The 72,089-nt window shown below is 42.5% G+C and overlaps 3 protein-coding genes, 1 non-coding gene and 2 pseudogenes across 4 annotated transcripts; 2 read left to right on the plus strand and 4 right to left on the minus strand.

Annotated features, from left to right (window-relative positions):
* The first annotated feature begins 13,894 nt into the window (after positions 1–13,894).
* Positions 13,895–14,827, plus strand: LOC109701987 (olfactory receptor 6Z7-like). The gene has a single exon (XM_020187430.1). It carries the CDS (start codon positions 13,895–13,897, stop codon positions 14,825–14,827), a length of 933 nt encoding a protein of 310 aa, XP_020043019.1.
* Positions 14,828–20,095: 5,268 nt separating this feature from the next.
* LOC109701977 (olfactory receptor 6Z7-like) lies at positions 20,096–21,073 on the minus strand. Its single transcript, XM_020187420.1, has one exon. The coding sequence runs from the start codon at positions 21,071–21,073 to the stop codon at positions 20,096–20,098; it is 978 nt and encodes a 325-aa protein (XP_020043009.1).
* Positions 21,074–23,502: 2,429 nt separating this feature from the next.
* Trnaa-agc (transfer RNA alanine (anticodon AGC)) lies at positions 23,503–23,575 on the plus strand. The gene has a single exon. It is a non-coding gene; the product is annotated as a tRNA-Ala (tRNA).
* A 9,871-nt stretch (positions 23,576–33,446) lies between these two features.
* Positions 33,447–34,395, minus strand: LOC109701988 (olfactory receptor 6Z7-like). Its single transcript, XM_074058501.1, is given in 2 exon segments — positions 33,447–34,284; positions 34,286–34,395. Coding segments are annotated over 2 exon segments (933 nt in total). The 5' UTR covers positions 34,381–34,395.
* An 8,206-nt stretch (positions 34,396–42,601) lies between these two features.
* On the minus strand, positions 42,602–43,539 carry LOC109701986 (olfactory receptor 6Z7-like; annotated as a pseudogene).
* A 17,383-nt stretch (positions 43,540–60,922) lies between these two features.
* LOC109701978 (olfactory receptor 6Z7-like) lies at positions 60,923–61,634 on the minus strand (annotated as a pseudogene).
* Positions 61,635–72,089: the final 10,455 nt, after the last annotated feature.

Consider the following 72,089-nt stretch of genomic DNA (forward strand, 5'->3'; position numbering starts at 1 on the left):
ATGCGTCATTATGTGGCCATCTATAGGTATAATCTTTATTCTTATTTTTTGGTGGTACGGAGGTTTGGCCTCTGGGCAAGGCTCTACCGCTTGAGCCACACTCCAGCCTTATGAGTGTAATCTTTGTAACACAATGTAGTTTCTTTTTTTTTTTAGTATTATTTTCTTCAAACCCTTGTGGTGAGGGCTGATGCGATGTAGTTTCGAAAGATCTTTAAAGTCTTGCCAGTAGATGGTAGTTATTTTTCCTTTTTCATTTACATCAATAGATACATTGTATCGACATTGTATTCATGTGCTGTGAATGTAAATGGCATGTTTAATTTGGCATTGTACTTCCCAAAACAGTGCTTCGCCATAAGAAAAGTATATCCTGGTTGAGAGAATGTATTTTCTGCACATAAATCTCTACACATCTTCATCATTCATTAGTTGGGAAGAGCAACTTGGTATGAGTTTGGAGTTTTGGGATTTGCCTTAAGTTTCTCAGTGAAAGAAAGGACACTACAGAGAAAGGAAATCATAGGTCAAAAACCACCATAAGCAAGACGTTGGTGACTCAAATCTGTAATCCTAGCAACTTGGAAGGCAAGATGGGGAGGATTTAGGCCCAAGGCTGGCCTGGGCAAATAGTCTTCAAAATACCCAGAGCAAAATGGACTGGAGGTGTGACTCAGAGGTAGAGCACATGCTTTGCAAGAGAGAAGCCAAGTTCAAACCTCAATCTCACCAGAAAGAAAGAAAAGGAAGGAAGGAAGGAATGAAGAAACAAGGGAAGGAAGAAAGAAAAGAGGGGCTGGTGTAGCAGCTCAGGTACTAGAGCTTCTGACTAGCAAGGATGAGACACTGAGTTCAAACCCCAGTACCACCAACAAAAAAAAAAAAAGAAAGAAAAAAAAAAAAGAAAAGTCTATGGTAAAAAAGCCTCTGGAACAGTCTCTGATGCAGACTCCCATCTTCCTTTTATGCTCTGTTTATGTCCTGTGTGCATGACTTCAGGAATCTGAGCCTCTGCTCTCCTCCCATGTCTGGACCATATTTATTTACTGTTTCGTGGGTAAATCCCCCTGTTTCTTGCCCCACTAGCCGTCCCTTTTATGTACAAAGAAGCGCTTCCTATTGTATTGGAACAATACATTAATAACACAAATCTCTCTGGGATGGAAGTATTGCTTATCTGAGGTTAAAAATTCAACTGGGCATCACACTTTTATTTGCCACCCCACATGGAGATGGTGTCAGCTTCTCATGGCTATTCCTCAGAACAAGTTACCACAAACTTAGTGGGATTAAAACAACACTCATTTATTGCTTACAGTTCTGGAGGTCTGACAAGGGTCTCATTGGACTGAAATCTAGGTGTTGGCAGAGCTGTTTCTTTCCTTCCTTCCTTGCTTCCTTCCTTCCTTTCTCCTTCTCTGCCTCCCTCCCTCCTTCTCTGCCTCCCTCCCTCCTATCTTCCTTCCTTCCTTTCTTTCACCATGTCCCCAGCCCTGTTTTGCTTTTGGTTATATTTCAAGTAAAGTCTTGCCTTTTTGCCTGGCTGGTCTCATACTGCTATCCTCTTACCGATGCCTCCTGCATATCTGGGATCACAGGAACATACCACCATGCCTGGCTCATTGCTTAAGATTGGATTTTGATAATTTATTTTTTTTTGCCCAAGCTGTTTTTGAACTATGATCTGCCCTATCCTGCTTCCCAAGTAGCTGGGATTACAGGCACAAGCCACCACACCTGACCTAGGGTTGTGCTGCTTTCTGGAGGCTCCAGGGAGAAATCATCACCTCTTCTGCCTTCTACTGGCCACTCACGTTCCTTGGCTCACATTCCTTCCTTCATCTCCAAGCCAGCAATGGTGTGAGGCAAATTCTGTTCACGTGATGTGATTGACTTCTTCCATCTCCCTCTCCTGCCATGGAGGACCCATATGATGATGCCAGGCCTACATGGATAATTTCAAGACCCCCAACTTCATCACATCTGCAAAGTTCTTTTTGCCATGCAAGGTGCCATGTGGGTATCAAGATATGGGAATATTTTTGGTAGTATTATTTTCCTTTTGCACTTTTCACCTCCAGGTTCCACCTTGAATAAGATCAATTCTGGAGAGACCTGAGCTGAGCGGTGTAGTGAGACTGTGTTCTGTGCCTGGGCACCTGTATCCATCCATACCTTAAGCTGGATCTGTTTCTGGAATGCTTCTTCCGTTGTGTGAGCCAATAAAATTCTGGGTTTTTTGTGATTAAATTCAAGTTGTAGAGTGTGACTCGGTGTGCCCTGTGAATAGTGTTCTCTGAGCTCTGGTTTCTAGCTGTGTGAATCTGCTGGCTTGGGTTTATTATTCACAGATGGACAACAAGACATCAGAAACCTAGGACTCGTGATAAGCTGGTCCCCCACCCCTCTCTAGCTTGGGAAATCTTCCCAGGGTGGCTGGGGTCTCATCTGCATGTGTCCACTTGTCACCTACAGTCAGTCTCTGAAGTTGGTGCCAATTCACAAATAATGAGAACAGGGTTGTGTAAGGAAGGGAAGGGAAGTAAGGTTTATTGATAAGGAGAGTAGCAGACTAACAACTCAAAAGCTGCTGTTCTCCACCCTTGTGGCAGAATTGATTTTTTTTGTTGGTACTGGGGCTTGAACTCAGGGTCTCATATTTGCCAGGCAGGCCCTCTACTACTTGAGCCACTCCACCAGTCCTTTTTTTGTGATGAGTATTTTCAATATAGGGTTTTGAGAACTATTTGCCCAGGCTGCCTTTGAACCTCAATCCTCCAGATCTCTGTCTCCTGAGTAGCTAGGATTACAGGCATGAGCCACTGGCACTAGGCAGAATTGCAGTTTTTAAGGGAAAGTCTAGGAACTGGGCTCGATGTGTGCATGCTAGAAGGAGATGGTGGTCTTGGGGTTGCTTATCTGCTGACTTACTGGCCCTAGTTTTCAAAGCTGTATGTCTTTCTGAAGTTAGTTTCCTCATTGCTATGGTCAGAGAAAGAGGGAGTGTGATTCCCAGCCTAGGCCAAAGAAGATTAATTTGGAATTCCCTCCACAACAGAGAAAGGGAGAGGGAAAAAGACAAAGAAAAAAGTGTGTCAGTTCCAAACTTGAGTAATTAAGCCAAGCAGGCTGTCTAGTTAAGCAACTTAGTTACTAGGTTAAAATTACAATTTGTGAGCATGTTTAAATGTCCCTGTTACACACTTGCACTAAATATGAAGAAGTAGCCTGTGTGGGGGACATGTGACACGCTGGGCTCCAGTGTGGAAGGACAGCCTGTGTCTAGAGGGAACCAGTTGGCTCCAGGCGACTTCCCTGATCTCAGGGCGTTGTGTTCCCAGAACATTCTGTGGTTATCATAAAGAACTACAAGAGAGAAGCGGGGTGACAGGATTGTTCCAAGGTGAGTCAGGTAAATCCCATGATTAGTGTGGGAACTGCTAGAAAACCTGACCTCTTTCCCAGTTCACATAAACTTGGGATCAAAGACAATCCTTTGTGGTCGTTGACACCCTTTTATGTCACCACATTTAGTCTGAGAAGGGGACCATCTCAAAATAAGTAAAATCAGAAGAGAAGACATTTGAGCCTGTGAGCAGGGCCAAGCCTCTGGATTCATCCATACCTGCAGCCAGTACTCTCCATGGATTTTCCAAACCACAGGAACCAGAGAATTCCTCTGCTGCTTATGTAGGATAGTGTCCTTATTAAAAAAAGATTAGGTTGTAGACACACACCGCAGCCCCTGTTCCTGTGGGTTTTGCATTCATGGATTCAACTAATTTTGGATAAAACTATTTTAAAAACTGTGTCTGTACAAAACATGTGCAGACTTTTTTTTTGCTTTTATTCACTAAACGATACATTAAAACTATTTACATAGCATTTTATTATATTAGTTATTACAAGCAATCCAAAGATGATGTGAAGTGCACACACCATATGCCAATACTGTGAGGGGAACAGGGAACGAATGACAGAGGTGACTCCATTTTGGATGAGGGAGACACTGTAGAAGCAGACATCTGAAACAAGAGGCCTCTTACCAAGATCACACAATTCAGCCGCAAGATGTGGGTGGGGGTCCCAAGGCCAGGACAAGATGACCAGACCTTCCTGGAATGTTCTGTTCTATAAGGAGGGGGATGGGCAGGTGGCCAGGTTCAGTGGGATGTTGACTAGGTGCCAACCAATCACAAATGTAGTTTCAAGATAGAATAGTTGGACCTAAGCCAGGCAGAGCCCTATATCATTCCAGCTAGACTATGGCTTAACTTCCCTAAATCCCTCCTGTCCTAGGGAGCTTTTTCTGTCTTTCCAATAAAACTTGCACTTGCTTTACTCTTAACTCCTGGTCTGGCATCTTCAATCATTGACATTGCCAGGACACAAACATGGGACCAGTGATCCAGTATCAATAGTACACCATTTTATATGAAAATAAAAAATGCTTGTTTATATGCAAGCCTGCATTTGAACATCTGCAGGCTTTAGTGTTCTGGAGGAGGGGTCTCCTAGGACCAATTCCTATGGAGGCCAAGGGTCAAGGGCACTGCACAGAGGACAGGTGATGTGACAGCACAGAGAATTTGGTCATCTGCAACCGAAGGAGAGAAGCCCCAGAAATAACCAAATTTGCCAATACCTTGACCTTGAACTTTCAGCTCCCAGAACTGCAAGGCAATAACTTTCTGTTGGTTAAGCCACCCTGTCTGTGGCTGTTATGGAAGCTCTTGGAAAGGCCCACACCTGGGCATCTTCCATTTCTCCTGGAGAGCTCTGATCCCCAGGTAAACCGCTCCACCTTCCCTTAATAAAATGGACAGTGAACTTTCACAGTTCCCCACGACAACTGCAGTTTTAATCGTGTCTGTGCGAGGACTTGAAACGAGTCTTATCCTCCTCACTGTTATGCCATCAACACCCAGAGCTATGTCTGATATGTAGCAGTCACTCAATAAGTGTTTGCCTAAAGGATGGATAAAGAAAAAGTGGTTGTCTACACAGGCTGCTTGAACTCTTTCTGAGGCTTCTTCCAGAGGGCCAAGAGGATGGCGCAGTGGCCCAGGACAGCTGGGTGGCATTTTCTCAGTGTCTAATTCCACTTCTCTTGGATAATTGTTCCTCAAGGTGTTTCCCCCCCCCCCCGTGAGAAATCTCACTCCCACCCTAACTGGGTCAGTTGCTTTGACCCTGCCCTGGAGTCATTTGTAGAACTTTATGTGTGACTTTTTTTTGGGTAGTACTGGGATTTGAACTCAGGGCCTTGCATTTAGTAGGCAGGAACTCTGCAACTGGAGCCACATACCAAGCTGTTTTTGCTTTAGTTATTTTTCAGGTAGGGTCTTGCATTTTTGCTTGGACCTCGATCCTTCTACCTATGCCTCCTGCATAGCTGGGATCACAGGCACGTGCTACCATAGCCAGCTTTTTTTTGGGTTGAGATGGGTCTCACTAACTTTTCCCACCTGGACTGGCTTTGAACCATGAAATTCCAGATCGTGGAGCATCTTTACCTCCTGCGTAGCTGAAATTATAGGCATAAGCTGGTGTGCCCAACCTGTGAGCAACTTTTGTTTCTTTTCTTGGCCAGGATTCAAGTTTATCCAGACAAAGTAAATCTTAAGATTTGTGCTGGTCCTACTGGGATGAGATGGCTCTCTTTAAGTTGTACTCAATCCTGGTCAGTTTATTTTATTTATTTATGTTTTGGTGGTACTAGAAATTGAACTCTTGGTCTCTAGCTTGCTAGGCAGGCACTCTGCCACTTGAACCATCCCACCAGCCCTTGATCCCGACAGGATGTAGAAGTGTGTCCCTTCCTTAGCTCCCCCTTCCCTCCCTCCACCTCTCCTCTTTCCTCCTTCCCTCCCTCCCTCCTGTCTTTTTCCTCACTCCTTCCTTCCTCCCACTTACTTCCTCCCTGCCTTGATGCTTCCCTCCCTCTCACCCTTCATTCCTTCCTTCTTTCTTTCCATCCATAGCTGAGCATCTTTGGACAGAAACGGCCACCACGATTCCTGTCACCAGAGCCCACCAGGTTCTGGAAGACATTCTCTTGTCCGTGAGCGGCAGCAAGATGTAGGTCAAGTCCTGCAGACTTCTGACCTAAAAGCATCCCAATAGCTCCAGCAGCATTGAACAAAGGGCACTGGATCACACAAGAATTGAAAGCAGGGCCTCAGAGATGCCTTCACACACCATTTCAGAGCACCATTACTCACACCGGTCCAAAAGTGGAGGCAACCTGCATCCATCAACAGGTGACAGATGAAGTGTGGGGCTGGGCACACTATCTTGGAGGTGGTGCAGGAGGATCTTGATCCAGGCCAAAAATCCTAAGATCATAACAGGCTGGGGGTGTGACTCAAGTGTCAGAGTACCTGCTCTGAGTCAAAACCCCAGTAATGCAAAAAGAACAAACAAACCCTAAAACTCTGTATCCACTAGTCATTGCCCATTTCCCCCACCTCCCAGCTTCTTGCAACCACCATTCTACTTTATGTGTCTACAAATTTTACTCTTTGTTTTTGTGGTACTGGGCCTTGAACTCAGGGCCTTCACCTTGAGGCACTCCACCAGCCCTATTTTGTGATGGATTTTTCAAGATAACGTCTCAAAAACTATTTGCCTGGGCTAGTTTTGAACCACAGTCCTCCCTAGTAACTAGGATTACAGGTGTGAGCCACTGGTGTATGGCCAAATTTGACTCATACAGGTTACTCAAATAAGTGAAATCATACAGTGTTTGTCTTTTGTGTCTGCTTATCTACTTAGCATGATACCTAGTGCTCATCCATTTATTAGCAGAAGTTGCTTCTTTTTATGATTAAATAATATTCCATTACAAGTATTTACCAAACTTTCTTGTTTTGGTGGTTTGACCAAGTACTGGGATTACAGGCATGCACCACCACACCTGGAAATGCATGCTTCAAATTAGGAGCATCTTGGCCTTTTCCTTCAATAATGATTCAGGAAAACAACCAACTTCTCCACCTGTTCTTCTGTTCCTCAGGGAGTCAGGGAGGTCTCGGAGGTCACTAGATGGGGTTTAAGCTGGCCTCTCTGCAGTGCCCACGGGGTTCAGATACACAGTGGGTGGAGCAGTGAGGAGGATCAGGGTCAGACTCTGAGCTCAGTACCAAGAACAGCTCCACTCGGGCTTGTGGAAACTCAAGATGGTGCCCTGGACTTCTGAGTGCTGGACCCTCTGGCTTCATTCCTGAAGACTCTGTCCCCAAGTGGGCACTGAGGCCATCTCGCTGGTGAGCAGAGACCCCAGGAAGGAAGAAGGCAACCAGTGTCCATTCTCGCAGATCTGTCTCACTTGAGCTATTCAGGTAGGAAGATGGGTGAGGAGGGTTTAGGGAAGGAAGGATGAAGATGAGAAGGAAATAGAATCTAACACTCACCTGCTCTGAGTCAGGTGCTTTGTGGATTTCTTTCCTTGCTTCTTTCGCATTGATTCTCCCCAAACCCTGTGAGGTATTTATGCACCCAGTTCTCGCTTCACAAATGGAGGAACTGGACACCAGTGAGATGATGTTGAAAATGCTGTTTTCATATAATTGAGCAATGGAGAATTTGAATTTGAGACCAAGCCTGTGTAATTGTGAAGTTGGGGTTCTTTCTAGCACACCAGGGTTTCTCTCGGGATGAGTGAAAAAAAAAATGCAGATTGGTTGCTGACAGTCTGTCTTGCCTTCCCAGCTAGCTGAGGGACTCTGGTTGAAGTGTGGTCACTTCCTGTGTCTTTGCTGGGTGGTTCCTTCTTTGGGGCTTGCAGACAAGTCTATCATTTTTTAACTGTCAGAAGTCTACTAACCCTTCAAGACACAGTTAAGATGTTAGGTTTGCATGAGGTTTTCCCCATCCTTCCTTCTGAAAAGGATGATTCCTTCCTCAAGCCCTGACTCTGCCTGGTCTGTGGTGTCCCGACTGACTCTTAGCGTAGATAAGGTTAAAATACATCCCTGGAATCTAGTTTGGAGGACAGCAGAACTTCATGGTACACACAAACATGTGCAACTTCTAAGCTCATGCTTGCAATCCTAGTTACTCAGGAGGCAGAGATCAGGAGATCTCAGTTCAAGGCTAGCCCAGGTAAAAATTTGCAAGTCCCCATCTCAACCATAAAAGCTGGGTGTGGTGGTGTGTGCCTGCAATTCCAGATATGCAGGAAGCATACACAGGAGGATTGTGGTCCAGGCCAGTCCAAGCATAAACTTGAGGTCTTATTAAAATACCTAAAGCAAAAAGAGCTGACAGAGTGGCTCAAGTGATAGGACACCTGCCTAGCAGTGCAAAGCCCTGAGTTCAACTCCCTCAGTACTGCTAAAACTGTGCTTCCACTGGACTCAGGGTCAGGCAGACCGAGGCTTGATTGTGACTTTCTGCTTACTAGCTGTGTGACCCTGGTCAAGTCTCCTCCCCTCTCTGACATTTATTTCCTGTTCTGTAAAATGTAGACAACCATAGTTCACTCACAGAGTGGTTTACAACCTAGATTGTTAATAAGGCAATATGCAAGATGTGTACATAAATGTGATAGCTGTGCTTATGGCATATTAATGAAATATAATAGGTAATAGTCACTGTTTACCATGTGCCAAAAAGTTGCATGTGATGGTCCTGTGAGATAAGTAGTTCGATCTCTAATGTGCACAGATGGAAACTGAGGCTGTATGAGGGCATATTTGTTGTTTAAAGTCTCCCTGACATTGAGTGAGAATCTAGTACTTAGAACAAACTTTATCTTACCATTTTTTTGCAGTACTGGGATTTGAACTCAGGATCTTGCACTTGCTAGGCAGATGCTGTACCACTTGAGCCACTCCCACAGCACTTACCACTTTAGCTATTTTTCAGATAGTCTCCTGTGTTTTCACCTGGGCTGTCCTCTGACCACAATCTTTCTACCCATGCTTCCCATATAGCTGGAATGACAAGTGTGCACCACCATGCCTGGTTCATTTGTTGATATGGAGACTTTCTAACTTTTTGTCTGGGCTAGCCTCAAGCCACCGTCCTCCTGATCTCCACCTCCTGAATAGTTGGTATTACAGGTGTGAGTGATCATGCCTGGCCTCTCTGAGCCAACTAGGGCTCAGAGAGGTTAAGCAATTTACTCATGGACCTCCTATCCATGCCCAGGATGGATATGTTTTACTTCAAAGATGACCTCTGCGGAGGGCAGAAGTTGGGCTAGGATAGAATAAACATCATCCATGTTTCCTCTGGGACCCAGGCAGCTGCTGAACTGGACCAAGGGAGACTTCATGGAGATGTCCCTCAACAAACTAAGGCAGCTCCCTGGGTACTGACAGTCTCAGGTCCAATGCAAACTGCTCATCTCAGTACCTGGGACAGCTCTCCCACTATTCTCAACAACTCTTAGGTCAGGCTCAATACAAGGCTCTGTGTGGCCCCAATACACCACTGATTCACTTGTAATATTAAGCTACACTGGTTCAACCTTTTGTCCCTTTCTTTTCTTTATTGGTGTATATTAATGGTGCAAAGAGGTTTCATTGTGACATTTCCACACATGCATATAATGTCCTTTGATTATATTCACCCTCTATTACTCTTTCTCATCCCCTCTTTAAAATTTAAATGGGTGTTATTATGCTATTTTCTTTCCTTTCTTGTTTTGGTGGGACTGGGGTTTGAACTCAAGGCTTCACACTTGCCAAGCAGGAGCTCTACTACTTGAGCCAAGACACTAGTCCATTTTGCTCTGCTTATTTGGGAGATGGGGGTCTCATGAACTCTTCCTGGGCTGGTCTTGAACCATGATCCTCCTGATCTCAGCCTCCCAAGTATCTAGGATTACAAGTGTGAGGATCGGGGCCTGGCTTGTATGCTATTTTCACACATGCATATCATTTATGATTCAGTCTTTCTCAAGCTCCAAACAAATGTTAGTTTCCAAATTTGTGCCTGGCCTGTTGTGAACTTCACATTTTTCTTTAAGATAACTTACTTTTCTTATTAAAATCCTTTCAAAGGGAAACTGTATTCTCTTATAGAGAAGAAAGGAACAGTATCACTTCTCACGAACAGAAAGTGATCATAAAAACAAAATCTGATAAAATGAAACAGTGGCAACATGTTTTGTCTATGGCTCAGATGGCTAAAAAGAGTTAGGATGCTCCCTGTTTAGTAAAAGTGAGGCTTGGAAAACTGGGAGAATTACAAACAGAAGGAGGAATGGGGAGGAGGTGGGGTATGGAAAATTCTTGTGAGGGGAGGGAGGGAGAAAGAGAAGAGGGCAGTCTATGGGTTCTTTAGGACCAAGGGCAGTTCAGGCTCCCAGTGCTACAGTGGTGTGGCTGGAGGGTCACACTCAGGACTGGGGTCAGTGTCCACTCACAGGAGAGGCTGGGGGAGATGTCAGTGAGAAGTTAAAGGCACTCTAGCAACAATTTGAGATCTTTTCCTTGATGTAATAAGTAGGGTTGACATGAGGCAAATCAACATTGTCCACTGTCTTGTCTATGTGCCACCCAATGACACTCTACGCTAACAGCAGTGTCCTTCATAAACACTTACTGGGTTCCTCTAAGGAAGTAAGAATCAATGGCTCCAAGATTAACAATTGTGAGTACCTACTTTGTGGCTTGGACCTCCATTTCTAGAACCTTCTGTTTTGCTTGTGAGTAACTCCAAAAAGCTCTACCATGATGGCCATGGGTCATGGTCATCTCCATTGTTCATATGTAGACAGAGTTGGAAATGTACACTGGTCTGGCTTGTAGTGTTATGGGTGGGGGATCTGGAAACAGAAAGCCCATGGGAATTAGAGCTAGAGCTCATGTCAGATATGGAGGAAAGAAAAACTCACAAATCCATGGTGGAACCAGGCCACCAAGGCTCTTATTTTTCAATGAAATAATGTCCTTTATAATTAAAGAACTAAGTTTCCACTTAGCATAGTTTTAACTTACCCAATTTATCCTCTTTCAAAAGATCTCAAACATTTCATCCTATTCTTTTTCTTTTTCGTGGTACTGGGACTTGAACACAGGGTCTACACTTTGAGCCACTCCACCAGCCTCCCTTATTTTTTGTGAAGGGTTTTTTGAGATAGGGTTTCTCAAACTATTTGCCCTGGGCTGGCTTCGAACATCAATCCTCCTGATCTCTGCCTCCTGAGTAGCTGGGATTACAGGCATGAACACCAGCACCCAGCATATTATTTCTTTTAAAGATTATAAAGTAGATTGGGGGAGGGGCAAAACCATACTATCCAAGAATAATAACAATTTGGTAAACAGGCATTTTTAGTTTCATCAAAAGAATGACTGGTAAATTTAGTCTTTTGTGAATATTAAATACTTTATCTTTAAAAGTTAAAATAGGGGCTGGGGATGTAGCTCAGTGATTAGCCCTGAGTTTGATCCTGAGTGCTCTGGCCAGGGTGGGGATGCTATAATAGATCTTTTTGCGGCTTCCTGAAGGGGATTGATGCATTAGAGACTGCATTCAAAGTCCAAGTAAAGCTAATGAATGCATAGCATCACACCTGTCCTAGATCAGGCCATTGTCCCCATGGAGGCTCTTAACAGGAAAAGATGGTGCTTATTTTCTAAATCTGTGCACATAGGTGCTTGACAGTCACCAAGACTCTTCCAGCACCAACAGTCTAATACCCTATGAATAAAGCCTCGGGTGATTCTGAGGAATTCCCAGATTTAGATTCACATGCTCTCCACAACATCCCCATGAGTCCCTCAGGAAAATGGAAGGAGCCATCTCCACTCCCTGGAAGCACAAAGCCCAGCAGCAGAGTGTAAGCTGCAGTTAGTGCTTCAGCACATCCACACTGCATGGCCTTGAACAGATAGCCTCTTGAACCTCAGTTACTTGTATTTGACAAGGTCATAGCAAAATATTAATAAGACTCAAACCAAGAAAAGAAGTGGACAGAGGGTAAGAACAGTTTGGGTAAAAGAAACTGTAAGTGGTTTGTGTGTGTGTGTGTGTGTGTGTGTGTGTGTGTGTGTGTGCGTGTGTGTGTGTGCGTGTGTGTGCGGCACCACTGGATTTTGAACTTGGGGCTTTGTGCCTGCTAGGCAGGTGCTCTACCACTCGAGACACACTCCCATACCTTTTTGCTTTGGTTTGTTTTTCATTTAGGGTCTCATGCTTTTTCCTGGAGCTGGCCTTGGACCACATTCCTCCTACCTCTGCATTCCACATAGCTAAGTTGACAGGTATGTACCAACACAGCCAACTTGTTTTTAAGATGGAGTTTTTCTAACTTTTTTGTCTGGGTCAGTCTTGAATTGTGATCCTTCTATCTCTGCCTACCAAATAGGCAAATGGATTTTAAACATATGAAAAGATGTTCTCTCTCTTGTATCAAAACAAATACACATTAAAAACCACTAATAGATACTGTTACTAGCAATCCATTTCACAAAGATCAAAAAGTAGGTATACAGCTTCCTGGTAGAGGTGTGGCATTGCAGGTGCCATCAGACATTACTGGTGTATCTGTGGGAGTCAGGCAACTTCCTGGGAGTGGAAATTCAGAACTATCTTTCAAAAGTTTAAAAGAAGGTACACTTTGATGTGGTTGTTGAACTTCTGGAAGTGGGTCCCACCGATGTGCGATGTCCTGTATGCGTCTTCATGCACACAGGACACTTCTACATGGTATTGTAAATAGAATCAAGTGGCTAATTTCATCATTAAAAGTCATGGAATCAGTATATGGATCAAACTCATAGTCAGGGAGACAAGAATTATTCTCAACTCCATTATGTCCAAGAGAACCCCAGAAGTCCACTGTAAAACTAAGGTTTAAACTCAGGACCTTGTGCTTGCTCTGCAGGCACATTATCACTTGAGCTGCACCGCTGGCTCTTTTTTTGCTTTAGTAGTTTTTCAGACAGGGTCTTGCGTTTTTGCCCAGGGCCAGCATTGGACCATGATCTTCCTCTCTATGCCTCCAGTGTAGTTGGGATTACAGACACAAGCAACCATGCCCGGCCTCTTGCTGTATGTAGTTTGTTTTTGAAAGCCACCAAAAAAGGGACTGATTGCAGTAAAAACTAAGAGTTCATGTACACAGAAGTTTCTTTTTTCATTTTCTCATGCAATCTCAACAACATCCCATTTTACAGAGGAAAGATTACATAATCCAACTACAGGCTGGGGATTGTAAAAGGCAGAAGAGGCAGAATTTCTGGCCTCAATCCCAGTGCTCTTCCAACCACATTACATTGGGTCCCTTCCAATTCACCACTTTGACAACAAAGTTCACCTTGGAAGAGTCCCTATATTCCATTTTTTTTATCTCCTAAGGGAGGGTAAAGCCTGGGGAACCAGCTTTGATCCACCAGATCCTCAGAATCCTGAGGAAGACCGGCATGGTCCTTGCCCTCAGGAGACTTACCACATGGTTAGAGAGACAATGGAAAACTGGACAAAGCAGTAGGTAATTTAAAGTTGTTACACTTGCTTTGAAAGGAAGGAAGGGGTACAGAAATAGAGAATATCGACACAGGATTTAATGCAAATTTTTTTCAAGAAAGTCTTATCTTAGGATCAGACATTGAAACAAAGGCTAAGAGAATTCATAGAAATGAGAAGAGCAGGGAAGGGGAGAAGCATATTCCAGACAGAAGGAACTTCAGGAGGGACTTCTTTAAGGTTTTAAGACTTGAGGACATTTGAGGATGAGGATGAGGATTTGAAAAGAGTGATCCTAAATGATCTGTTCTACACAGAGGATTATAAAGGGCCAGGTTGGAAGCTGAAAGACCCAATACAAACTCACTTCATTTACTCAAGTGAAGCAATGCATGGCTTTGGTCCGGGTTGGGTTAAGATGTAGAGAAAAAGATTTGCAAAATGTTTCATAGATGTATTTTGTTTTTAGATGGAGATGTCCCTGGAGGTGGCCAACATGACCAAGGTCCAGCAGTTTGTCCTCCTGGGCTTGTCCACTGGGCTGGAGGTAAGGAATGCACTGTTCATCATCTTCCTCACGCTCTACCTGCTGACCCTCTTGGAGAACACGCTCATTGTCTACCTCGTTTGCACTCACAGTGAGCTCCGAAAGCCCATGTACTTCTTCCTGGGTCACCTCAGCTGCCTGGAGATGTCCTATGTGTCTGTGACCATGCCCACCCTGCTCGTGGGGCTGTGGATTGGACCCTACCATATTTCCTTCACAGGTTGCATGACCCAGCTCTTCTTCTTCATCTCCCTCATCTGCACAGAGTGCACCCTCCTGGCCTCCATGGCCTATGACCGCTACATGGCCATCTGCTGCCCACTGCATTACCCACTACTCATGCGGCCCCAGGTCTGTCTGGGCTTGGGCATGACTTCCTGGCTGGGTGGACTGGTGGTCTCGGTGATCAAAACAGCGTGCATTGCCACCCTGTCCTATTGTGGTCCCAATGTCCTCAACCACTTCTTCTGTGATGTCTCCCCTCTACTCAACCTGTCCTGCACCCACGTGGCCCTCACAGAGCTGGTGGACTTCATCTCTGCCATCGTTATCCTCTGGGGTTCCCTTCTTGTGGCCATAGCCTCCTATGTGGCCATCGGCAGGACTGTGTTCCACATGTCTTCAGCTGCTGCCCGCCACAAAGCCTTCTCCACCTGCGCCTCCCACCTGGTGGTGGTGGGGATCTTCTACTCGGCCACCATCTTAATTTATGCCCGGCCCAGCCACATAGAAGCCATGGACCTCAACAAGGTGCTGTCGGTCATCTACACGGTGGTCACGCCCATGTGCAACCCCATCATTTACTGTCTGCGGAACAAGGAGGTCCAAGCGGCTATCCAAAAATCCCTGCACTAGTCCTAAGAGTGACCAGCTGACAGAGCTATAGGGGAGACCTTAAATTACCAATATCCTACTTTTTATTGAGATGCAATTTATATAAAATAAAGTTCACCTTTTAAACATGTGCAATTCTGTGTCTTTTTAGTATTTTCATAAAGTCCCCTTCACCAGGAATTCAAGCTCTCTTGTTAGGTTTCGGTTCACACACATGAGATCAACATCACCTATGGGTGTCTGCTCTGCCTTCCACAGGGGCTTCTCATGCTGTTCTACCTGCTGGGAGTTCCATGTCCTGCCTGTCCTCCTGTCAATGCTCAGCTCGATGCCCTCTACACAGTTTCTTGTCACCGTCCACAGTCAGCCACATGCCTGACTCCTGCTGCAGCACTCTGCAGTCTCAGTTCACACAAGGTGAAGATGTGAACCAGGACTGAGCACTGCACAAGTGTGGACCCCTTTTTTCCTGCATGGGGACATGTCTTGTAGGGATGCTTGGCACACATGGGGAGCTTTGCAGCGTTGGCTGAGGAGATGAAGGAGGAGTTCACTGAAGGAAGGTCATGCCCTTCCTTCATGTACACTGATGACCATGTGTACAGGGATTCGTGTTAGGTTGACACCTACTGTGCACAGAGAGATTGCTGAACTCATGCGATTATCACATTTAACTCTCAGCATGGAGTCCTCAAGTCTAGGAGAGCTGACAGCTCCATATCTGTTCTTCCTTGTCATTTACCTACGGACCCACCAAATTTCATCCAGAAACAAGCCACTTGAAATTTATCTGAGCCTAGGAGTGGGTGTGTGATACCAATGTGAGACCAGAGCATCTCACATGTACACACATTCACACACACAGACACATTCACACACACACCCCCGACACACACAGAGACATGCATGCAGGCACATACACATAGACACACACAGACGCACATGTGCACACACACAGACACACATGCACACACATTCACACACATGCACACACACACATAAGACACATACATCTGTACAGATGCACATGCACACACAGACACACGCACACCCCCCAACACATGCACATGGAGGCACACACACATAGAAACACACAGACGCATAGCACATGCACCCGTGCACACACATGCACACACAGGCACACAGAGACATGCACACACACATAATATACACACACATGCACATACACAGACATGCATTCATGTACATACATACACATAAAACACATGAACACACACATGTACATACACACATATGCACACACAGAAACAAGCACACGTCCACACACATGTACACACAACACACAGACATATACAGACTCACACACAGACATGCATGCATGCACACACAGACACAGAACACACACATACCCACAAACACACACATGCACATGCAAACACTCACACGAAGGAGGCAACAGGTAAAGGCAGTGCTGGGGAGTAGGAAAAATGGTGGGCACTCAGCACTCACCTGAAACCACCTGCACCCTCCCAGCTGGGACTTTGAAGAAAGGGGAGTGCCCCACACAAAGAGGTGGCATGGATGTGTCTGGGAGTAGAATCCCAGGCTGTGAGCTAAGGGGCTCCTTCACGAGGCCCAGGGCCTGGGGGAGGGGGAAAGGGGAAGGGTGTCCAGATATCGCTGAGTTGTGCCTCTGTTCCTTCAGTGACACACCCTCTCTTCCTGTCATCACCATGTCTTAAATGTTAAGAATGCATCACAGATGTTGTGAAAGACGAAGACGACACTTGGCTCAGAAGTGAACCAGGTGTTTTCATGATGGACATAGGGGGCTCAGGCCTGTGCCCATTCTTAGTGAAGGAGGCTCAATTCTGCAGGCAGGTCCAGACCGTTGTCTGTCCAGGACACAGGACCAACACATTAGGGCTGTGGAGCTGCCAGCTCTGTGACCTTGGGCAGCTATTACACCTCTCTCAGCTTCAGCCTCTTCCTGCTCAGTGGGTACAGTGGCAGTGTCACCCCAGCACTGCTGATTGATGGACACAGGAGATGAGGTTTACAGTGTGCTTGCATGCAGCTCAGGGGACTCCAGGAATGACAGCCAAATCACATGCTTTTCCCTAAATAATTGTACCATAGTGTCCCCTTCTCCAGGTCACAGTGTTTGGCAGGTGCTGCTATCACAGAGCAATGCCGGGCCCCAGGCACAGGCAGGAGAGATGGACATGAGCTTTCTTAAGGCTTTGAAGGTGTGGAGACCAATGGCTGGTTCATCCACTCACCCATGGGTAAGTTTCACTTATTTCCATGTCATTGCATCAATGCTATAGGATGTCCATTGTACAGTCGTCTTTTCCACATGTCTGAATGATTTGTGTTCTGAAGGGAAGGCTGGCTCTCACTACGAGTACCATGACCCTGAAGCCTTGGTGACTTCTTTCATAAACTTTCCCCAGACTCTGTGTCCACTTTAAATTGGCAGGTGGGAAGGACCTGTAACCATGGGCAGGAGCTCATGTGGAAGAGGCAGACATTTGCTTGTCACCAGAAAGAGAGAAAAGAGAGCAATGAAGGTCTCTCTCTTGGAGCTGAAGTCTTAGGACTGAAAGTGTCATCATTGCCCATTACTTAGAACCAACCTCAGGACCCCACCCAACCCCGGTGGTTCCCACAGTACAGTCATACACTGTGCCTGGGAGGCAGAGGGTGGAACTGTCAAAGGAGAGCCCTGAAGTCTTCCTCTGTGAAGACGAAATCGTGATCACCATGTCTAATTGCGGGAAACCACTGTGGGTGAATTGCTTTCCATGCCTTTGTCTCCATGTGCCACCCTGCAGTCTTACAGTGTGTCTTTCCCCATGCCCAGCCACCACTGGATTTTCTCTAAGGTTTTTTTTCAAGCTGGTAAGTGTAGGGCCATTTCATAACTTTGGCTTTTAGCTTCCTAATAATGGCGGTGAGTAACAAACCTGTCATAGGGTTATTAGACAATTGCAACTACCTAACAACTGTGTTACCTTTCTGTAAATATTTCTGAATGGGTCCTTTCATTGCTCAATATATTTTCATCCTTTGCTTCAGGATAAATTTCCACAGTGTAATTGACAACAGCCAGGGCATTCAGAATCTTAAGGCTTTTGTATATATGGACATACTACTTTTCCAAAATGCATTGCTGTTACCAAACCCAGGTTGGAAGTTTATCCTGTGGAAAAACCAATATCCCATAGAGAGTATTGAGAAGAAAGGAACCTTTATTCAGTGGCCTAGGAATGGAGCGGAGTGGTGAGGGGTGACAGAGACAGAGCAGGAAGAGCAGAGCTAACAAAAGGGGAGGAACAGTCATGTCTTTTCTGGGATCAGGTGGAGATCTTCCAGGAATTCTGGTGCCACTTCTTTTCACTCCTTTTGTGATCCTGTGTTATCAATCATAGTGGCTGGTAAGTGTCTTTAGTCTTGAATGGGGATGAGGACCACACAGGTCCAGGACAAGTTATATCGAAAAATGAAACATTTTTCAAATGTTCAACATGTCTAAATAAAGACTTGAATGGGATCTGATCCAAAGGTGAAGGCAGCAAAGGAGACAGACACAGTATGGAGATGGAGATACCATATATATTTTTCCCATTCTTGTCACCCCTCAGACGTCTTCAGGAACAAGTGAGGAGTCAGTGATTTTAGCAAAAGTGGCCTTAAGTCCCTGAAAGGTAACCTAAGCAACTGTTATCATAACCCACACAGTGGAGGTGCTGTCTACAGCAAAGTTAGTTATAAACCAATGAAGTATTGACTAGTGCGTGGCCTCCAAAATTAGTGATGTTTTTAAGACAACTAAGAGCTAGTGAAGATAGAGGGTGTATTTAGGTTTTTCCTTAGTAACACCAGTTAAGACTCACAGATGTCAATCATCAGAACATGCTCACTTCCTTTTAGTTATGGACAACATAAACTATTACTTTATAAAATTATGTAAAATATTTCAGGGTTGGGTGAGGTGGCTCGTGCTTGTAATCCTAGCTATGTAGGAGGTGAAGATTAGCAGGACTGTGGCTCAAGGCTACCTGGGCAAAAAATTACCAAGACTTCATCTCAACAGAAAATCTGGTTGTGGTGGTGCTGGCCTATCATCCCAGCTATGTGGGAGGCACAAGTAGGAAGATTGTTGGCTCTACTTAAAAAAACAACTAAAGCCAAAAGGGCTGTGGACTAATTCAAAAGATGACAAAACTATTAAAAAATTAAATACACTTATTAAAATTTTTTTAAAAAGAAGGATTGGGGGTGTGGCTCAAGTGGTAGAGCACCTGTCCAGCAAGTGTGAGCCCTGAGTTCAAACCCCAGTGCTGCCAAAAAGAATACTCCAGAGAATGAACAAGTCACTGCATAGAAGGTCATTCTTTAAGTTACTTTTCCTCTTATAATTTATCTATTCAATTATAAAGGTAATGCAAAATTAATGAAAATAAGTCAATATGTAAAATATAAAATATGAGTCTTCTCTGGTCCCAATCCTAAAAACACCTCCATTACCTGTTTGATGTGTATCCTATGATTGCAATTACTGTTATGATTACTAGTGTTTTACAAAACTTCCCCATGTCAGTAATCACAGGTCTATTTTAATCTCTAATTAATGCATATTATTTTTGTTACATATTTTTTGCAGAAATAATGTTTTAATTTTTTGGTGAATATTTGAGTTATTTCCAATCACTTCCAAAAAATAATGTTTACTCCAAGTCTCACAATTTTGCAATATTATTTATTATGTACATTTATTTTGGGCACTGTATGTACCTATACATATATGTATTTAGGTTTTTCCTTAGTAACACCAGTTAAGACTCACAGATGTCAATCATCAGAACATGCTCACTTCCTTTTAGTTATGGACAACATAAACTATTACTTTATAAAATTATGTAAAATATTTCAGGGTTGGGTGAGGTGGCTCGTGCTTGTAATCCTAGCTATGTAGGAGGTGAAGATTAGCAGGACTGTGGCTAATATATGTATTACACACATATTAGCATGCAAAGGGTGATTTACAGTCTTCTGTTCAAATTTGCATTTAATAGAGGTTGACAATCTCTTTGTAGGTTACCAGGCAGTTATATTTCTTTGTCAATAACATTTCCTGGACTGGAGGTGTGACTCAGTGGCAGAGCACCTGCTTTGCAAGTGTGAAGCCCTGCGTTCAAATTCCAGTCCCACTAAAATAAAACAAATAACATTACTTTGGTTTTTCTTTTGGAACATTCCTATTTTCCAGATTGATTTTAAAAAGTCTCCATGCATAATGCCCTAAATATTTCCTCCAAGCTTCTATTTGCCTTTGAACCCTGGGCACTTGGCCTTGACTGCCCAGCGTGGGCTGAGGGTCCTGCGCAGCACCGCGTGGACCTCCCTGTTCCGCAGGCCATAGACGATTGGGCTACACGTGGGTGTGGCCACCGTATAGATGATTGACAGCACCTTGTTGAGGTCTGTGGACTCAGTGTGGCTGGGTTGGGAATACATAAAGAGCACTACTGAGTAGAAGATGCCCATGACTATCAGGTGGGAGGAGCAGGTGGAGAGGGCCTTATGGCCAGCAGCAGCTGAAGACATGCGGAGTACAGCCCTACCAATGGCCATGTAGGAGGCCAGAGCAACGAGGAATGACCCACAGAAGACCACAAGCACTGAGATGAAGCCCACCAGCTCTGTGAGGGCCATGTGGGTGCAGGACAGGTTGAGCAGAGGGGAGATGTCACAGAAGAAGTGGTTGAGGACGTTGGGGCCACAGTAGGACAGGCTAGTGATGCATGTGGTCTTGACCACTGAGATCACCAGTCCACCCAGCCACGAGGACAAGGCCAAGCCCCAGCAGACCTGGGACCGCATGAGCAGTGGGTAATGCAGTGGATGGCAAATGGCCACGTAGCGGTCATAGGCCATGGAGGCCAGGAGGGTGCACTTGGTCCCAATGAGAGAGATGAATAAAAACAGCTGAGCAATGCAGGCTGTGAATGATACAAGGCAGGGCCTGGACCGTAGGCTTGCCAGCAGAGTGGGCATGGTCACAGACACGTAAGACATCTCCAGGCAGCTGAGGTGGCCCAGGAAGAAGTACATGGGCTTGCGGAGCTCACTGTGAGTGCAGATGAGGTAGACGATGAGCGTGTTCTCCAGGAGGATCAGCAGGTAGAGTGTGAGGAAGATGACAGACAGGCCATCCCGGATGTCTTTCCTAGCAGACAAACCCAGTATGACAAAACCAAGGTTGCTGGAGCCATTGGCCAACTCCAGTGACCTCTCCATCTAAGTGAAGAGGAAAACAGGTTTATAGAGAACCTGGTCCATGCAGGAGTGTAGGGTTAAACAGGAAGAACATATATAGCTGGACCTTTCAGGGTCCATGTGACTGGAGGTGGGGGGGTTGACTACCGTCGGGAGGAACACTGGCAATTGGAAAATCACAAACCTGGAAATGAAGAACTTACAAGTGCACTCACTCAGGCTGTGATTTCAGAAAGGTGCTCAATCTTCACGAGCCTGTGTCTGCAAAACGGAGGTGAAATCCATCCTCACGAGGCCCTTGTCCTTATGGATATTTATTTATTTATTGCTGCTCTTGTATGCTAGGCAAGGCTCTACTAGTGAGCCACACCCCTGGCCCATCCTTGCAAATGCTAAGTAACATGGCAATAAATAGAAGATGCTTTATAAAGTAAGGAATGATGGTGGCTTTTTCTAGATCAGGGTTTTCAACCTCCCTCCATTTCTTTCCTTTCCTTTCCCTCCCTTCCTCCCTCCCTCTCTCCCTTTCTCCCTTCCTTCCTTCCTTCTCTTCTTCTCTTTCCTTCCTCTCTCCTTTCCTTTCGTCTCTTTACTTCATCCCTTACTTCTCCTCCCTCCCTTCCTTTTTTCCTCCCTCCCTCTCTTCCTTCCTTCTCTTTCCTTTCTTCTTCCTTCCTTCCTTCCTCCCTTTCTCCCTTCCTCCCTCCCTCCCTCCCTTCCTTCCTCCTTTCTTTCTTTGTCTCTCAAAAATTTCCCAAGATCCCAGAGCTTGCGTGTATATTTTAAATATACATTTATTTTGAGCAGTATCTCTCTCTCAGTTTTTAGTATACGTCTCTTACATGGACTACTTTTGCAGAAAATTTGCCATTGTTTATTGGAATAATGGAGTCAGCATAATAAATGTTCTAAAAAGACAAATGGAAAATTTCCTGTCTGGATATTTGTAAAAGTAATTCCTTCCAGAAAGGCAATAATTTTTTTCTTTTTCTTATCTGTACTGTGGTTTGAACGCAGGGTTTTACACTTGCTAGAGCCAGACACTCTACCACTTGAGCCACCACAGCCCTGTTTTTTTTTGAGATAAGATCTCCCTATGCAGTCCAGGTTGGCCTCAAACTCATGATCTTCCTGCCTCAGCTTCCACAGAGTGAGGACTATAGGAATAGCCACCACACCTGGCTTAACAGCTTTTTTTTAAAGGAAAGAAACTTCATGTGTTGAGCATCATTTATGTGTCCTGTTCTGTTTTCTGAATGCATAAACATCACTTTTTTACTGTCTGAGACTTCTAGATGAATTAGGGTTACTGTAACAGTCACACACACAATTCACTGAGGCTCATGGCAGTAAGAAACTTGTTCAAACGGAAGGTGTGGCGGGGTGGGGATGAGGGAGGATCCTTTCCTGTGCCAGTAAAACTGGGGACCCAATGTGAGACATGGGAGTATTTGGGTTTATTTCTGACTCATTATATGTATGCAATAGCAAATGTTTATCACATTTTTGGTACCAGGTGCCTGAAATCAAACAGTGAACAAAACCAACTTCCATGACCCAAAGTTCATTTATATCTTAAATAGACAGGGACAGAGAAAGCAAACAGAAAGACAACTGTAAAAATGAGACACTTTAAGAGGATGAGTGCTAAAGAAAAGGCAAAGGAGGATGTCAGTGGTTGTCTAGCTCTGGAGGAGGTTATTTTAGAAGGGGAGAGTCAGGGGACATGGTGTGGGGCAGGGAGGTGACATCTCAGCTTATTTCTCACTGATGACAAGGAACCACTGAATGTTAAGTTGGCGGAAGAGCAGACCAGGTGGACCAGGACAGTGTCCTTGGGTAGCTAGTTATCCACCCCAAACAATAAAAAATGGAAACCCACATCAAACCACATGACTAAAACCACCAATTTCAGGTGAATTGAAAATAAAAATGTGAAGGAAAAAAATCTCTGAAATGTTAGAAGATGACACAGAAGCATATCTTTGTGATCTTGGTGTACAGAAAACAGTAACAGTGAAGGAAAAGAATTTAAACTTTGTCCACCTTGAAATTTAAGAATTTTCAACAACCACATGTGCTCTGTCATGTGTGAAGTATAGACATAAAAAATGACATGGATATAAAATGGCGACTGTTTTTTTGGGGGGGGGAACAATCAGAAAGAAGGATGGCAACGGGGTTGAATTTGATCGAAGCACATCATATGCTTGTATGGACACATCACAATGAAATTCTTTTTTACAATTAACATGTCACAAAAAGAAATCCAGTCATATAAAGAAATCCTGATTGTGACAAAAATCAAAAGTTATGAAAAACATGTAAGTGACAAGCAGTCCCTATGAAGAACATACAAAGATATCAACCAATCAATGGAGAAAATCTTTTTTCAATAGAAAATGAAGAAATATCCTGGACTGTATCCCTCAAAACATACACATAGGGCTGGTGGAGTGGCTCAAGTGGTAGAGCATCTGCCTAGCAAGCAGGAGGTTCTGGGTTCAAACCCCAGTACCACCAAAATAAAATACCCATACACGTAAATATGCTCACCTTATTAAGAACTAAAAAAATGTGAATTAAAACCAAAATGAGATGTCATTTCACACCATAGAACTGTCACCAACCTAAGCATCTGCACATACTAAGTGTCATGATTAAGAACTTTGATACATGGCTTCTGAGTGCTGAAGTGGGTGTTGTAACATTGGAAATAAATTCAGGCTTATCTAGTGAATTTTAATATGTGCATACTGGAAATTCTGCCTCCAATCATATGTACAAATCCATGTTCATAGCAAAAGTCTGTAAGCATGTCCCATAGAATTGATAAGTACATTGTGAACTCTACGTAATATAGTGCTGTTCTGTAGGTAAATGAATGAGTAGCATCTAATATCATTAGTGATCAATTTTGGAAACATAATCTTGAGCAAAAAAGGAAAGTTAAGGCCAGGTATGGAGGCTCACACCTGTAATTCCAGCTAGTTGGGAGGAATAGATTGGGATGATGTGGTTTAAGGCAAGCCCAGGCAAAAAGTTAGTAAAACTCTATTTCACCCAGTAAGGTGGACATGGTTGTGTGTGCCTCTTGTCCCAGTTGCACAGGAAGTGTAATAGGAGGATTGAGGTCCAGCCTGCTTGAACAATAACTAAAGCTAAAAGGGTGGAGGGGAGGTGACTCAAGTGGTAGAGGACCTGCCTAGCAAGTGCAAGACCCTGAGTTAAAACCCCAGTACTATCAAAAAGAAAAAAAAGTTACATAAGTATTCAAAGGTATAATTCAACTTATATAAAACCAAATCATGCAAAAGTTTCTTAAAATATATTGTTTAGAAACAATATTCAGAGAAACCCAGGGAGGCTCAGAGTGAGCGTCTGGAGTACTGGTTGGGACCCCTACATACCTCTACCCAAAGTCGCCTGCTGACTGTGCTGTCCATGGTTCTGAGCAAGGACTAAGGATCCATCAAGACTTTCATGGCGCTGTCCTCAGTACTGAAGCAATTTCCAGCCAGTCTTCTACCAACTAATTTTTTTTCCTCTTTAGCCAGACTGTTTTCCCCTTGGTCATTTCTATGTCCTATTTCCCTTTATAACTGCCCCATAACTGATTCAACTTCTCTTGAGAGCTTCTTTGTTTATCTTGCCTCTCTGACAACATCAGATGACCTAGAATGTCAGAGTATCTTGAAAGGTCTTGGGCTATTGGGATGATTTGAAGATGTTAAGCCAATCCTACAAACATTTATCATGCCTGAGTCATATCACATCCTGAGATTGGGTTATGGCTGACTTGGTTTCTGCCCTCCAGTGAAATTTGTAGGATACATAAAGCAGGTGGCTAGCTGCATGACTATAAGATTCTTAACCTCTCTGAGCCTGAATTACTTGTTACTTAACAGAGCAGTGTTTCCTTCAAGAAGAAGAAGACATTACATGGTCCTGTCTTTCATTATTGCCTGTGTTGAATGTACTGCAATACTATCTCACAGTGGAGCCTAAGCATTCTCACCATGGCTCAGAGTAAGGAATGTATTGGTTATGAATAATTCACAATGGCACACATACACACAAACACCACCTATCCAAATAAAATAGGAGCTTCACAAAAACACCTGCCCTTACTTTACATGAATCCCTCTGATATTTTCTTTCACATTCCTGTGTCATTTAAAAATACAATTGACCCAATAAAGCAATTTTATGACTCTCAATTTGAAATATGCTATGTGGGACTTAAGAATAGAGCTTTAAAACAGGACAGAACTGGTTCCAGTCAAGCTATATCTACACTGACTTGTGACCTTAGACATGGACTCTGACCTTGTAGACCTCACCTCTTCATCTCCAGCATGTAGATAAAAATCCTGAATTCTTATGATTGTCAAGGGATTAATTCCAATACATTTCTATGGCACCCAGGCAGTATCTAGCACCCAAGGGTTCCCTAGAGAAGGAAGAATTTTTTTTCTTTCCCAAATCAAATGATCTTATTTTCTTACCTTTCAATTAAAGGTAGTCATGGCTTGCTTTTCCTCCTGATGAACACTCTGGGAACATGAATGATTCAGTTTCTGCCTTTGGGCATAGGTAAAGATGTCAGAGCTGGAATAATTGGCCAATGAATTTGAGGACCTCTCCCTGTGCTGGGGGGTGTGGCGCAGTGGTAGAGCTCTTGCCTAGCATGAACAAGGCCCTGGGTTCAATCTGAAGCACCACCAAAAAAGACCTCTGCCAGTTCTCTGTAGCCCTGAGCAGTGAGTTCTCAACAGCCTTTCTCTGTTTCTCTACCGCTGTGTTGTCTGAGCTGCCAACATAGTTCTGTTTTTATAACCAGCCTCATGAAGGAGGACCAGTTTAAGTCAAGTATGGGACCTTAGAGGGCTGTGCTAATCCCTATGGATTTAGAGAAAAGACTCCAGTGAAAACTTCTCATGAAAGTGTGCTGGGTCTTGGTGAGGGGGCCCACAGGTGATGTTGGTTCCAAGACAGTTCTCATGCCATTTTGAATTCCTGAGGGGTCCAGGACTTGTGTCAGACAGTGGCCTCATACAGTTGCATGAGATATAATCAGTGATCTCGAGTTGCCATCAGGGTACTGGGGGACATTAGACCTGCACAAGACACTGACAACACCTTGTAGTGACAAGTGCAGAGGACAGAAACCTGAAGATTTGGGGAGGCTTGTAGGAGGGATGTATGAGCTCAGTCTCTCAGAAATGTCACAAAGTCAACTGTGCTTAATGTAAGACAAAAAAGCAGGTAGACAGGAATTCTACCAACTCTAGGAAAATGTTTATAGTAGCATTATTCACAATAGCCAGGGTGTGTAATCAGCCTAGGTGTTCATCCATTAATGAATGGCTTAAGTAAATGTGGTATTTTCACATAATGGAGTGTTATTCAGCCATAAAGAAGAATGAAATTACGTCATTTGGAGGAAAATGAATGGAGCTGGAGAACATCATGCTAAATGACATTAACGGGACTCAGAAAGAACAAGGTTGCATGTTTTCTCTCAGATGTAAAATCTAGACCTAAAAGTCAAAAACAAGGGCATGAGTATAAAAAGGGGACTATTTGAGGGGTATTAGCTGGCGGAGGTAGGCAAAGGGAGACGGTGATGGTGGTATATATGATCGAAGCATATTCTGTGCACAGATGGAAGTGGGATAATGAGATAAATCCAATTGTTAAAAAGAGAGGATAAGAAGGAACAATGGGGGGGGGGGTGAATATGATCAAGGTACATTATATGGAAATATCACAATAACCCCCACCGTATACTTAAAAACAATGATGAACTCTCTCACAGCCGGTCCAGCGCTGGTCCTCAGTGGTGCTCTTCCTTGAGCATGGTGTAAATGTTACACTCCTTCTCCTCTTCACGCTGGGATTCCCCTCTCAGCAGGGTTTTTCTCCAGATTGGAACACCAAGAGCAAATTTGTATTATTCAGTGAGATTTAATTTTGCTCTTTTTCCTTTTTTCTTTATGCCATCAAATGACATAGATTTAAAAACCATATGACCACAACTCTAGCATAAGGAGAGTAATACCACCAGGATGAAGGACACTGTGGTCAGTAAACAACGCCAGGTATTTATGAGTCCATGGGAAAGCCCACACCTTTTCTGCACCTGGTGTCTTCTGACCATGTGCACTGTAATACATTACACCTGCTCAGGTCAAGGACGTAGGGAGGTGTATTGAAAGCTGTTGAATGATGGGGGTGGGAGGGAAGAGGTAAGGGAGAGTAATGGAAGGGGTTGAATGGGCCAAAGTAAAGCATACCCACAGCAGGGATACATCAATAAACCCCTCGCTCACCATATCTAGCAATAAAGGAAATGCAAATTAAAACCACACTAAGATTTCACCTCACCCCTGTTAGGATAGCCATCATTAGCAACACCACCAGCAACAGGTGTTGGCGAGGATTCGGGGAAAAAGGAACCCTCTTACACTGTTGTTGGGAATGTAAACTAGTACAACCACTCTGGAAAAAATTTGGAGGCTACTTAAAAAGCTAAACATTGAGCTACCATTTGATCCAGCAATACCACTCTTGGGGATATACCCAAAAGACTGTGACACAGGTTACTCCAGAGGTACCTGAACACCCATGTTTATTGCGGCACTATTCACAATAGCCAAGTTATGGAAACAGCCAAGATGCCCCACCACTGACGAATGGATTAAGAAAATGTGGTATCTATACACAGTGGAAGTTTATGCAGCCATGAAGAAGAACGAAATGTTATCATTCGCTGGTAAATGGATGGAATTGGAGAACATCATTCTGAGTGAGGTTAGCCTGGCCCAAAAGACCAAAAATCATATGTTCTCCCTCATATGAGGACATTAGATCAAGGGCAAACACAACAAGGGGATTGGACTTTAAGCACATGACAAAAGCGAGAGCACACAAGGGAGGGGTGAAGATAGGTAAGACACCTAAAAAATTAGCTAGCATTTGTTGCCCTTAACGCAGAGAAACTAAAGCAGATACCTTAAAAGCAACTGAGGCCAACAGAAAAAGGGGACCAGGAACTAGGGAAAAGGTGAGATCCAAAAGAATTAACCTAGAAGAAAACACACAGGCACAGGAAATCAATGTGAGTCAGCGCCCTGTATAGCTATCCTTATCTCAACCAGCAAAAACCCTTGTTCCTTCCTATTATTGCTTATACTCTCTCTTCAACAAAATTAGAAATAAGGGCAAAATAGTTTTTGCTGGGTATTGAGGGGGTTGGAGGGAGAGGGAGGGGGTGGAGTGGGTGGTAAGGGAGGGGGTGGGGGCAGGGGGGAGAAATGACCCAAGCCTTGTATGCACATATGAATAATAAAACAATAAAAAAAGAAAAAAAATAGAAGCTCACAGAATCAAAATATGGAGAATTGTCTAGGTTCTGTGACTTCTATAAACACAGTTAGTAAAGGCAGCATTGTTAAAGACACAATTCTTGCTATTTTGTTTGTGTTCGAGTTTCTAATAAAATAGGAATACTTCAGTGCTAGATAGTAATGCATTTTGTTTACATATGTGATAAATCTGTCTTATATGATACATATTAAGAGACCAACTGAAGAAGATTGACTTACATATCACAGATGTTCTGCTCTCCTACCACTTGGCCTCAATTATAAGCTTTAATGCTTACTGTATAATGGCTGTTAAATACAGATGTTCCTCAAATTTCCACTATTGGCTTCTTATCTTTCTCAAAGCTTTGCTAAGGAGACCACAGGTCTTTACAGGGCTAGTGTTGTTACTGAAAAAACAATGTATCTCAACTCTCCTAATTAAAGGTCTAAGAATTCAAAAAAAAGAAACCCCTTTGAAGATTGACTTAGGAATCAACAATGAAATACAGGACTGTAAAATAGGTAGTGTGGGGGGAAGGGACGGGTGAAGGAAGGAGATTAAAGTGATGGTATATGGTAGATGGACTTCATATGCTTACATGAAACAGAACAAAGAAATCTCTTGTAATTGCTTTAAGTGGGATGGTGGGGGGGTGAAGGGGGAAAGACGGTGGGGGTGATCTAACCAATGTACAATATAAGCCTATTTGAAATTGTCACAATGAATCCCCCCATGTTCAATGAATATATCCTAATAAAAATTTTTTAAAAAGAGTGCACTTTGCACCTGTCATATCTATGCCCAGGATGATCCCTGCCCATGTGTTCTCTCCCCTCCCCCAGTGAAATCTAATTCATCCTCAAGATCGATTCAACCACCTCAGGTCAGCTTTCGTTCACTTATTCCTGCTCTAGACACCCCAAACAATCCCTTACCCCTCGGAGACAGCAGCGTGCTGTCAGGGAAATGCCACCATCCTCGGCAGGATCCGGAAGTTCCACCGAATGTCCAGGATCCAAACCAACTTGCCTAAAGTCCAATTTCCCTTCAAGAAGAGGGGACCTTGGTCTCCGTCTACAAAATGAGATGGTGATGATCACTTGGAAGACTTGTCTTAGTAAAGTAGGCTTGCTGTGGTGCTTCATGTCTATAATCCCAGATACTCTGGAGGTAGAGATCAGGAGGACCACAGTTCAAAGCCAGCCTGAGAAAAAAGTTAGCAAGACCCCCATCTCAATCAACAAACTGAATGTGGTGGCAGTGCCTGTGGTCCCAGCTATGTGGGAGGTTGTTGGGAGGAGCATCACAGTCTGGGTTAGATCCAGGTAAAAACCCGAGACCCTATCTGAAAAATAAACTAAAGCAAAAAAGGGCTGTAGTGGTGGCTCAATTGGTAGAGCACCTGCCTAGCAAGTTCAAATCCCAGTACAGCCCAAAAGCAGAGTAAATGGTTTGATGCCTGGAAACACCAATTGTGACTCCTGGTACAGACCAGGCGCCCAGGAAGTGCCACTTCTTGCTATTATAATATTTTCTACTGCTTGAGCCACACCTCCAGTCCATTTTGCTCTGGTTATTTTGGATGTCAAGTCTCTCAAACTACTCACCCAGGCTGGCCTTGAACTGTGATCCTCCTGATCTTAGCCTCCCAAGTAGCTAGGATGACAGGTGTGAGGCACCTGCACTGGCTCTTACCATTAATAATACCTGTAACATGGAGGCTGCTGGCCTTCTCAAAGGAGGCGAAAACTGAACAAGAGAGTGAAGAGGCCCGGGACATGGAGGACACACAGGAGGAAGCCAGTGAATGTCAGCTCTCCTTTTCCTTGTACCTAAAACCTACTTATCTCCCAACATGTCTATACTCCTTTCCACATTGCATTATAAATACTTAGCTTTCTCTCTCACACTAAATTATGACCTCATTCAGAGCAGGAGCCTCGTTCTTTATTTCTGTGATCTTGAGGTCATGCAAAGGTCCAGCTTACGGTGGATTCTTGGGATGTTTGTTGATTCAGAATTAAAAAGTTGAAGGCTTGAAACTTGACACCCTAGAAGAGTTTTTAAGAGTTTAAACTCAGGGCCTCATGCCTGTTAGACAGGTGCTCTACCACTTGAGCCATGCCTCCAGCCCTTTTAGCTTTAGGTTATTTTCAGAGAGGGTCTTGTATTTTTTGCTAGAGCCAGCCTTAGACTACAATTCTTATCTCTGCCTCCCGTGTAGCTAGGATTACAGGCATGCCTATGGCACCCAATTTTTTCTTTGAGACTTTTTGCCTGGGATAGCCTCAAACCTTGAGCCTGTGAGCTTTGCTTCTGGAACAGTGGGGGTAACAGGCATGAGCCACTGTGCCTAACTGTTTTTTTTTTATGTAAGTTTGGAATGCTTGATCTGAATATTTAGGATGATGAAGAACAGTCTGGCAGAGGGATTCCTAAAGTGGATTCCCCCAAGGAATGGACCGTAATGTACCTAACAGATTCTGTATATGAACTCAGGACCTGCCCTACTGCTTGAGCCGTGCCTCCAGTATTTTTTTTTTTTTTTGGCTATTTCTCAGGTAGATTCTCACATTTTTGCTTCAGATCCTCCTACCTATGGCCTCATGCCACAGTGTCATAGGATTCCATTGGATGGATACGTGGCAGTTCAACCCGCTGTCTTTTTAGGGTGCTGGTGGTGAAATCTAGAGTCTTGAACCTGCTAGATGATTGCTCTGCCACTGAGCTACACCCCAGCCCCCAACGTGCTGTTTCAAACAAAGTTTTCTTCCAATGGTTTTCCAATAAAGGAAGAAATTATATTTCTCAAAGCTAAGTAGTTGCAAGCATCCTAAATTATTTTCTTGGTGAAATTTTCTTACAATGGGATTCTGTCAGCTCCATTCATTTCCCATTCATGAACAATGCCAAATTGTCCTCCATTCACATTGTGCTAATTTTGATCAATACCTTTTATTGCTTCTCATTGTTTTTCAACTTTTGAGTCACAGTCTATGCAAACCTTTACAGATATATATAGGATTTCTGCTTAAAATCTTTTTGGTGCTACTGGGGTTTGAACTGAGGACCTAGGCAGCTGCTCTATGATGTAAGCTACACCCCAGGCCATTTTTGTTCTTTCTTTATTTTTCAGATATAGTGTAGCGTTTTTTCCCTGGGTCAGCCTCAGACTGTGATCCTCCTACCTATGTCAACCACATAGGATTACAGGTATACACCTCCGTGCCTGGCCCTCTTTTAAAAAATTTTAATGAAAAGTGCAAAAGCTTTATTTACTTTTAAAAACAAATGTCATTTCTCCCTGAATTCTTTCAAAGTAAAAAAAATTTACTTAAAATTTTACTTTAAAATTAACAGATACCATGTCTTCTTGTAAAATGTAGAGTTATAAAAATTATTTTTAAAATAGCTTCCTAATATTTCACAATATGGAAGTACCATCATTTATTCAGTCATTACTTTATCAATTGATATTCATATTCTCACCAGTTTAGGCCTCTTAAAGCAACACTCCAATAAATATCTTCAAATGATTACTTTTGTAGAGGTGTGCTTTAATTTTCCTAGTATTTGCAAAGATGGAGATTGTGGATCAAATACAGACATGTTATTTTTTTAACAGATTCTACTAGCTGCTCTTTGAGAAGCTGATATCAATTTATTTTAATTTATGATTCTTATTATTTTGGTGGGACTGACTGGGGTTTGAACTCAGGGATTCATGCTCTTGAGGCAGGCACTCTACCGCTGAGCCACTCTTCCAGCCCAAAGATGTTCACAATTTACAGCACTGCCAGATAAATGTGAGAGTGAGCCCACCTTTCCAAAGCCCCCCTTGCTCTAAGTGGTGAGTTTTCCTGGGATGATATAGTAATGATGTAACCTGTTGTATTTAACAATTTCCACAAGTATTAGTGAGTTTGTTTTCACTGTTTCCTCTATAAATTTCCCTGTTTAAAACTCCTTTCATCTGCACTTGAAAGTATACCTTAAGTAACTTAAAAGGGTACTTGAAGGTAGGAGCTGACCACTCTATAAAACAGTTTGACAGTTCATGAAAAAGTCAACCATAGTGATGTGCTCACTGTACAGAAGTGAATAAAGTAATCTTAAACTGGCAGAGGCCACTATGGTAAGGGAACCAGGATGTAGTGAGGAGGTCTGGTAGAGATGAATCAATGTGTGTTATAATACACATGTGCATGGAAACAACGCTAGGAATCTGTCTATATAGCTATCTTTATCTCAAACTAGCAAAACCCCTATGTCTTTCTTATTATCTCTTACGTTTTCTCTTCAACAAAATTGGAGAAGGGGATGGAACAGGTTCTGCCAGAGGCAGGGGCGGTGGGGGGGAGGTGGACCAAACAATGCATACACATGTGAGTAAATGCAGAAATGATAAAATAAAAGACAGAGAAAAAAAGTCAACCATAGTGTTCAAACTCAAGAGAACCAGAAACATGTCCATTTAAAAACTTGTACACAAATGTTTGCAGCAGCCTCAATTCCTAGCAGCCCAAAGATGGAAACAACACATATATCCATCGGCTTTGGAATGAACAAACAAAATAGAGTGTTTCCTTACAATGGAATAATATTTATCCATGAAAAGAAGTGAAATACTGATACATGTTATGAAGTGTTTGAACCTCAAAATGTCAGGTGAAAGATCAAGTCAGAATAACCCACATATATAATTCTACTCCTATAAAATTTTCAGAGAGGCAAGTCTACAGAATATAGAAAAGAGACTGTTGGCCTCTTAAGAATGGAGGTGGTGGGGGCTGAGCATTGGGAATGACTTCAAATGTGTATGGGTTTCTCTTGGGACAATGAGGGTATTCTGGATTTGATCTTTGTAATGTTAGTATAACTTTGTGAACATACCTAAAAATCCCCCACTGAATTGTGATGTTTAAAGGATGAAATCTATGGTGTGTGAATTTTATCTCAATTAAAAAATAGGATGTTGGTAATTTGAGGTCTCTCCTATAGCTCTGTCAGCTATGAGCTCTCAGGACCAACTCAGGGATTTTTGGAAAGCTGCCTGGACCTCCTTGTTCTGCAGACAGTAAATGACAGGGCTGCACATGGGCGTGACCACTGTGTAGATGACCGACAGCACCTTGTTAAGGTCCATGGCTTCTATGCATCTGGGCCTGGCATAGATGAAGATGGTGGCCGAGTAGAAGATCCCCACTACCAACAGGTAGGAGGCGCAGGTAGAGAAGGCTTTGTGGCAGGCAGAGGCTGAAGGCATGTGGAGCACAGTCCTGCCGATGGCCACATAGGAGGTCATGGTCATGAGGAGGCAACCCCAGAGGATGACGATGGCAGAGATGAAGTCCACCAGCTCTGTGAGGGCCACGAGGGTGCAGGACAGGTTGAGTAGAGGGGAGACATCACAGAAGTGGTTGAGAACATTGGGACCACAATAGGACAGGGTGGCAATGCACGTGGTCTTGACCACTGAGACCACCAGTCCACCCAGCCAGGAAGTCATGGCCAAGCCCAGGCAGACCTGGGGCTGCATGAGCAGTGGGTAATGCAGTGGATGGCAGATGGCCATGTAGTGGTCATAGGCCATGGAGGCCAGGAGGATGCACTCTGTGCCAAAGAGGACTATGAAGAAGAAGAGCTGGGTCATGCAACCCTTGAAGAAGATATGGTAGAGTCCATTCCAAAGTCCCAGAAGAAGGCTGGGCATGGTCATGGACACATAAGACATCTCCAGGCAGCTGAGGTGGCCCAGGAAGAAGTACATGGGCTTGTGGAGCTCATTGTGAGTGCAGATGAGGTAGACGACGAGCGTGTTCTACAAGAGGGTCAGCAGGTAGAGCATGAGGAAGACTGAACAGTGCATCCCTTACCTCCAGCCTAGTGGACAAGCCCAGGAGGACAAACTGCTGGACCCTGGTCATGTTGGTCACCTCCAGGGATGTCTCCATCTGTGGAGAGACAAAGAAAATTGCTGACCTTCTGACTTCTGGAGATGCACAGTAAAAAATAATTGGGAAGATATCCAGAGTGCTTGGAGACCCTGGTGCCTTTGACAGACTAAGGTCTGTTGAATTTTTTTTTGTTATATTCACTGCCAGTTCCCGGGACAACCTCTGAACCTGATCTGTGACACTAAATCAGTGACCCTCTACAAACAATTTGCCCATGTGAAAATCTGGAGATTAGCACTTGCTTCTGCTGTGTTTACTATAATCAATTGATTGAAGTAATTGATGGTGAATTGCTTCTCTAAGTAAGAAACAAGAATTGCATATATGTTAATTTTTAAAAAAATATGGCCAGTTAATTTTATTTTTTATTTTTGACAGTACTGGGGTTTGAACTCAGGCCTTGCTAGGCAGATGCTCTACTGCTTAAGCCATATTCCCAGCCAATTTTTGCTTTAGTTATTTTTCTGACAGGATCTCACATTTTTGCCAAGGGCCAGCCTGGACTGCAATCCTCCTATTTATACCTCCTGTGTAGCTGGGATGACAGATGTATGCCACTATACTCAGATTTTTTATTGAGTGGGGTCTCACTAACTCTTTGCCTGGGCTGGGCTGAAACCATGATTCTCCCAATCTCTGCCTCCTGAGCAGATGGCATGGACCACCATGCCTGGAAAATGTGGACTCTTTATTTTCCCTTTTCTTTTATAATTCACACATGAATAAAGAGTATTTTATAAAACAAAGCAGAGTAATTTTGTTGTCCCTCTTACTCAAAATTGCTTAATGAAATTTAGTTTTCAAAAATTCTCTTTTTTGGAAGTATTGGGATTTGAACTCTGAGCCTTGTGCTTGCTAGGCAAGTGCTCTACTATTTAAGCCATGCCCTCCCAGATGCTTTAGTTATTTTTCAGGCAGTGTCTTATCTTTTTTCACTCAAGACTAGCCTCAGACTGCGATCCTCTACCTATGACTTCCTCAAAGCTGGGATGACAGGCATGCACAACCACTTCTAATTTCTTGTGGAGATGGAGAGTCTCACTAACTTTTACTTTGAATGCAATATCCCTATCTCTACCTCCCAAGTAGCTGGAACTATAGGCATGCATCACTGTGCCTGGCCTGTTTTCTAGAATTCTATTGTACTTTGTGTCTCCAATAGTAATGTTCACCCCAAATTACAGATTCCCCCAAACATCGACATCCATTCAGCAGAGGCGTGGAAATTCCATGGTGTCAATCTATGTCATTGTATACACTTATTATTTATCATTGTTCCATTGGGGAAGGTGAGGCCAACAGAAGAAATTCCTGATGTCAGCTAAGACCCTCAGTCCAATAATGAAAACATTTATAATAGACTGAATCTCTTCTCTGTGTCAGGAACCTGCCATATAACTTAGTTAATTTTCTTTCTTCTATTCCACTAGGCAAATTCACTTACCCAAAGCCACACACCCAAGAAACCAAAGGAACAGGGAGCAAAGCCATGGGGTCCAGTCACCAGGGCCGAACTAATCACCTTGCTCCACGTCACTGCAGTCAAGGCTGAGGAGCCAGAAAATGTTTCCCCCTCTGACTCATGGGGAGCAGAGGCTGGCAAATGACCCAGACAAGAGTCCTTCTGGCTGTGGTGCATCCTGCACAGGGCTCATCCAGGGACATTTGCTGGGCTCCTGTTAGGTGATGGCACACATGCAAAAAATGGCGGACACAGTTCTCAGTGGGGAGCTGTCTTCTCAAAGGAAGTGAGACAAGGAACAGATAATCACAAGACCATTTCAGAAGGGTGGGCACCATAATTAAATATATCAAGTGTCCTGAGAAAGAGAGCTGAAGGCTACATGTGCTGAATTGACCTGGGATGCCCTGTGTGTCATGGAACCTTATCTGCCATGGTACTATACCTGCCTTGATACCTTACCCACCGTGGACTCCTACCCGCCATGGACCCCCTACCCTCCATGGATACCACTTTCCTTGGAAAGCCTACCTGCCATGGACACAGCTGCAGAAGGACACTCCAGGCAAGAGGACAGCAATTGGATTGGTCAGTCACAGTAGGAACTGTCCTCTGATGTCACATAGGAAAAACTCACTTCATTTTCTCCCAGATACTCACGTTTGTGCTATTGCTTGATAAAGGACCTCTGTTCCAGAAGAAAAGTTATAAAAAAAACCTTAAATTACTTTTCCCACACTGTGTTTTCCAGGTTCCTTCACAGCATGGTCAGTGTTTTGCATATAGCAAGGTATCTTTAAAAAAACACAGTATGCAGCTCTACCTGGCCATTCTTTTCTGGACCAACTCCATGATGTTGTTGTAAAAATTCAGCCATTAGATTGGGATGAGATACTAAATAGACAAAGTTCATTTCAACTTTTCCTGCCTGTGAAAAGATGCTTCCTTCTCTTTTCCTCCTCCTCCTCCTCCTCCTCCTCCTCCTTCTCTCTCCCTCTCCCTCTTCTGCTCTCTCCCCCTCCCAGTCTCTTAAATACTGTAAAATACTATTCCCATCTCCTCTCCTTGATTTCCCTTTTCCTTTTCTTCCTCTTCTCTCTCTCCTTCTCTCTTTTTTTCTGTGTCTCAGACACTAAAATGCTAGCCCCACCTTCTCTCCTCTCTGCTTCTCCTCCTCCTCTTCCTCCTCCTTCTTCCCCACCTCCAAATGCTCTTCCCATCCTTGTTTTACAGTGAAGACAACAATAGGTTAAAGCATAAAAGCCACCTGCCCCATACCCTATGGCTATCAAAGGGAACTGGGGACAGAGCCTAGACTAATTCTGGTCTTGTGCCCAGGCCCCCCTTTCTAGTGGTCATCATCCTTGTGACCAGCATTCTAAATTGTGGCAGTATAAATGTGAGGTGACACCACGGTGGCAGTAATAATAGTAGTTGCTAGGCATGTAATCTCCTTTGTGCAAAACACTGTGTGTTTCCATATTTATCTCTTGAAAGCCTCATGCTGTTCCATAAGGATGCTTCGCCATTCCAAAATTGTAGGTGAGAGTCACGGTTGAGGAAAGGGCCATTTGCCAACACAGAGGAACAACTGGGAGAACTGGGGCCAAGCCGGGCTCTTAGTGAGTCAAGGTGCCAAATCCCATCAGCCTTGGTGCCCACAGTGGATGGATGGATAAAGAAAATATGTTCGTATACACAAGGGAAATAGATGGAACTGGAAACCCTCATGTTAAGATAAATAAGGCAGACTCAGAAAGACAAATGTCCCATGTTCTCTGTCATATGTGGAATTAAGGAAAAAAATACATTAAGGAAAAAAAAGAAGACTGAGACATGCAAGAGGAGGAGGGAGTGGGAGTAAGGCAGGGTGATTATACCAAATGTATGGAAAAGTCATAAAGAAACCCATTTTTTTTTTTTGATGGTTCTGAGGTTTGAACTCAGGGCTTTGCACTTGCAAAGCAGGTACTCTACTAGTTGAGCCACAACTCCAGTTCGTTTTGCTCTGGTTATTTTCGAGATGGGATCTCGCAAATTATTTCCCTGGATTGGCTTTGAACTGTGACCCTCCCAATCTCAGCCTCCCAAGTAGCTAGGATTGCAGGCATGAGCCACCAGCACCTGGCCTGAAACTCATTATTTTTTCAAAAAATACATGTTAGTAAAAATATTTTAAAGTCCATATTCTCTCTATCTTGACATAATAACGTTTTCTTTTTAGTTTTACTTTAGAGTTTGACTTGGACACAGGATGAGAACGTGGTATTTTGCTGAATTTCCACAAAGAAGGTGCTGCTCTGCTACTCTTCAGGTGCTGAGCTCCAACCAGGATGTCACCAACACCAGGTAGGGATTCTACCACCGATGAAAGGGGCTTCGAGTCAGATCCTCTCAGATTATATAGTCAAGAATCCTGGGAACTTCATGCATGCAGTGTTTTTTGCTATCACTTTTTTTTAGGGTAATTACTGAGAATCAGAGTTTTCTGAGAAGCCAGATCTGGAGACATTGGGAAATGCTTGATCTTAAAGTCCTGCACTAATTTCATCCTTGGGGATATGGAGTTCTGTGTCTATTATTCATAATATACTCTGGGAAGCTGAGGGGCTGAGATGAAAATCCGCCAGCCCACATTTTTATATACACATTAGTAGAATGTGTGGATATGTAGACTTTTCCTGGGTGTAAATGTCATTTGTATTCTAGACTCTAGTGTCAGACACCATCCCAAACCCAGTCATACCTCATCCCAGTGGTGACCTTGGGCTACTCCTGTCTCTTACTGTGCTTTAGTTTCTAAATTAGAAACAAGGGTGTCAGTCTCCCTATCACCACTTGCCTTCACAGGGTGACTGGAGGGGATTAAATAAAAATAGAGTTACATAGTTGATCACTGTTAAATTTTGGACTCTTTAAAGACTTTTTTACAATACTAGAAATTGAGCCCCTGGTCTCATACCAGCTAGGCAAATGCTCTACCATGGAGTGACTTCCCCAATACTTACTTTTATTTATTTATTTTTTGCAGTACTGTGGTTTTGAACTCAGCCCTATGTTTGCTAGGCAGGTGCTCTACCACTTGAGTCACACCATCACCTCTATTTGCTTTAGTTAGTTTTCAGATAAGATCTTGGCTTTTGATTGTGTTGGCCTAGAACCGCGATCCTCCTATCTATGCTTCTGACATAGCTTGCATTACCAAGCTTAGTTTCCTTAAAGACTTATAACAGTTCAGTCCAGTGTTATGGTGGGATGAGCCTATGTTTTGTCCTAACTAGGATTCCTAAGCATTGTTTTTTTTTTTTATGTTGGTGCTGTGGATGGCAGTGGACACGAATTTCTGTCAGCTTGTGTTCTGATCTTAGCATTGGCTTGTTCTACAAGCTTAAACAAGAGCTCTCATGAAGTAGCTTCTGACACTCTGCAGGTAGCGTTCTCCTCGTTGCTAAAAAAAACAGTCCTCACCCTCCAGGCCCAGGACTGGATGCTGGAGCCCTTCTTGGCTCTGGAGAACCCATTGGTCACCATCCTCACACAGTGCTCCTTACACTGTGTCCCCTCCTTTCTGTTCTGACTCCGACTTTCCTTCCCCTCGCCTCCATACCTTCTTGTTACTCAACTTGTCCATGAATCTTCTTCTGAGTTACCCTTCCTGAATGATGGTTTTAGGTGTGATTAGGTATTCCTTAACAATTCCTACAAATACCTACAAGTGTACCCCAAGGGTCATTCCAACATCCCGAGGCCCAGAATACTCGAGACAACTTCATCTCAAACCCACTTGTTATCCATGAACTATGGGTCAGCATCTGTATTGGGTACAAAATGATGTGGTACACAGACTACTGCTCCCCAGAAAAACGTGGGTGACCATTATTCCCACCTCTGATCATGCTCCTGAACCTCCTCAGTCATCAGTGGTGTATTTTTCAAAATGATAGACAATCATTCTTCCTTGGAGTACGTAGTTTCTCTGCAGTAGTAGTAGGAGACACATAACTGTGGTTAAGGGCTTGAGCTCAGGGCTGGAGGTGTGGCTCAGTTGGTAGAGCACTCAGCTAGTAAGTGAAGGGCCCTGAGTTCAAGCCCCAGTACTACCAAAAATATGTAGTGTAAATTAAACAAAAAATAAAAGACTGTGTTTAGAAGTGATCCAGGGCTGAGTTGGAAATCCCTTGTCCTAAATGAAACCAGAATTTGTCTTATGAGAAAACATACTCTTGGCTATAAGAAGTCTTTCGTAGTCTTTAATTCCACCCCAGTCCATAAACACGTATCAAGTAAGAATTTTGTGCAAAGAAAGCAAGATACCAGGAGCAATGCACCTGTGGACATGAGGGAACCTGGGTTTTAGCATCAAGCTGGTTGATAACCAGCTAGAAAGTTCTTCATCCGCTTAAACCTACTTTGCCTATTTTGTAATGTAGGAGTGGCTTTTCTTTCTTTAGTGTGAATAAATTCCATAATAACCATTTTTACCTGCCCAGTTTCTAGGGATGGTAGCCAATCATGGCTGAAGATTGAAGTCAGACTGACAGAATGTCTCTCCCTTCCTATGTGTGTGTGGTCTTCGGGGGGCTCTGAACATCTCTATGCAATCACTATGCAATCTCTCTCTCTCTCTCTCTCTCTCTCTCTCTCTCTGTCTTCATAGCTGTATTTCTGTCAATATCCAGATCAATATCTCTATTTATATTTACATGTATTTTGCGTGAGTGTTAAATCAGTTGCTGTCTCTAGAATACTTAGAGTCGGTAGCCAGCAAGCATTACATGTACTATAAGAGATTTTTTCAACAGCCAGGTATGGTAGTTATCCATTCCACCTATAATCCCAGCATCCTAAAACTGAGTTAGAAGGGTTGTGAGTTTGAGACCAGACTGTGCTACCTGGCAAGACTATCTCAAAAGACTTTTTTCTTTCTTGTATCCACCACCAAAGAATATCTTTGTATCTCCTCACCTGATGGTTTCAGGTAGACAGGTACAGACCCTTTCTTGAGGAGACTCAGATGCTCGGGTGGATTTGCCTTCTGCATAGAGGAGGAAATGCCAAGAACCAGCGCCCTTCAGTTCATCTTGGGAGGAGCTGTTCTTGGTCCTAATCAAAGCACATGCTCTCCCTGACCTTGGGTCTTTCTGTTTTAGAATGTCTGGGTTGACTATCTACACTGCAAGAAGGAGGCAAGGACACAAGCTTAAATCAGAGCTCTGAGCGTGTGAGACTTTCCCTAGTCCCTGAGGATTTGGAGGAGAGGAAAGCTTTTTACTGATGCTGTGCAGAGTCTAAGGGAGGAGGGACAGAGGAAAGTCGGCCACAAGATCACCATGCATTGGTGACATCTTCACAAATACCAGACCCTGTGCTTGGAGTCTAGGGGGTAGAGGTGAGTGAGAAACAGTTCCAGCCTTCAGTGGATCAATGCTGGGTGTAAGTTGGCACATCGACATGGAAACGTTTAAAACCTGTTTTGAGGGCTACTCATGGAGCTGAGAACCATAGGAGAAGACCTTCTAGGACAGACGGCAAGCTCAGGAAATGCTACGTGTTGAAAGAGGAGACAGATACTTTGGGTTTTTTTTCTGGTGGTACTGGGGTTTGAACTCAGGGACTCGTGCTTGCTAGGCAGGTGCTCTACCACTTGAGCCACTCCACCAGCCCATGATTATCCTTAATAAGAAGATATTGTATACTGCCAGGCACCTATAAACCCAGCAACTTGGGAAGTGAAAATCTGGAGGATCATGGTTCAAAGGCCAGCCCAAGCAAAAAGTTAGTGAGACCCCTATCTCAACCAGGTATAATGGTACATACTTGCCATTCAAGGTACACAAGAGGCCATAGGTAATAGAATTGTTGTCTGAAGCCAGCCTGGGCCAAAAATTAAAAAATAACTAAAAGTACAAAAGGACTGGAAGAAGGGCTCAAGTGGTATAGCTCCTGCTTAGCAAGCATGAGGTCCTGAGTTCAAACCCCAGTACTACACAAAAAAGAGAGCGATTGTACACTTAAAGTTTGAAGAGAGTAAGTCTTAAGTGTTCCCACCACACACAAAATATTATGTGAAGTGGTGGTCATTATTTCACAATGCATATCAAATCATCACTTTGTACATCTTGAATAATCATAACTTTTGTTGATTATACCTCATTTGAGGTAAAAAAAGCTAATAAAATTAACAAAAAATTTCATACTGTGTTTTACTTGAGTTTTCATTTAACACATATACATACATATGTATATACATATGTATGTATGTATATATAAGTTGGTCATATTTCCATGTCAAAACATGCAAATTTATTTCTTTTTAATAGTCTTGCAACTTATCTTATAATTGATGTAATATATTTAAATCCAGCCATTTCAAACAATGATGAGCCTATTATTTATATGTCATTTTCTGCATCCTATCTATGCTGTGAGCACATACAGACTTTCATGGTAAATATGTATGAGTCATTTAGCAACAAAATGATAGGATTGTGAGCTATGTATTTATTGATTTGTGAGTAGAGTTACACACGTTTTTATGAGGCTCATGAAAATTGACAAATTCACCTAAGATGCATTTTTCTCACCGATCTGTCCATTTTTCTCTTGGTTAGATGGATTTGTTGCTGGAATGATCTCAACAGCTGAGAAAATATTTTCTCTGAGTTTTACATTGTGTTTCAAGGTTATTTACGGTGTTTGGGGGGCCATGAATGATTTGAGTCAAGAGGTGAGAGGCCCAGGTGGAGAAGAGCATCCTCAAGGCCAGTGGAATGTCTTCTGTAGCACCGTGTGGACCTCCCTGTTCCTCAGACAGTAAATGACGGGGTTGCACATGGGCATGGCCACCGTGTAGATGACCGACAGCACCTTGTTGAGGTCCATAGATTTGATGCGGCTGGGCCGGCAATAGATGAAGAGAGCTGCCGAGTAGAAGATGCCCACCACCACCAGGTGGGAGGCGCAGGTGGAGAAGGCCTTGTGCCTGGCAGCGGCAGAAGGCATGTGGATCACGGCCATCGTGATGGCTGAATATGAGGCCAGGGCCACCAGGAGCGTCCCACAGAAGATGACGATGGCAGAGATGAAGTCCACCAGCTCTGTGAGGGCCACATGGGTGCAGGACAGGTTGAGTAGAGGGGAGACGTCACAGAAAAATTGGTTGAGGATGTTGGGGCCACAGTAGGACAGGCTGGCAATGCATTTTGTCTTTACTGCTGAGACCACCAGCCCGCCAAGCCATGAGGACAAGGCCAAGCCTAGGCAGACCTGGGGCCGCATGAGCAGTGGGTAATGCAGTGGGCGGCAAATGGCCACATAGCGGTCATAGGCCATGGAGGCCAGGAGGGTGCACTCTGTGCAGATGAGGGAGACAAAGAAGAAAAGTTGGGTCATACAGGCCACAAAGGAAATATGGTAGGGCCCAGTCCACAGCCCCACAAGCAGGGTGGGCATGGTCACAGACACATAGGACATCTCCAGGCAGCTGAGGTGGCCCAGGAAGAAGTACATGGGCTTGTGGAGCTCACTGTGAGTGCAGATGAGGTAGATGATGAGCGTGTTCTCCAGGAGGATCAGCAGGTACAGCATGAGGAAGATGGTGAACAGTGCATCCCTTATGCCCAGCCTAGTGGGAAACCTAGCAAGACAAACTGCTGGACCCTGGTCATGTTGGCCACCTCCAGGGACGTCTCCATCTGTGGAGAGACAAGGAAAATTGAACTTCTGCTTTCTGAACAAGCACAGTACCACAAAACTGGGAGGATGCTTATGTTGCTTGGATAACTATGGACATTACTGGTCCACATTTTTTTGGTGACTGTCAAGAGGGGCAGAGATGGTGTAGATTTTTAACACAGACTCCGAAAATGGTCACTGTTCTTATTAAATCAGTGACATTGTGCGAACAATTTTGTCAAATGAATCATGGAAGAATAGCATTTACTTCCTTTTTTTTTTTCCAGTAGTACTGTGGTTTGTACTCAGGGCCTCACACTTGGTTGGCAGGTGCTCTACCACTTGAGCCATGTCCCTAGTCAGCATTTACTTCTTATGAGGTTGTTTTAATAAATTAAATGAAGCAATGAATGTCAATTGCTATACCAACTAAGAAATTAGATGTCAGATGGGTGGCTTACATGTGTAATGCCAGCTACTTGAGAGGCAAAGGTCAGCAGGATTGAATTTTGAGGTCAGTCAGGGAAAAAAAATTAGTGAGATCCCATCTAAACAAAAAAGTTGGGTGTGGTGTTGTGTTCCTCTCCTCCCAGCTACAAGGGAAGTGTAAGTAGGGCAATTGCAGTCCAGGCTGCTCCAGGCAAAAACATGAAACTCTAACTCAAAAATAACCAAAGCAAAAAGAGCTGGGGACATGGATCAGATGCTAGAGCACCCACCTCACAAACTGGAGGCCTTGAATTCAATCCCTAGTGCCTCCAAAAAGAAAGAAAGCATTAGAATTATTTACATTTAAATTTTGCAACAAATGTGTTCTTTCTATATTATTTTCTGTTTTCTCTCTTTAAATTTTTTTCTTGATGGTACTGGGTTTTGAACTCAGGGCAGGAGTTCTACTGCTTGAACTATCTCTCCAGCCCTATTTTTCCTTTTAAACCCCACACAGGAATCTAGTTGTATCTATAAATCCAGAGTTCAGCAAGACTGTTAGCTTTCTTTCTTCCATAAATATTCCTCTTCTTTTATTTTCTAGAATTATATTACATAGTAATATTCACAAAGGACAAAAAAATAATTTTCTCTGTGGGCCAAGGAGGGATCCCATAAAAATTGACAAGATGCTTATCAGAAATTTGGAAAATCATGGATTGTGTCCAATCTTTGTGATTATGTACACATTCCCACACTATTTACCCACTGTTCAACTTGAGGAAATGCAACTTACATAGAAAATTATTGATGTAAACTGAGGCACAGAATCTCACAATAAAAACTTCCATAATTCATAAGCCTGTTCAGAGGACTCAAAAATCTGGTTATTTTCTGTGACTCTGTTTATTTTCTTTGACTCAGGCAGACGTGAGGATCAGATAGACAGACATATTCCCTAGCCCAAATCCACACAACCAGGGAGTGAAAGGATCAGGAAGTTGACCCAACAGGGATTCCTTTCTGTGCTTGGCTAAGGAGTCTTGCACCACACCATCATGCTTGAGGCAGGAGAACCAGAACAGGGAGAGTGAGAGGCAGTAAATAACCAAATTGTAGAGCTCTTTTCATTGCAGGGTATTATTATACACAGATTTATCTCAGTGACTTTACTGACATTACCGGGACTTAACACATGTGGCAGACATATTTGCTGACTTGGGAAACTGACTTCTCATAAGAAATGAACAAGTAAAACGACAAAGTGCCTGTAATACTAGCTACTCAGGAGGCAGAGATCAGGAGGATCACAGTTCCAAACCAGCCCAGGCAAATGGTTCATGAGATCTTATCTCAAAATAACCCAACACAAAAAAGGGCTGGCAGAGTGGTTAAGAGGTAGAGCTCCTATCTAGCAAGAGTGAGTCCCTGAGTTCAAACACCAGTACCACGCCCCTCAGAAAGACAAAGCAGTTTTGGAAGGGTTAGAACTGTGATGGGATTTTTAAATGACCTTGAGATAATGATTTGAAGGCTAGTTATACCAAAATGATGGCGGGTGTAACACAGAAGCAGAGAGACCGTCCACCATGGAAACAGGGCAGGAAGTTCCAGGCAAGAGAACAGCAGCAGAAATAGTCTGTGGGAGGTGGAAACCCCACAGAGACCCTGCTTCATCTTCTCCCAGATTCTGTGTATGTTGAGCGTCTAGCATGCTCTCTTCTTTAGGTGTTCCCTCCCAATTCCTGCTTCCACCGTATCCCACAGACCGAGTGTCCCAATATCTCAACACTATGACCGCTGCCTTGCACATCAAGTGACTTCATCAAGGACGAACTGTGCATGGCTCCACCTGGCAATTCTCCCCTGGGTCAACCCCAGGCTGATGATGTAAAAATTGATCTTGTGGATTTGAACCTAAGGCCCTTAGATGATTGGACAGTCCTTGGTTCAGTTTTCCTACTGATGGAAAGGGGGCGAGTCTCCTCTCCTCTCTTCCCTCCCCTCCTCTTCCTTCCTCTCCCCTCCCTTCCACTTTCTTCCCCTTCCCTCCCCTCTTCTCTCTTTCCTTTCTCCTTCTCCTTTTCCTTCTCCTCTATTCTCTCCTCCTTTTCCTCCTCTCTCTCTCTTCAGTTCTCTCAAGGACCCATGAAACACACCAAATACCATCATTGTTCTTATTTTACAAGAAAGGTGACTGAGGGCCAGAAAGCAAAAGTGACTTCCCCAAAGTTATATGACATGTAAGGGGAAAGGGGAACCAAACACACGGGCTCATTCTACTCCCTATGTCTAGTCACCTTTCCTTGCAATATAATGGCAAGCATTCTAAGTGCAAAATTAATAATCACTGTGGAAGTAATAATGAATCCTGTGTGTTTAGCCAGGTTCTGTGCTAAGGCTCCCATATTTAGCTTCATGTAAGTCTTCATGAAGATAGAGGCCATGCTCCTCCCTCAACTATATCTCATGGACCAAGCATTCCAGTCTCTCCTGCTTTGCAGATGAGACGTAACTGGAGAAACGAGCAACTTCCCTGATGCACAGAGCAATGCTGTGAGGACTGGGAAGTGTCCCAGGCTCTCATTCAATCAAAGACTCACCCCTCATCTTCCAAGCCTTCTGCCTTCTTTCTCTTTAGTTCTGGGAGAACTTCTGTTTCACATGTTTTAATATTGAGTTGGACAAACTAACAAGAATAAGAAAATTTCACCAAATTTTCAAAGAGGAATACCTACTCTGTACAACAATACCAGGGATGAAAAGGGTTTTGAGACAGTTCATCTGTCATGCCTGCAAGGTTGGTCTCTCTCATTTCTTTTCTAGTTACACAGAATCAGAATTTCCTGAGACACCATATTTGTAGATGCTGGGAAAAGTTTGATCTTAAGGTTATGAACAAAGGCCTAAGGATCATGAGCTCCTTGGTTTTTTGGGATACAGAGTGTTGTTACTCCATTTATACAAGTTGGGAAGCAGTGGCTCAAGGATGTGAGTCCAGCAGACCACAATTCCTAGGTGTTAATTATGGCTTGCACTCCAGTGAACATTTCCTGGTTGTCATCCATTCAGAGTGGTCCAAAGTCCATCTACACTCCATCACAATGATGCAATTTTGGAATTTACCTTGACTGTTCCAAACAAGTACAATGGGCAGAGTGTCTCTTTTCCTAGTGGCATTATTGAGGGGATTTAATGAAAAATATAGTCTCATAGTTGGTAGCTGCTGATCAAACTCTTATCAAAGTCCAGGCCAGTGTTGGCCATGGTGGAGTGGACCTACCATTTGCTCCAGTCAAGCACTCCTTGAGCATCAACTGTGACTGGCAGAGCTGTTATTTTTTGCTGAACAAACTTGGATTTGATTCCTGGCTATAATCTTTTTTTTCTGGCTATAATCTTAAGAGTCCTCACCTCGTAAAGTTTCTAACTCCTCAAGTAGAGTTGTCTTCAAGATTTTAGAAGTAGCCCTTGGCTCTCTAGATTGAGTGCTGAATGATGGAGCTCGTCTGTGTTCTGAGGAGCCCCTTGTCTGACCTTCTCCCTCAGTCCTTCCCCTCCACCGAAATTCCTTGTCCCCTTCCCATCTATTGGGATTTGCCTCTGACGCTCTTTCTCCTCCTACTCACACCCACTCCATACTCACCCCCTCCATGACCCCTTTCTGCAGATAACCAGCCTGACTGATGGTTTCAGATGCACCGAGATTCAGTGGATAGTCTGTTTCAGTGACAATAGGTTCACCCAAAGGGCCATATCATCACCCAATCCCACAGGAGTGTATTTAGAGATTACTTGTCTCCAAAATATTTGTGAGTCATCAGCTATCTTGCAACAGTTCTCCTACCTAGTAAGAAGACACACTGGTGAATTCTTATTCTAGGGTTTCTACTCCCTAGAGGAATTTAGACCAAGAAGCTTCCTAGCTATTGCCTGAGCAGACCCCTTAAGCTCGTCATGCCTCTGTGTTGTATTATTAAAATTCAGGGATGCTAATTCCCACGCTGAACCACAGTCTTTCTCTGCTGAAGAAGCAGAAGGAATATAGTGTGGGAGCTAATGCTTGGAACTAGGAGATATACAGAATTTGGCTGTCCTAAAAAAGGTCAGTGAGCTGGGGATATAGTTTAGTAGTAGAGTGCTTGCCTGCTATGTTGCTAGGTCCTGGGTTCAATCCTCAGCACCTCCAAAATAACTAGACCTTCTCTCCTGAGAAAACAGATTCACAGCCATTGGTAGAAATCCTTAGTAGTTCATAGCTCCACTCCATTCCACAGACACAAATGAGTAAGAGCAAGTGCAAGATGCAGTGCATCAGGAGCTGTGCACAGGGCAGGAGAGAATGTTTTATCCTCAAAGTGAAAACTTTGAAATTCTGTGACTCTAGACAAGTTAGTTAACATTTTTAAACTTGCTTTGCCAATTCTGAGATGTAGGTATGACTCTTTCCATTAGAATGAGCTGATTCCATTTCATAGTAGCTACCTGTTTGGGATAGTTGAATACCAGGGTTGCAGACATGATTTTAGAGGAATCTGTCAGCACACAATAGAAACACCTGCATTAATCACAGCACTGGCTTATCACAGCACTATTCACAACACCAAGCTGTGGAACCAACCTAGGTGCCCATCAACAGATAAGCAGATAAAGAAATTATGGAATATCATTCACCCATGAAAAGAATGAAATTACATTATTTGCAATAAAATGGATGGAACTCAATATCATCACATTAAGCAAAATGAGCCAAATTCAGATGAATAGTGTGTTTTTCATCTCATATGCAGAATTGAGATCTAAAAAGACATGAACATAAAAGGGAGATGACTTGGGGGAATAAGAGAGGGAGGTGGGGGTGACTATGATTCAAGTACATGTCATAATGAAACCAATTATTTTGAACAATAAAATGGCAATGGTTTTGAAGTGAGACTGGATGTCTCCCCCTCCCTAATTTTGTGGTCTTCAGGAAGTCACTTGATCTACGTATGAACCATTATTAATATATAACTTGGATTTGCAATAATGACGATTAATGTTTTCACCAGGCTCTCTGAGGGTTAAATTCATTACTAGCTCTAAAGAAGAGTCAATACCTAGTATGCCTGAAGTGTCCTATGAAGGAAAGGTCCTTTCCTCCCCCCTAAAGCCTGGCACTATCTTCTCGCCTGATGGTTGAGGGTAGACAGGTAAAGATCCTTTCTTGCTGATGCTGCAGCTGGCAGAGACTCTGATGTCCAGGTGGATTCAGCTTCTGCACAGAGCAGGAGATGGGGAGGAAGAGAAGAATGGGCTTTCAGTCCATCTTGGGAGGAGTTGGTCTTGGTCCTGAAACATCCCTTCCCCATGGCTCTGACCTTCTTTGTGTCTCTGGATTCTCTCAGCCGCCCAGTGAATCACCAGCACTGTGAGAAGGAGGCAGGGACTAAGCTTAGACTGAAGCCCTGTACCTGAAAGACTTCCCTGGCCTCGGTGGATTTGGAGAAGAGCTGGGGAGGAAAGTTTTTTATCGATCTCTTCAGAGACTTAGGTAGAGGCAACAGACAGAAGTTGAGTCCAAAACACTCCTAGCTAAAAGTCCACATGCATTGCCTGATTTCTTTCCCAATATGAGACTCTGTGCTTGAAGCCTGGTGTAGATAAGTGAGCAAGAAACCATTCTAGCCTTTAGCTGACCAATCCAGAGTGTAGGGGAGCCTGCCAACATGGAACCATGGGGGTGTAACTAGTTTTGAGAATCACTGTTGGAGGTGAGGACCATCAGAGAGAGCCTTCCAGTGCAGACCAGAGTCTTAGAATGTTTTTCTCATTTCAAACAGAGACACAAGCAGACATTCCTTCACCTGTGTTCATAACAGTATCATCTACAACAGCCCAAAGGTGGAAGTAACTCAGGTGTCCATTGACCCATGCATGGGTAAACAAAGAATGGTACACTCAGCTGATGTAGTATTGTTCCTTAGGAGGAAGAAAATGATGACAGATATGATAACATGGATGGATCATGAACAGGTTATGTGAGATTAACCCAAACTAACAGACAAACACTCCATTCTTCCACTCATTCAAGGCTCTTACAGTAGCAAATTCATAGAAAGAAAGCACAGTGCTGTTGCCAATGGCTAGGACTTGTAGAGTGAACAGAGATGGTGTTTCATAGGGAGAGAGTTCTAGTTTTGCAGGATGGGACAGTCCCATAGATGAGTGGCTTGATTACTACATGTCAATATAATGTTCTTAATGCTGGAGAACTACACAGATGGACTCGATCACGATGGTAAATTCAGTGTTGTGTGTGTTTTACCACGGTCAAATTCATTTGATGAATTATTACTATAAAATGCTGCTCAGAGTAGTGGGTACTCGATCTGAGTTTCCAGAAAGACACCTAAGACTACTTGGTCCATAAGTGCAAAAGATCCATATGGCAATTAAAACATGGTGAGATATCACTCATAACCACAGGAAGACCAAAACAAAGACATGAAAGTAGTAATTTAAGATGTCCCAGTAAAGAAAATCTCCAGGACCAGATGACTTCATGCCTGGATTCCACCAAACACTCAAAGCAAGAGCAATCAGACAAGCAAGAGAAATAAGTACCTCACGTCTATAATCCTAGCTACTCAGGTGTCAGAGATCAGGAGGATCGTTGTTCAAAGGCAGCCTGGGGAAATAGTGTGTGAGACCCTATCTCGAAAAATCTTTCACAAAAATAGGAGTGGTGGAGTAGCTCAAGGCGTAAGAGCATCTGCCTAGAAAGTGTGAGGCCCCGAGTTCAAGCCTCCGTGTTGCTACAAGAAAGAAAGAAAAGGGGCCCAAATTGGAAAGGAAGAAGCAAAATTGCTCATTTGCAGATAACATGATCTTATAAGTAGAAAATTATAAATATTAAAAGGACCCAGTTAGAACTAATATATGAATTCAGCAAAGGAGCAAACACAAAATGAACACACAGAGTTTAGTTTCACTTCTTTACAACAACAAATACTTCCAAAAAACATTGAGACAACTGCTGGGGCATAGCTCAGGTGGCAGAGCACCTGCATAGGATGTGTAAGGCCCTGAGTTCAAACCTCAGTACAGCTGAAATAATATCAAAGAATAAAATAATTAGAAATAAATTCAACTAAATAGGTGAAAGATTTGCACACCGAAAACTATAAAGCATTGATGGAAGAAGATGAAAGAAGATGGAAAGATAGCCTGTGTCCCTGAACCAGAAGAAAGGTATTGCTAAAATATCCCTATTACTCAGTGACCTGTAGATTCAATGCAATTCCTACCAAAATCCTAATAGCATTTTTCACAGAAATAGGAAAAGATTCTAAAAATTCATATGGACCTTTCAAGGCCATGAAAAAGCAAAATAATCCAATTTTTTGCAGTACCAGAATTTGAACTCAGGGTCTTGCGCTTGCTAGACTGGTGTTCTACCACTTAAGCCATGTCCGCCAGCCCTGAACTGCAAGAATTTTGAGAAAGAAAAACAGAACTTGGGGATTATACTTCCTGAATTAAAAACAGACACACAGACAACAAGATCATAACAGACAGCCCCAAATACCCATGCATAGTCAATCAATTAACTTTTGACAAGCACACCAAGCAGATACCATCAGGAAAGGGCAATCTTTTCAATTAGCAGTGTTGGGAAAATTGGATATGCACGTGGAAAAGAGTGAGACTGGACCCTTCTCTTATTCCACACTCAAGAATCAAAGACGTAAACATTAAGCCTGAAACAAAAAACTCCTAGAAGAGTGTGCAGGAAAAACGTCTGTTGACATTGACCTTGATTACTATTATTATTTTTATTTTTAAATTTATTTTTATTTTTTCTTTTATTCATATGTGCATACAATGTTTGGGTCATTTCTCCCCCCCTTCCTTAGCCCCCGGCCCCTTCCATCTCCCCCACCACCACCTCGCTACCAGGCAGAAACTATTTTGCCCTTATCTCTAATTTTGTTGAAGAGAGAGTATAAGCAATAATAGGAAGGAACAAGGGTTTTGCTAGTTGAAATAAGGATAGCTATACAGGGAGTTGATTTGCATTGCTTTCCTGTACATGTGTGTTACCTTCTAAATTAATTCTTCTCGAACTAACCTTTTCTCTAGTTCCTGGTTCCCTTCTCCTATTGGCCTCTGTCACTTTAAAGTATCTGCATTAGTTTCTCTGCATTGAGAGCAACAAATGCTATCTAGTTTTTTAGGTGTCTTACCTATCCTCATATCTCCCTTGTGTGCTCTCGCTTTATCATGTGACCAAAGTCCAATCCTCTTGTTGTGTTTGCCCTTGATCAAATGTCCGCATATGAGGGAGAACATATGATTTTTGGTCTTTTGGGCCAGGTTAACCTCACTCAGAATGATGTTCTCCAGTTCCATCCATTTACCAGCGAATGATAACATTTCGTTCTTCTTCATGGCTGCATAAAATTCCATTGTGTATAGATACCACATTTTCTTGATCCATTCATCAGTAGTGGGGCATCTTGACTGTTTCCATAACTTGGCTATTGTGAATAGTGCTGCAATAAACATGGGTGTGCAAGTGCCTCTGGAGTAACCTGTGTCACATTCTTTTGGGTATATCCACAAGAGTGGGATGCTGGATCATATGGTAGATCTATGTTTAGATTTTTAAGAAGCCTCCAAATTTTTTTCCAGAGTGGTTGTACTAATTTGCATTCCCACCAGCACTGTAAAAGGGTTCCTTTTCCCCTGCAACTAGCTAACACCTGTTGTTAGTAGTGTTGCTAATGATGGCTATTCTAACAGGGGTGAGGTGGAATCTTAGTGTGGTTTTAATTTGCATTTCCTTTATTGCTAGAGATGGTGAGGAATTTTTCATGTGTTTTTTGACCATTTGAATTTCTTCTTTTGAGAAAGTTCTGTTTAGTTCACTTGCCCATTTCTTTATTGGTTCATTAGTTTTGGGAGAATTAAGTTTTTGGAGTTCCCTATATATTCTTGTTATCAGTCCTTTGTCTGATGTGTAGCTGGCAAATATTTTCTCCCACTCTGTGGGTGGTCTCTTCAGTTTAGAGACCATTTCTTTTGATGAGCAGAAGCTTTTTAGTTTTATGAAGTCCCATTTATCTATGCTATCTCTTAGATGCTGAGCTGCTGGGGTTCCATTGAGAAAGTCCTTGCCTATACCTATTAATTCCAGAGTATTTCCTATTCTTTCATATACCAACTTTAGAGTTTAGGGACTGATAGTAAGATCCTTGATCCATTTTGAGTTAATATTGGTGATAAACATGGATCTAGTTTCAGTTTTTTGCAGACTGCTAACCAGTTATGTTGAAGAAGCTGTCTTTTCTCCATCGTATATTTTTAGAGCCTTTGTCAAAGTTAAATTGGTTATAGTTGTGTGGCTTCATATCCGGGTCCTCTATTCTGTTCCACTGACTTCATGTCTGTTTTTGTGCCAGTACCATGCTGTTTTTATTGCTATTGTTTTGTAATATAGTTTGAAGTCAGGTATTGTGATACCTCCAGCATTGTTCTTTTTGCTGAGTATTGCCTTGGCTATTCAAGGTCTCTTGTGTTTCCAAATAAATTTAACAGTAGATTTTTCAATCTCTTTGATGAATGTCATTGGAATTTTGATGGGGATTGCATTAAACATGTAGATTACTTTTGGGAGTATAGCCATTTTTACTATGTTGATTCTACCAATCCATGAACATGGGAGATCTCTCCACTTTCTATAGTCTTTCTCAATCTCTTTCGTCAAGAGTTTATAGTTTTCCTTATAGAGGTCATTCACATCCTTTGTTAAGTTTACTCTTAGGTATTTGATTTTTTTGAGGCAATTGTAAATGGGATTGTTTTCATATATTCTTTCTCAGTTTGTTCATTATTAGTATATAGAAATGCTAACAATTTTTCTATGCTGATTTTATATCCTGCTACCTTTCTATAGCTGTTGATGTTGTCTAGGAGCTTTTGAGTAGACTTTTTTGGGTCTTTAATGTATAGATCATATCGTCTGCAAATAGGAATATTTTGACAGTTTCTTTACATATTTGTATTCCTTTTATTCCTTCTTCTTGCCTAATTGCTCTGGCTAGGAATTCCAGTACTATGTTGAATAGGAGTGGAGATAGTGGGCATCCTTGTCTAGTTCCTGATTTTAGAGGGAATGGTTTCAGTTTTTCACTGTTAAGTACAATGCTGGCTGTAGGTTTGTCATATATAGCTTTTATAATGTTGAGGTACTTTCCTTCTATTCCTAGTTTTCTTAGAGCTTTTATCATGAAATGGTGTTGGAGCTTATCAAAGGCTTTTTCTGCATCTATTGAGATGATCAAGTGGTTTTTGTCTTTGCTTCTGTTAATGTGGTTTATTACGTTTATTGATTTTCGTATGTTGAACCACCCCTGCATTCCGGGGATGAAGCCTACCTGGTCGTGGTGAATAATCTTTTTGATGTGTCATTGAATTCGGTTTGCCATTATTTTGTTGAGGATTTTTGCATCAATGTTCATTAAGGAGATTGACCTATAGTTCTTTTTTTGGAAGTGTCTTTTCCTGGTTTTGGAATAAGTGTAATACTGGCTTCATAAAATGTGTTAGGCAGTTTTCCTTCCCTTTCTATTTCGTGAAACAGTTTAAGGAGGGTTGGTATCAGTTCTTCTTTAAAGATCTGATAGAATTCAGCAGAGAATCCATCAGGTCCTGGACTTTTCTTTTTTGGGAGATCTTGATTGCTGCTTCAATTTCATTTTGTGTTATAGATCTGTTCAGGTGTTTAATGGCTTCTTGTTTCAATTTTTGTTGCATTAATTCCTTGTACGGTTTTTTTGGTTTCTATTTCATTGATTTCAGCTCTATTTTTATTATTTCTCTCCTTCTATTTGTTTTGGGATTTGCTTGTTCTTGTTTTTCTAGGAGTTTAAGATGTGTCATTAGGTCATTGATTTGGGATCTTTCAGTCTTTTTAATATATGCACTCATGGCTATAAACTTTCCTCTCAGGACTGCCTTTGCTGTATCTCATATGTTCCAGTATGTTGTGTTTCATTTTCATTGACTTCCAGGAAACTTTTAACTTCCTCTTTTATTTCATCAATGACCCATTGTTCATTAAAATGAGTTATTCAGTTTCCAGCTCTTTGCATGTTTTTTGTCTTTATTTTTGTTGTTGAGTTCTAGTTTTATTGCATTGTGATCAGATAGGATGCATGGTATTATTTCTATTTTCTTATATTTGCTGAGGCTTGCTTTGTGTCCTAGGATATGATCTGTTTTGGAGAAGGCTCTGTGAGCTGCTGAGAAGAATGTGTATTGTGTAGAAGTTGGATGAAATGTTTTGTAGACATCAACTAGGTCCATATGATCTATTGTATGTTTTAGATCTTGGATTTCTTTATTGATTTTTTGTTTGGATAACCTATCTATTGATGATAATGGGGTGTGTCCCATGACCACTGTGTTGCAGTTAATATATGCTTTTAGGTCCTTCAGGGTATGTTTGATGAAATTGGGTGCATTGACATTGGGTGCATATAGGTTGATAACTGTTATTTCCTTTTGGTCTATTTCCCCTTTTATTTGTATGGAATGTCTTTCTTCATCTCGTTTGACCAATATGGGTTTGAAGTTTACTTTGTCAGAGATAAGTTTTGCTACTTCTGCCTGTTTTCGGGGATCATTGGCTTGGTAAATCTTCTTCCAACCTTTCATCCTAAGCCTATGCTTATTTCTATTGATGAGATGGGTCTCTTGTAAGCAACAAACTGTTGGATTTTCCTTTTTAATCCAGTTTGTCAAACAGTGCCTTTTTATGGGGGAATTAAGTCCGTTAACATTAAGTGTTAGTATTGATTTGTATGTGGTGATTCCTGTCATTTAGTTGTCTTAGTTGTTTGAGAGTTTGATTGTGTACCTAAATCGAGGTTACGCTCTACTTTCTTGCTTTTTCTTTTCCTGTAGTTTGATACTTCCTGACCTTTCATGGTTATGTTGGGTTTCACTTTCTGTGTGCAGAATCCCTTGAAGAATCTTTTGCAGTGGTGGCTTTGTGGTCACATATTGTTTTAGTTTCTGCTTATCATGGAAGACTTTTATTGCTCCATCTATTTTGAATGATAGTTTTGGTGGGTAGAGTATCCTAGGGTTGAAGTTATTTTCATTCAGTGCCTGGAAGACCTCATCCCAAGCTCTTCTTGCTTTTAATGTTTCTGCTGTGATTTTGATGGGCTTATCTTTGTATGTTATTTGCTTTTTCTCTCTTACAGCCTTCAATATTCTTTCTCTAGTCTCTGTACTTGTTGTTTTAATGATAATATGTTGTGGGGTAGTTCTTTTTTAGTAGGAATGTTTGAAGTTCTGGAGGTTTCCTGTATCTGTATGGGCATAGTTTTCTCTAGATTTGGGAAATTTTGTGTAATTATTTTGTTGAATGTGTTACACATTTTTTTTCTTGCACTTCTTTTCCTTCTTCAATGCCCATGAGTCTCAAGTTTGGTGTTTTGATGGAGTCAGTAAGTTCTTGCATTTTCTTTTCACAGGTCTTGAGTTGTTGAACTAATAGTTCTTTGGTTTTTCCTTTATTACCATTTCATCTTCGAGTTTTGAGATTCTGTCTTCTGATTGTTTTAGTCTGCTGGATTGGCCTTCCATTTTGTTTTGCAGTTCTGTTTCATTCTTTTTTCTGAGGTTTTCCATATCCTGAGTTGCTTCCTCTTTAATTTTGTCTATTTTCATCCTGAGTTCATTTATCACTTTATTTATCGTGTTCTTTGTTTCACTTTGGTGTTTATATAGTGCTTCTATGGTTTCTTTTATTTGTTCTTGTGCTTTCTTAAATTCTCTATTTTTGTTGTCTTGGAATTTCTTGAGTGTCTCCTGTACATTTTGATTGACCATATCTAGTATCATCTTTATAAAATTCTCATTGATTACCTGTAGTATTTCTTCTTTTTGATTATTCTTGTGGGTTCATTGGGTTCTTTGGCATAGTTTATCTTCATTTTGTTGGAGTCTGGATCTGAGTATCTGTTTTCTTCATTTCCCTCTGGTTCCTGTACTAATTCATTATTGGGGGGAAAATGGTTTCCCTCTTTTTTCCATCTTCCCATCATTGCCCTTGATATTGTTATTGTCCATGTACTGTGTGTAATTCAGTATTGCCTACCTTGTAATAATAATAGTGATATCTAGAATGGAAGGGTGAGAGGAGAGCAAAATCAAAGAAGGTAAAGAAAAAGGAAAAAAAACCAAAACAAACAAAAAAATTACCAAACAAACAAACAAAAACAGAGCCAATGAAATAAACAGGGAGAGATAGTGTAGTAATCAACAGTAAGCTAAACAGGCATTAGAGAGACAGAGAGAGGATAATAATAATAACAATAAGAAACCCCCAAGTTCAAACGCAATAAAGTTTCAGTCTTAATAATTTTGGTGTTAGTTGTTCAGCTTCCAGTCCTGAAGACTTCTCAGTGTCTGTGAAGTAGTTCTGTTGTTTTCTCATCAAAGGGGAAAAACCAAAAAACTAAAAAACAAAAATTTAAAAAAAATCCGAAGTTCAAATGCAATACAGTTTCAGTTAGTTCTTCAGCATCTGTTGTTGTTGTCTCATCAAAGGAAGAGGAAAAAAAAAAGAAAGGGAGTCTGGAGACAGCTTTGTGAACATCTATCTGAGGCTGTGGCCCACCTGCCTCCTACTGTCGGCCATCTGCTGCTGCAGGCTTTTATTTATTTAGAGTTCTCCTGGATGCATGTCCCTTTTGTTTTTTCCAATATACAGCCCTACCCAACTTTTGCAATTGCTGTGTTTTTTTTTATTTACAGTTTGCATGGAGAAGTGCCCCTCCCCCCCCTGGTGGAGCTTTCCTCATGACAGCTGCTGTTACAAGCTTTCCCCTCTCCAAGGTTGCTGGGTGGGTGCCGCTTTCCCCTCTCCAAGGTTGCTGGGTGGGTGCCGCTGCTCCTGCCTTCTCTGACTGGCTTGTTTATTTGCAATTTGCCTGAGGGATTGCCCCTCCCCCACGCTCCAGAGCTTGGGGTGCACCACCCTCTTTGCTATGTGTCTTTTTTTTCCAGCTGCTTGTTTATTATTTAGTTTGTTTTTTCTCTTTTTTTCCCCCTGGGTGGGGGTCAGTCTGTCTAGGGGGCTATGCTGATCTGGCCCAGGGTTGTATGTGGGAGTACCATGTGCCACTTAGCTCACCTGGTGGTCTGCTTCTCCCAAGCAGGATAGGTGCTGGCATCTGGCAGTGCGGGAGCCCTCCTGGTTTCTCCGTTTAATGTGGAGTGGGGATGCTATGTGTGGGCTGAGGGTGTGGAGGTGTCGGAGTTTTGCCTCTTGGTGGTTTTTCCTGCAGGGTGTATCTCCAGTGTCTCTCCAAGATTTCACTTTAGGAAGCATGCTTTCTGCTTCCTCCTTCAAGTCGCCATCTTGGAATCTCTCCTGACCTTTATTATTGATGCTTATTGCATCATAAGCTCAACAAACAAAAGCAAAAAATAATTAATTGAGAAAAGAAACTATAAAGTTTCTGCATTGCAAAAGAAACAAGCTACAAAGTGAAAAATACATCCAATAGCCTGGGAGAGAGCATTTGTGAACCATGTATCTGACAACAGTTATTCTCCAAAATATGCAAAGGACACAAATCCAACAGTAAATATATACAAAGAAGTGGTTCAAAAATGCACAAAGCATCTTGATAGACAGTTTGCCCAAGAAGACACACAAATGACCAACAGATGGAAGAGAAGTTGGCCAACATCAGCAGTGGTCAGAGAAATTGAATTTGCACCACAGTGATGTATTTCCTCACACACTTTAGGACTGATGTTTAAAAATATCATGTACCATGTATGAAAATGGAAAAATGAGATTTGTTGAAATTATTCCAGGAAAGGTGGGAGGTGGGTAAAGGTAAAGTTAAAAGGAGGGGTTGAACTTGACTGTGATGTATTGTAAAGACTGGTCAGTGTCACAATATACCCCCAGGATAACAATAATAAAAAAGATTAAAAAAACAAAAAACAGATAAAAAGTGTTGACTAGGATTGAAGAAATGCAGCCCTGGCACAGTGGTGGTGTGAATATAAATTAATATGGAGATGTCTTAAAGAATGAAAAATAGAATTTAATGCCAGGCGTTGGTGGCTCACACCTGTAATCCCAGCTACTCAGGAGGCAGAGAGGAGGATCGCAGTTCCAAACCAGCCCAGGCAAATAGTTAGTGATACTCTATCTCGAAAAAACCCTTCACAAAAAAGGCTGGTGCTGGGTATTGAGGTGGGGGAGCAGGAGGGGGCGGAGTGGGTGGTAAGAGAGTGGGCGGGGGCAGGGGGGAGAAATGAACCAAGCCTTGTATGCACATATGAATAATAAAAGAATAAAATAAAAAAAATAGAGTGATTAAAAACAAAAGAATAGGAAGAAATAAATCATGAAAACTTTAACCAGGAGAATTCAGGTGGTGATACTAATCTGATTAATGCAAACATTACGCTACAGATAAACATGGATATTTTATAATGATAAAGTGGTCGTGATGGTGAATTAGGTGACAACTTCTATTGAAATAACAACTTCCATTAAAATAAAGCAAAATTGACAGAAACAAGTGAGCTAAGTCCCACATCATGGTGAGGGACTTCAACACAACTCCATGGAATGATGATAGAACAAGCTGTGAAAAAGAAAATTCACACAGACATAAAAGATCAGAACACATAATTAGCAAACCTAACCCAATTGACATGTACAGAACATCAATACCCAATAACAACAGAATTAACTGTTTCAAGTATATTATAAGCCATTTACCAACATAGCTTCTGAATAAGACTCCAATAGCTCAGGAAATAACAGCAAGAATTTTCAAATGGGATTGCATCTGATTAATAAGCTTTTGCACAGTAAAGGAAACAATTATCAGAGTAAAGAGACAGCCTATAAAATGGGAGAACAATGTTAGTCAGCTATTCTCTGACAAGAGATGAATATGCAAAGTATATAGAGATCTCAAATAATTGAACACCAAAACATCCAAATAATCTAATCAATAAATGAGCAAATAAACTTAAAAAAAAAAGGCTGGTGGAGTGGTGTAAGGTGTAGGCACTCAGTTCAAATCCCAGAACCATGAACAAAAATAGAATTTACCATACAATTCCACAATCCACCATGTGTTGAGTAGAGTTCAACACCCATTCCCTGCAGCACTACTCATAATAGCTGGGACAGGACAACTCCCATGTTTGCTGATTGGTTTAATGGATAAAGAAAATGTAAATACTTGTGTAATCACAAGCAGAATATTTACTGGATTGCTCTACCTTAAGTAGGGGAATTTCCTGCATTTTGGGACAACCTGGGTGAACCTGGAGAAGATTATGTTTAGTGAAATAACTCAGACAGAGTAAGACAAATATGACACAATCTCATGTATAGAATCTAAGAAAGTCAAATGCACAAAAGCAGAGAATAGAATGATGGCTCCCAGGAGTTGGGGTGCCAGCAGGGCACACAGGCAGATGCTGGACAGAGTACTAACTTGACATTGTAGGAAAACTGAACTCTGAGTACAATGCACAGCATGGTGACTATATTAATAATAGCTATTTCAACTCTTGTATACTTGAAATTCAACATGAAGGCAGACCTAAAGTAGTCTCACAAAAAAGGGTAAAAATGTGATGAGAAAGATGAAAGTCAGCTTGGTAGTAATCACATCCCAGTGTGTATGTATGTCAAATCTTCACACTATGCACTTCAAATATGTTAAATTTTTATGGCCAACTGGACCTCAGGAAAAGTGAGAAAAGCTCACAAAATGGAAAGCAAAAAATTAAACCGTTGTTTACTTGATTTTTTAATTTGACACCTGTACCTTGGTTCTATTTCCATGTTATAACATAAAACTGATAGTTTATGTAATATAATATACATTCAGGTTGTGTCTGATTTTTTTCATTACAGACAATCAAGCATTAAATATTCTGGCACATGTGTTTTTGAGAAAAAAATTTGTCAGACTTTTTGGAATAAAAGCCACAGAAGATGACGATGGCAGAGATGAAGTCCACTAGCTCTGTGAGGGCCACGTGGGTGCAGGACAGGTTGAGTAGAGGGGAGACGTCACAGAAAAATTGGTTGAGGATGTTGGGGCCACAATATGACAGGCTGGCAATGCATGTGGTCTTGGCCACTGAGACCACCAGCCCGCCCAACCGTGAGGACAAGGCCAAGCCCAGGCAGACCTGGGGCCTCATGAGCAGTGGGTAATGCAGTGGGCAGCAAATGTCCACATAGTGGTCATAGGCCATGGAGGCAAGGAGGGTGCACTCTGTGCAAATGAGGACTATGAAGAAGAAGAGCTGGGTCATACAGACCATGAAGGAAATATGGTAGGGTCCAGTCCACAGCCCCACCAGCAGGGTGGGCATGATGACCAACACATAGGACATCTCCAGGCAGCTGAGGTGGCCCAGGAAGAAGTACATGGGCTTGCAGAGTTCACTGTGAGTGCAGATGAGGTAGACGATGAGCGTGTTCTCCAAGAGGGCAGCAAGTAGAGCATGAGGAAGACAGTGAACAGTGCATCCCTTACCTCCAGCCTAGTGGACACACTAGGAGGACAAACTGCTGGACCCTGGTCATGTTGGTCACCTCCAGGGACGTCTCCATCTGTGGAGAGACAAAGAAAATTGTGAACATTTGTTCTGCACAGGCATAGTAGTCAAGGATGTTCCCAGCACCTGGAGACTCTAGCAACTTTACCCTCCTGATTTGGTGGAAATTAGCTGTTGAGAGAGAATTGCTGTCCATTCAGGAGATGACCTTGGATTTAAGACTCACACTTGCAGAAAGAATTCAACCATTGGAATATTCTGAGAATAACATTTGCATCCCATGAAATTAAGTGAAGGAACAGATTGAAATTTACTAAATAAGGAAGCAGAATTATTTTCATCTTAGTTTTTTTTGGGGGGGAGGGAGTGTCTTTTCTAGGTTATCTTCCTTTTATTTCTGTACTCCACACACCAGTTTAGGAGTATTCCCTTAATTCTGGAAGTAAAGCAAGATGGCAGACTCTCATGTTCTGAAACAGATTTCTCTTTTCTTAAAGTGGTTTTGTAGTGTGTTTTGCAGAATTCTGTTATGCTGTGGGTCAGAAACTGTTATGTTTAAGAACGACCAAGGGAGATCTTCTTTCTGAACAGTAGTGGTTTTCCTACAAAAGTTGACATGTTGTGGAGAAGAATGCTGGAAGCCTTATTTGCTGTATCCAATCTGTCTGATCATACACATCCTTACTTTTGCACACCTTTACATTTGGGGAGACTGGGGACTACAGAGGGAACAATTGTTGTTAACTGAGGCACACACACCAATCATTGACTTCAGCAATGAAAAATGTGTCAAAATCATAAGCAAATGCATTCTTTGCACAATAATGCCAGAAATGAAAAGGATTTTGAGACAAATCCTCTTAATTCCCTGAGCAGGAATCCTGAGGAAAGCCATGAATGCAAGATTTGTTGCTATCAAGTTTTTTTTTCAAATTACAGAGTATCAGATTTTTTTTTTTGAGAAACCAGATTTGGAGGCATTGGGAAAAGTTTTATCTTAAGATTAGGAACAGAGGATTTCCAAGATGGCAGCTAGAGGGAGGAAGCAGAAAGTGTGCCTCCTAAAGTGAAATCTTGGAGAGACGCTGGAGACACACCTTGGAGGCAAGACAACCGAGAAGAGGCAAAACTTTGACCCCTCCACACCTCCAGCCTGCGCAAAGCATCTCCACTTCATGTTGAATGGAGAAACCAGGAGGGTCCTGCACTGCCGCCAGTCGCCCGTGCCCAGATGGCTTGGAAAGACGCCGACCACAAGGTGAGCTTTGCGGTACCGCGGTACTCCCACAGACAACCCTGGGCCAGAGCAGCATAGCCCCCTGGACAGACCGACCTTCACCCGGGGAAAAAAGAGAAACTGAGTAATAAGCAATATGAACAATAAAGACACATGGCAAAGAGGGTGGAGCACCCTGAGTGCTGAAGGGGGGGCGAGGGGAATCCCTCCCAGAACTGTAAATAAACAAGCCAGGCCTGGCCGGAGAGGGCAGGAGCGGGGGTGCACGCCCAGCAACCAGAAGTGGGAAAGCTTGTGACAGTGGCAGAGGGAGGAAAACTCCACAGGAGATGGGAGAAGACCCACTTCCCACGTGAAATGTAAATAAACACACAGGCCTGAGAAAGCGGGGGGGGGGGGGGGGGGGCAGTGTCACCGCCCCCAGTGTGCTTGGAAAGGGGAAAGCTTGTAGCAGTAAACAAAGCCTGAGGGGTCAGGTGAGTGTTAAGCTCACTCCTGAGATCTGCATAAATAAAGCCTCCAGCAACAGCAGGCTGACGGCAGCGGGCAGGCAAGCCACAGCCACAGGCAGCCATTCACAGAACTGTCTCCAGACTCTTTTTTTTCTCTCTCCCTATCTTTGATGAGAAAACAACTGAACTACACCTGCATGCTGAAAAACTTACTGAAACTGTATTGCATTTGAACTTGGGACACTTTGTGGGTTTCTTTTTTCTTGTTTTGTGTGACTTTGTTCTATTTTATGTTACCCCTTTGATGAGACAACTACAGAACAACATCTGAGGCACCATCTCCAGGATAGGAGGCTGAGGGACGAACACCAAAATTATTAAGACTGAAACTTCATTGCATTTGAACTTGGAGTTTTTTTTTTAATTTTTATTTTATTTTATTTTTACATACATATATATTTTTCTTTCATTTTCTTATTTTTAATTTTTATTCTCATTTTTACTCTTTTTATTTTTTACTTTCAATCCTCTCTCTGTCTCTCTAATGCCTTTTCAGCTTACGGTTGATTAGTACACTGTCTCTCCCTGTTTATATCTTTGAAACCTTTTTTGTTTGTTTCTTTGTTTTTTTTTTCTACTTGATTATTTGTTTTTCCTTTTTCCTTTAACTTCTTTGCTTTCCATCCCCTCTCACAATCCATTCTAAATATCACTAGTGCTATTATTACAACAAGAAAATACTTAATTGCACGCAGTACAGGGACAATAACAACACCAAGGGCAATGACAGGAAGACAGAAAAAACAGGGAAACCAGCTTCCCCACAGCAAAAAATTGTACAGGAACCAGAGGGAAATGAAGAAAACAGATACTCAGATCCAGACTCCAACAAAATGAAGATAAACTATGCCAAAGAACCCAATGAAGCCCACAAGAATAATTTAAAAGAAGAAATACTACAGGTACTCAATGAGAATTTTATAGAGATGACACTGGATATGGTTAACCAAAATGTACAGGAGACACTCAAGAAATTCCAAGACAACAAAAGTAGAGAATTTGAAAAAGCAAAAGAAGAAATAAAGGAAACCATAGAAGCACTGTATGAACATCAAAGTGAAACAGAGAACACGATTAATAAAAAGATAAATGAACTCAGGACAAAAATATACAACATTAAAGAGTAAATGACTCAGGATATGGAAAACCTCAGAAAAAAGAATGAAACAGAATTGCAAAACAAAATGGAAGGCCAATCCAGCAGAATAGAACAAACAGAAGACAGAATCTCAGAACTTGAAGATGAAATGGTAAATAAAGAAAAACTGAAGAACTATTAATTAAACATCTCAAGACCTGTGAAAAGAAAATGCAAGAACTCACCAACTCCATCAAAAGACCAAACTTGAGAATCATGGGCATCGAAGAAGGAGAAGAGGTGCAAGCAAAGGGAATGCGTAATATATTCAATAAAATAATAACAGAAAATGTTTTTCCCAAATCTAGAGAAAGATATTCCCATACAGATGCAAGAGGCCTCCAGAACACCAAACAGACCATATCAAAATAGAACTACCTCACGACATATCATCATTAAAACAACAAGTTCAGAAACTAGAGAAAGAATATTGAAGGTTGTAAGAGAGAAAAAACAAATAACATACAAAGGTAAACCCATCAAAATCACAGCAGACTTCTCAACAGAGACATTAAAAGCAAGAAGAGCGTGGGGTGAGATCCTCCAGGCACTGAATGAAAATAACTTCAACCCCAGGATACTCTACCCAGCTTTCAATATACATCCTTATATCCTCTATCTTCACAGATGTTGTTTTGTTATATTATTGATGCTCTATCATTCTCTTTTCTTTCCCTCCTTCCCTAAGTGATAAACAGAGTTTTGAGAAACCAAATTTGGAGACATTGAGAAGACCTGATAAAAGCATCTTGAGCAAAGGCATGAGGGTAGGAAGGTAATGCAATCCTGGTGTTAACAGGTTTGCTTACATTACTTCACTTATTACAGACAGCACCCGGGACTTTTCTCTAGAGAAGGTAGACTCTGGAATGACCTTTATCAGTCCCACCTTGTATCACAAACACTTATCAATGAAGGGATTTGTGCAAAGAAAGCAAAGTACCAGAATTGGACCTGTGGGATGGGAAAACTTGGGTTTTAGCCTCAGGGTGTTTGAAAACTTTGACCCGGTGTGTCTCAGAAAGTCTCTTAGTCTGTTTAAGCCTCTTTTGCTTATTCTGTCATGTAAGAGTAGCTGTTCTTCCCTTCAAATTAGCCAAGTATATATTTGAGCAATTACTATATGGCAGGCTTCTCTGAGAGGTAGAACGCAGCAGCTGGAAGCAAAGGTTGTGAAGTCAGTCAGATATGTACAGCTGAGTATTGCTTCATCACTAATTTCATGAGATTCAGGAATCTATCTATCATCTATCTATCTATCTATCCATAGGGAGGGATGGGGAGAGAGGAGAGAGAGAGAGAGAGAGAGAGAGAGAGAGAGAGAGAGAGAGAGAGAGAGAGAGAGAGACTACTCACTATTCTTCCCAAGGGTAAAAAGAGTTAGTATTCCTAAAGTATTCAGAATCTGTATGTGGAGTGCCTTAACTGTTCTATAAAAGAACTTTTCTTCGTGTTGTTGCTCCTCTTTACTCCCCCAAACTAGCATGTGGTCTCCTCACCTGATGGTTGGAGGTATACAAGTACAGATCCCTTCTTGCAGCACTTGATGTAGACTTCGGTGCTCAGGTGGATTCAGCTTCTGCCCAGAGGAGGAGATGCTGAGGAATGGAGCTATAGCCTTTCATTCCATCCTGGGGATCTACCCTTGGTCCTGAAGCAGGCACACACCTGCCCCATCCTTGTGTCTCTTTCTGTTCTTGGTCCTCTGAATTGCTGTGTGGACTGTCCACACAGGATGCCAAGCTAAAACTGGAGGCCAGAATGCAAGCTTAAACTGGAGCTCTGGACCTCAGAGACTTCCCTGGCCCTGTGGATTGGAGGAGAAGTGGAGAGGAAACCTCACATGCTTTGCCAGTGGGAGGTGGGAGGGACAGAGGCCAGGCATGTCTGAATCACCCTTGCTTCAGGGCATCAATGTGCATTGACAGATGTCTTCCTAAGTTCCAGGCCCTGTGCTTGGATCCTGGGGCACAAGGATGAGTGAGAAACATTTCCAGCTTTGCCCCAGTCAATTCTGAGTGTGACAGGAGACAGCAGAAGGGGAACAATGATCACAAGTGGTTGTGAGAACTGTGAATGGGTCTGAGGACCATCGTTCTAACAGACAGGAAACCCATACATGCTGCTGAGTAATTATCATTCACAATAGCCAAGTAGTTGGATACCTATCATGCAATGGATGTATAAAGAAAAGGCAGTACATATCATATACACATGGGGTATTACTCAGCAATAAGAAGGATGAGATTTTGTGGAAATTTTGTAGGGAAGTGGAAGTCATCATGCTAAGCAAGATAAGCCAGATCAAGAAAAACAAAGATTTCATGTTTTCTCATATGCTCAATCTAGACCTTAAATGTGTGTGTGTGTGTGTTGAACATAAAAGGGGGGACTATTTGGGGTGGGAACCAACGGGAGAGGAGAGGGAAAGATGGTAACAGAGGATGGGCATGACCAAAGAACATTGTATGCATGTGTGGGAGTAGCATAATGAAACCCATTAAAATTTAAAAAAAAAGGGAGGGGGGTGAGGTAGAGGGGTAATAAAAGAGCAAAAGAGGGGGTGAATTGGATCAAAGAACATTCTATGCATATGTGTAAGCATCACAATGAAACTCCTTTGTACAGTTAATATATACTAATAAAACACTACCTATTAAAAGAACATTTGCACACCCATATTTATTGCAGCAGTATTCGCAGTATGCAAAAGGTGGAAGGAACCCAGGTGTCCACCTTGGTACTTGCAACGGGACATTTCTCAATCTTAGAAAGTAAAGAAATTCTGACAGATGTTGCAACATGAATGGACCATGATGTCATTGTGCCAAATGAGTTGGCCAGTTGTGAAAAACACTGTATGAGATTACTTCTAGGGATACTTACAAGAGTCAAATGCACAGGTGGAAAGGAGAAGAGTGGTCCAGGGCTGGAGCAGGGTTGTGGTAAGCTAGTATTCAGTGGGTGCAGGAAGAAGAGCTGTGGAGATGATGGTGGTGATCTCGTTGGCACCACAGAGCATACACTTTTAAGTGGCTACAGTGGAGCCAGGTGTTGGAAGCTCACACCTATTATTCTAGCTACTCAGGAGGCAGAGATCAGGAGGATCGTGGTTCAAAGCCAGCCTGGGCAAGTAGTTCAAGAGACCCTATCTAAAAAAAAATCACAAAAAAGGGCTGGTGGAGTGACTCAAGATATAAGCTCTGAGTTCAAACCCCAGTACTGCAAAAAAAAATGGCTATGGTGGTTTTATCACAAATGCACAGCATTTACTAGGCAGTAGACACAATTTTTCAGATTGTGTAGATTTTCAATGAACCGTTTATGAGTCAATACATTTGCTCCCCAATACTCTTGTCTTATTTGTCCCAAACCTCACAGAAAATCACTTCCCCTTGCAGTCCTCTGTACTTACCAGTGGGAATTGTGTGCGTCCATGTCCTGCACGCCCGGGTCACGGGCTCTCCCTTTGCAGCCACATCCTTGAACAAATAAGGACTTTTGCTTCTCTGAACACCTTTGTTTTCAAAAAGACCTGACCCAATGTACAGCATGGTGAATACAGTTAGCAATACTGTATCGTATATTTGCTAAGACCTTCAGTGTACACACACCTCACAGCTGTAACTGTGTGAGCTGATGGATTGACATGTTAATGACCTTGGTGGTAGTGACCATTTCATGAAGTATACATATATCAGAAAATCAAGCTGTGTCCCTTAAATAGATGCCACTTATTAGACATCAATAATTTGAGCAAAAGAAGAAATGCAGACCTGGCCCACAGGGTTGTCATCATGCAGTGAAAATCTCAGCTCAGAAGATTACATTGCTGGATGGATGCAGAGAGGACTGATATGACTTGTACTTAGTGACTGATAGTTTTACCATAAAATTTTTTAAAAAATGTGTTCAAGCCAGGTGCTGGTGGCTCATGCCTGTAATCCCAGCTACTCAGGAGGAAGAGATCAGGAGGATTGCAGTTCAAAGCCAGACTGGGTAAATGACTTGTGAGACCCCATCTTGAAAAAAACCTTTCACAAAAAAGGGCTGTGGAGTGACTCAAGGTGTAGGCCTGAGTTCAAACCCCAGTGTTGCAGGAGTTTGCTAGCTGAGATATGGGACTCTTGAGGCAATTACCAGGAAGCAACGTTTATTGTGCCAGCACAGACTCAGTGGACTCGTGTCCAAAGGCTGAGCCCCGAGAACAAAGGGGTCTTACCTTATATACCCTTGCAAGCAGGTTACAGAAGCAAAAAGCAAGGTCTAATCCATATATGGTTGTATTTAATTTTATTGGCTACTTTACCCTAGTGCTATGTGGCTTTCTCCTCCCTGGTGCTACATGACCTTCCTCGTGTTCAGATTTCTCAGGTTTTATCTCTCTATCATGTCATCCCTACCTCCCTGCTACTTTCTCAGGACTCAGGCTTAGACTGTTTTTTTTATCCTCCTCCCTGCTACACCAGTACCAAAAGCAGAGAAAAATGTGTTCATATTCTAATAATGTGCTACTCAGTTCAGTTCCATCACCTACAGATGGAAAGAGTAATGGTACCTTCCTCATGATGGTGATACAAAGAGTCAAGTCAATGCAGGCTAACCAACACAACAGTGGCTGCCCAGAGTTAACAGTTCAGTAGTATTTTCTATACCATACTATTAAAAATAAATAACCCCAGAGGCCCTCCCTAGCTGTGGGATCTTGAAATAGCTCCATCTCAGCTCTGAGCTTCAACTTTCACACAAGTGAAATACAGCTAAGAAGACTAACCCACCACATTGTGAGAGGAAAGTTGAGTCTCAGGACACTTGGGTACATTTCAGGCATGGTTATTGTCATTTGCTCTCAAGATTGGGAACTTGGCAGGAGACTTGGAGTCTGCTCTTTCACCCTTTGTGCACAAGGGTAGTGAGGATGATAACTCTATGAACATCTAACAGGCTTCAAGCCATGCTCCCTAGAGTACGGATGGGGGTCATCAAGTGACAGAGTCTTTTGAGTGACCATCTGCCTCCCTTCTGTGCCTTTGAAGCCATGTCCATGTCCAGGCCAACATGACACCAGGAGGATGCTAAGCCCTTGCTTGTCTATCTCTTATGAGACGACCAGCTCATCTGTCCCATGGCAGCCCCTCTCCATCTCCAGGCTTTAGGAATGGTTACAAACATCATCCCATCAGTGTTCACACATGCCCCTGGAAAGACCAAATTAGAAGATGTGCAGGATATGTCAGCAATATCTGCCCATATTTCAACACTTAGAAAATGTGTTGTCTGTACAGGTCTCCCTGTGACTGATAAATTCCTTTAGTTTTCTCAGTATTATGAAGAACCTTAAAGCAGACATTTTTTGAAGAATGATTTCAGGTTTGTCTTATTTTTAAAGAGAATTGAGAAAGGGAGAAAGAGTAGGGAAGGAAGAAAGGAAGGAAAGAAGGAGGAAGGACATAAAGAAGAAAGGTGGAAGGAAGAAAGAAGGAAGGAAGGAAGGAAGAAAGGGAGTAATGAAGGAAGAAAAAAACAAAAGGAAAGAGAAAAGGAATGAAGGAATAAGTGAAGGAGGAAACAAGGAAAGAAGGATCAAGAAAGAAGAAAGGAAGGAGAGAAGAAGGGGGCAGAAAGGAGGAAAGGAAAGAAGATGTGAAAAAGGAAGAGAAAGGGAGAAAGGAAGGAGGGAGGGAGACCCAGGGCAGGCATGTCTCTTCCAAACACCCATCAGCCCCTCTCCCCACCTCCATGCTCCTGCCACCCCATTTTACAAGGTTCTTCTCAGATGGTGGAGGACACTGAAATGGAAGCCCAGGGAGCTTTGCCAACTTGCAAAACAAAGCAGGGGCATCCTCACCTCCTGTCCCCAATAGGCTTCTTAGAAGGGCCACCCCTTGTCTCTGAAAACTAAATGGTCCCAGAGAGTACAAGGATGAAGACTCCCCTCCTAACCTATCCACAGCCAAAGCTGGCTGGAAGAGGTCCCAGACATTTCCTCCTCTGCCATGTTTCCTGGGACTGGATGTTCCCCACAAAGATGGCAGGCCCTGGTGTTCATTTTGCCCCTGTGCTCAGCAGCAGCCAGGGGAGGCAGGCCTTCCTTCTATCCTTGCATGACACAGGAGGGCTTCGAGTCTGCACTCTGTCCCACAGCAAGAGTACTGGATGTTGTATTTTTTAAAAAATTTGTATATATATATATGATGGAGTTTATAAAGTGCCTATGTGTGTGATTAAATTGGATCTATTTTAAGATTTATCTTTAAAAAATTTCCAAAGCCAAATATTTTTTGGTGGTACTGCACTCACCAGGCAGATGCTCTACCACTTTAACCATGCCCCGAACCTAGTGTTGCTTTCATTATTTTTCAGGTAGGGTCTTGCTTTTTTGCCTGGGCCAGCCTGGACTGCAATCTTCATATTTGTGCTTCCTGCTTAGCTGGGATGACAAGTGTGTGCCATCATGCTCAGCTTTTTACTGGTTGAGATGGGGTTTTTCGAACTTTGAGCCATGATCCTACTGATTCCTTCCCCTGAATAACTAGGATTATGGACATGAGACACCAAGTCTGCCTCCAAGGTGAGAATTTAATACACTGATGTAGAACCAACCCCTCATTCTCTATGTCTCAAAAATATTCTACTGTTATTAACATTTTAAAAAATCGACTTAGAGGACAAAGAGCACTTTTCATCAAGATAATTGCCTGTGTTTTCTGCAGATTTTGTCAGGCTTTTGGCTACTTCGGCAACTGAGCCATAACTGAATCAGAGTTCATTTAAACATGTTTACCTCAAAGTCTTTTAAGTGACCACCTTATAACTGTAGTCAAAAAACAATTATTTTAAATGATCCTCATACATTTGATGCATATATATATATATATATATATATTTGTTACATATAAGTCTGTAACTAAAAATATGTATGTCTAAAATTTATCTGAATGTTGTACAAACATTTGGTAGAGTTTAAAATGTGAGTGCTTAACATATGTAAAAATGACCAGCTAAAGCTCTCTTTTTTTAAAAAAACACATTGATAGACTTGATTTTTAGCCTTTTTAGATAGAAAAATTGAAACAGTCTCCATGGACCCCTTCACCTCTCCACTTCCCCTATCATTGATGGAGGGCATTTGTTACAACTTATGAGCAAATATTGATACAGTACTATTAACAAGTTCATGTTTACCTTAGGATTCACTCTTAATGTACATCTTATTGACAAACCCACAACGGTGTGTACCCACCAATATGCACTAGCTCCCTCTTATCTGAAGGGAATATGTTCCAAGACCCACAGCAGGTGCCTGAAACTTCACATAATACTGAACCTTATATACGGTTTTCCCTGTACATATGTACCTAAGATAAAAATTAATTTATAACTAAGGTGTAGTAAGAGACGTTTATGATGTGAATATGAAATATCTCCCACACGCTCATGTGCTAAACTCTTAGTCCTCAGCAGGTGGTACTATTTTGGGAGGTGCTAGGAGGTAGAACCTAGCTAGAGGGCAGGTCACAGGGGCAGATCCTTGAGGGTGTCTTGTCCCTGGCTGCCTCCTGTCTTGATGGTTGCTTCCTGACAGCCATGAGCTCTCCTCTGTCACATAAAGCTCTCTTTTATCCAAAATTCACTACA

This window comes from Castor canadensis, chromosome 16 (assembly GCF_047511655.1).
Source record: "Castor canadensis chromosome 16, mCasCan1.hap1v2, whole genome shotgun sequence".
Classification (NCBI taxonomy): Eukaryota; Metazoa; Chordata; class Mammalia; order Rodentia; family Castoridae; genus Castor; species Castor canadensis.

Bases quoted from the DNA above. Each gene is read 5' to 3' on its own strand.
- LOC109701987 (XM_020187430.1), top strand. From the start codon at position 13,895: ATGGAGATGTCCCTGGAGGTGGCCAACATGACCAAGGTCCAGCAGTTT.
- LOC109701977 (XM_020187420.1), bottom strand. From the start codon at position 21,073: ATGGAGAGGTCACTGGAGTTGGCCAATGGCTCCAGCAACCTTGGTTTT.